The sequence below is a fragment of the Lotus japonicus genome, chromosome 1, assembly GCF_012489685.1.
Source record: "Lotus japonicus ecotype B-129 chromosome 1, LjGifu_v1.2".
NCBI classification, from domain to species: Eukaryota; Viridiplantae; Streptophyta; class Magnoliopsida; order Fabales; family Fabaceae; genus Lotus; species Lotus japonicus.
Window position 1 is genome coordinate 86,049,884 of NC_080041.1, and position 52,030 is coordinate 86,101,913.

General features: G+C 32.3%; 8 protein-coding genes across 13 annotated transcripts; all 8 read right to left on the reverse strand.

Annotated features, from left to right (window-relative positions):
* Positions 1–3,921: 3,921 nt before the first annotated feature.
* On the reverse strand, positions 3,922–7,595 carry LOC130709832 (replication protein A 70 kDa DNA-binding subunit E-like). Its single transcript, XM_057558975.1, has 9 exons — positions 7,537–7,595; positions 5,941–6,106; positions 5,586–5,859; positions 5,392–5,488; positions 5,143–5,276; positions 4,966–5,053; positions 4,755–4,875; positions 4,478–4,638; positions 3,922–4,387 (listed from the first exon to the last, which is right to left on the reverse strand). Exons 1-9 carry the CDS (start codon positions 7,593–7,595, stop codon positions 3,922–3,924), a joined length of 1,566 nt encoding a protein of 521 aa, XP_057414958.1.
* Positions 7,596–13,453: 5,858 nt separating this feature from the next.
* LOC130732163 (uncharacterized) lies at positions 13,454–14,589 on the reverse strand. The gene is made up of 2 exons (XM_057584269.1): positions 14,270–14,589; positions 13,454–14,176 (listed from the first exon to the last, which is right to left on the reverse strand). Exons 1-2 carry the CDS (start codon positions 14,384–14,386, stop codon positions 13,898–13,900), a joined length of 396 nt encoding a protein of 131 aa, XP_057440252.1. The 5' UTR covers positions 14,387–14,589; the 3' UTR covers positions 13,454–13,897.
* A 1,744-nt stretch (positions 14,590–16,333) lies between these two features.
* LOC130709848 (uncharacterized) lies at positions 16,334–20,474 on the reverse strand. The gene is made up of 5 exons (XM_057558976.1): positions 20,275–20,474; positions 19,276–20,198; positions 19,011–19,168; positions 17,952–18,969; positions 16,334–17,862 (listed from the first exon to the last, which is right to left on the reverse strand). Exons 1-5 carry the CDS (start codon positions 20,472–20,474, stop codon positions 16,334–16,336), a joined length of 3,828 nt encoding a protein of 1,275 aa, XP_057414959.1.
* Positions 20,475–25,142: 4,668 nt separating this feature from the next.
* Positions 25,143–29,130, reverse strand: LOC130726954 (uncharacterized). 2 transcript variants are annotated; one of them, XM_057578282.1, is made up of 10 exons: positions 28,902–29,130; positions 27,776–28,037; positions 27,517–27,613; positions 27,279–27,400; positions 27,077–27,161; positions 26,806–26,981; positions 26,558–26,712; positions 26,325–26,442; positions 26,040–26,207; positions 25,143–25,781 (listed from the first exon to the last, which is right to left on the reverse strand). In XM_057578282.1, the coding sequence occupies exons 6-10, from the start codon at positions 26,857–26,859 to the stop codon at positions 25,467–25,469; spliced, it is 810 nt and encodes a 269-aa protein (XP_057434265.1). In that variant the 5' UTR covers positions 26,860–26,981; positions 27,077–27,161; positions 27,279–27,400; positions 27,517–27,613; positions 27,776–28,037; positions 28,902–29,130; the 3' UTR covers positions 25,143–25,466. The 2 variants fall into 2 exon arrangements, with proteins under 2 accessions (XP_057434265.1, XP_057434256.1); XM_057578273.1 differs by having other exon boundaries at positions 26,846–26,981; positions 28,902–29,128.
* LOC130709859 (uncharacterized) lies at positions 26,969–28,957 on the reverse strand. Its single transcript, XM_057558988.1, has 7 exons — positions 28,902–28,957; positions 28,176–28,299; positions 27,776–28,037; positions 27,517–27,613; positions 27,279–27,400; positions 27,077–27,161; positions 26,969–26,981 (listed from the first exon to the last, which is right to left on the reverse strand). Exons 1-7 carry the CDS (start codon positions 28,955–28,957, stop codon positions 26,969–26,971), a joined length of 759 nt encoding a protein of 252 aa, XP_057414971.1.
* A 628-nt stretch (positions 29,131–29,758) lies between the features above and the next one.
* On the reverse strand, positions 29,759–34,030 carry LOC130726968 (uncharacterized). 3 transcript variants are annotated; one of them, XM_057578296.1, is made up of 11 exons: positions 33,871–34,030; positions 32,600–32,861; positions 32,351–32,447; positions 32,110–32,231; positions 31,906–31,990; positions 31,693–31,822; positions 31,387–31,541; positions 31,160–31,277; positions 30,859–31,053; positions 30,300–30,723; positions 29,759–30,188 (listed from the first exon to the last, which is right to left on the reverse strand). In XM_057578296.1, the coding sequence occupies exons 2-10, from the start codon at positions 32,850–32,852 to the stop codon at positions 30,301–30,303; spliced, it is 1,578 nt and encodes a 525-aa protein (XP_057434279.1). In that variant the 5' UTR covers positions 32,853–32,861; positions 33,871–34,030; the 3' UTR covers positions 29,759–30,188; position 30,300. The 3 variants fall into 3 exon arrangements, with proteins under 3 accessions (XP_057434279.1, XP_057434285.1, XP_057434275.1); XM_057578302.1 differs by having other exon boundaries at positions 29,759–30,723; positions 30,859–31,050; XM_057578292.1 differs by having other exon boundaries at positions 29,759–30,723.
* A 967-nt stretch (positions 34,031–34,997) lies between these two features.
* On the reverse strand, positions 34,998–38,596 carry LOC130726987 (uncharacterized). Of its 3 annotated transcripts, none has more exons than XM_057578326.1 (11): positions 38,024–38,596; positions 37,656–37,816; positions 37,297–37,564; positions 37,069–37,165; positions 36,856–36,977; positions 36,672–36,756; positions 36,417–36,552; positions 36,159–36,313; positions 35,942–36,059; positions 35,649–35,837; positions 34,998–35,485 (listed from the first exon to the last, which is right to left on the reverse strand). In XM_057578326.1, the coding sequence occupies exons 1-11, from the start codon at positions 38,028–38,030 to the stop codon at positions 35,381–35,383; spliced, it is 1,443 nt and encodes a 480-aa protein (XP_057434309.1). In that variant the 5' UTR covers positions 38,031–38,596; the 3' UTR covers positions 34,998–35,380. The 3 variants fall into 3 exon arrangements, with proteins under 3 accessions (XP_057434309.1, XP_057434291.1, XP_057434300.1); XM_057578308.1 differs by having other exon boundaries at positions 34,998–35,579; positions 38,024–38,595; XM_057578317.1 differs by having other exon boundaries at positions 34,998–35,579; positions 37,656–37,776; positions 38,024–38,594.
* Positions 38,597–45,452: 6,856 nt separating this feature from the next.
* Positions 45,453–46,695, reverse strand: LOC130732165 (protein PPLZ02-like). The gene is made up of 2 exons (XM_057584270.1): positions 46,465–46,695; positions 45,453–46,267 (listed from the first exon to the last, which is right to left on the reverse strand). The coding sequence occupies exons 1-2, from the start codon at positions 46,545–46,547 to the stop codon at positions 45,661–45,663; spliced, it is 690 nt and encodes a 229-aa protein (XP_057440253.1). The 5' UTR covers positions 46,548–46,695; the 3' UTR covers positions 45,453–45,660.
* Positions 46,696–52,030: the final 5,335 nt, after the last annotated feature.

The following is a 52,030-nucleotide window of genomic DNA, read 5'->3' on the forward strand; positions in this document are numbered from 1 at the left end:
TTTTTCGACACTATATATTAAAAAATATTTTTTTATAAGTAAAAAATAGTAATAAGTTTTATTTGTTATTTTCTTAAACTTTCTCAACTTACGATTAATAACTAAAATTAAATAAAACATTAGTAAAGAATATAAACAAATTATTAACAATGTATTATTATCATTAATGTAAAGGTAGTAAATTTCAATTATTATTAAAGAAAAATGATGATGCACCGACAGTGTAATTTACATCGTCAACCAATTAGATTTCAAGGATGTGCCACGTCTATTAATGAAATTAAATAAAAAGAGAGATTTTCTCTCATCCTTGAAATCTAATTGGTTGACGGTGTAAAAGTGCATAGAAATTAATCTCTTATTATTATTTGTTAAAAATTCACCTCAAGTTGTAATGAATAATCAAAATTTAAATAATTTAAATATTTAATTTTAAATAAGAGAAATTGAAAATTTTTAAATTTTAATATTTACTTTTAAATATGAGAAATTGAAAAGTCTTTCAATTAATATACTGAATAATAAAGTGGATCTAATTTTTATTTTATTTTTCAATTTTTTATTTAGTGTATTAATAAAAAATAAATTTATTATTTCTATATGTGTTTAATACTATTTTGGCTTAATTGCACTTTTGCTCCCTGATCTTTCACCTTTGTGCGATTTACCTCCCTCATCTTTAAAATGAGCGAATTCCCTCCCTCTTCTATTAATATGTGTTATTTAGGCCCTTCCGTTAGTTAGCCGTCCAATTGCTAACGGTGGTTGCTATTTTCACCCCCCCTTTTACTAACCACACCCCCTTATCAGAAATAAAAATAAAAAAATAAAAAATAAACGAAATAAATTAAATAAAATTAATAGAAAATAAAAAAAAAATTATAAATTAAAAAAAACTGAAAAAATATTTTTATAAAAATCAAAGAAAAAATAATAAAATAAATGAAATAAGTTAAATACAATTAATAGAAAATGAAAAAATATTTTTATAAAATCAAAGAAAAAACTGAATTTTTTTTATAAAAATCAAAGAAAAAAATGTTTTTATAAAATTAAAGAAAATAACATATTTTTTTTAATTGAAGATAGAAATTTAAAAATAAAATAAAAGAAGAATTTGTTTCTATTTGCACCACCTACACTAAATTAAAAATAATTATTTTTTTATTTTATTTTTAAATTTCTATCTTCAATTAAAAAAAATATTTTATTTTCTTTGATTTTATAAAAACATTTTTTCTTTGATTTTTATAAAAATATTTTTTTCAGTTTTTTTTTGATTTTATAAAAATGTTTTTTCATTTTCTATTATTTGTATTTAACTTATTTCATTTATTTTATTATTTTTTCTTTGATTTTTATAAAAATATTTTTTTCAGTTTTTTTTATTTTCTATTAATTGTATTTAGGCTTAAAAGCATTTCATGTCCCTGATGTATTACAGTTGTGCAAATGTTGCCCCTACTCTTTTTTTGTCTACGTTTGTACCCTCCATGCTTCTGAAAAGTGCAACGAATGCCCCTCCGTCACTCTGACGTTAAAAATGGATGATGTGGCTGTTAAATGTCACATCAGCATCCTACGTGGCGTGACACGTCATTAAATAAAAATCAGAATTTGGAAAGGTGGGGGGGTTCGAACCCGGGACTTCAAAGTGGCAAAACAAGCCCTTAACCAGTTGAGCTACTTAGATAATTGTTATATTTAGCAACATAATTTTATTTATAGAATTTATATTATTCATCTTCTTCCCTCACCATCATCATGCCTTTTTCTTCCTCTTCCCTCATTATCACCATGCCTTTTTCTTCCTCTTCTTCCCTCACCATCACCATGGAGCAACCACTGCATTTTACCTTCCTCTTCTTCCCTCACCATCATCATGGAACAACCAGTAAAGCTCTCTTCATCGTGCTTTCTTTTCCATGGCTGAGAAGCCTTACCCACCATAGCTGCCTTACCCACCATGGTTGAGTCATCACCACCCTCAACCTTCATCATTTTCCCAACCTTAGTTCTTCGAATTTCTTCACTAAACCCTCTCCGGATTACCTTAAAAACGTTTTTGGGTGAGTAAAGAACAATTCAGGAAAGTTTGGGAGAATTCTGGAGATTTCCCGGCGAAGGTCTCGCCGGAGAAGGTGGCGGTTCACGGCGGTCTATGATGGAGTTTCGCCGGAGGAGGAAAGGAATAGTGGGTCTTCATCCTTTCGCGGCCAGGAACACGACGGTGGTGTCCGTTTCTCCAAAAGCTTTACCGTTTGTTTGGAAACCTCATTTGCAGGTCGGGTGGCTCGCTGGAAAAGCTCTCAAATCTCGTTGATACTGGTTAAGTACCTCAACTGGTTAATGGTTGTTTTGAATCCCCAAACGCAGCCTAAATTTCAATCCTCATACCCAAACAGAACACCCCAAAAAAATAAAAACCGGAACTTTGAATCTCCTTCTTTAGAAATCGTAATTCCAATTTCTTCGATAGCAAACGCAACTCCAACGACAATTGCACTGAGAACCTCAACCAGTGTTATATATTACATTGTTATATATTACATTGTGTTACAATATTTCAAATTAAGGGAATAAAACAAAATCATTTTCTATATCCTTAAATTGAGTTTGTCAGATTCACGTGGAGTGGGGTTGAGTTTGAGAAATTGCTGAAAATGTGAGTTTGTTCATGTAGGAAATTTGTCAGAGTGAGGGAAGAAGATGAATAAGATAAATGCTATAAATATAATTCTGTTGCTAAATAGAACAATTATTTAAGTAGCTCAACTGGTTAAGGGCTTGTTTTGCCACTTTGAAGTCCCGGGTTCGAAACTCCCCCCACCTTTCCAATTTCTGATTTTTATTTAATGACGTGTCACGCCACGTAGGATGCTGATGTGGCATTTAACAGCCACGTCATCCATTTTTAACGTCAGAGTGACGGAGGGGCATTCGTTGCACTTTTCAGAAACATGAAGGGTACAAATGTAGACAAAAAAAGAGTAGGGGCGACATTTGCACAACTGTAATACATCAGGGGCATGAAATGCTTTTAAGCCTTGTATTTAATTTATTTCATTTATTTTTTTTATTTTTTGGCTTAATTGCACTTTTGCCCCCTGATCTTTCACCTATGTGCGATTTACCTCCATTTTTTCTTTTATTTTTATTTTTATTTCTGATATGGGGGTGTGGTTAGTAAAAGGGAGGGTGAAAATAACAACCGCCGTTAGTAATTGGACGGCTAACTAACGGAAGGGCCTAAATCGCACATATTAATAGAAGAGGGAGGGAATTCGCTCATTTTAAAGACGAGGGAGGTAAATCGCACAAAGGTGAAAGATCAGGGAGCAAAAGTGAAATTAAGCCTACTATTTTTTCAAGTCTGTTTTACATATGTATATAGTTATAGATAGATAGATTTTTTTTTTTGGAAAAACCAAATATATATATATATATATATAATTACTTTGGGAAATAAGAGCCCCAAGTAAAATATAGATAGATATATATTGATAGAATTTTTTTTATTTTAAAAGTATTTTATCTAAATTATTTATTAATAAATATTATTTTGTTTTTTATTTTGATTTTTTAAATTTGTCAAATGCAAAGCTCAAGTCAATTTTAAGTCTATGAATGTTGTTATTTAATATAAGTACGTAGTTGAATAGATTTTTATAATACAATTTTTTTTTTTCAGTTTTTAGTTTATTAAATTTTTTATTTTTTAATGTATTTAATATAAAGGTATGTGAGCTTTTATGGTTTAATACATTAATTGCATGCAAAAACACAAGTGTGCTTTACATATATACTAGAAATTAAACCCGTGCGATGCACGAGTATGTTTTTAAGTTTTGTTGTTCATTATTAATTTTTTAAAAGTTAAAAAGTTGTTAAATGGATGAAAATGTATAATATATAGATATATCAACTGTAATTACATTGAGGAAGTTCATTAAAAACTTCATTGTACACAATATTTTTCGTATATTGTGCATCTGTGTCGTCTTGCTCAACAATAAGTATCTTTAATCCCGTTGGTGAAGTTACTCTTGACACCGCAACATATAATTGTCCATGATTGAATACAGGTCTTGGCAAATATAATCCCACATAGTTCAATGACTGGCCTTGACTTTTGTTGATTGCCATTGTGTAACAAACTTTTATTGGAAATTGTTTTCTTCTCAAGATAAAATGCCACTTGGAATCATTTTTCGTCAAAACTATCCGTGGTATAAGCACTTTTGCACCAATGTTGCTTCCTGTTAGTATTTTTGCCTCTATGCACCAATCATGTAATTTCACATGTGCTATTTGTTCAGCAATGTCATCAAATACAACAAATATAGTTGAATTGGTAGCATCTCTGACATCAAGCTCTAATCGAAACCTAATATAAATAATATAGAACATTATTAATTTTATTTTATTTTCGTTGAGTATATTATATTTTGTGGTAAATTTTAGAAGTATTGGTTACCTTGTCGTTGGATAGTCAACATTCTTGTGGCAGGCATCACATTTGAACTTTGTTGATGTGTTGGAGACCTTTCTTTTGCAATGAGGGCAAGAAACATAAAACCACCCATTTTTCAACAAGATGTCATTTATAGTTGCAGCACAACAATAAAAATTACAAATCTAAACATTATGAATTTTTAACATTCTACATTTTAAACATTACAAATTTTTAATGATACACTCATTTCCTTTAGGGTTTTATTAAAGAATAAAATTACTGAAATAAACTTATCTACCAGATCACTCTTTGTGGTTGCAATTTCCAGAATTTCAGATATAGTCTTCTTTTTATCCATATCAAGCACGGGGGACTTTGTAATTTCTGAAGTTGCAACTTTATGAATTTCCCCTGGATCTCTGTATTTATTATATAATATATAATTGAATATATGCCACTAAATGTAAATTTAAGTGTTATATGCATGTTAAATATTACAAATTTCTTACTTGAATGATTGTATGAGCTCATTTGATTCAAGTATGTCTATATTGACATAAATTTGTGTAGATCTTGATGTAGAAATAGAAATTTCACCTGTGGACAAAATCATAACTTTGTTTGAACTTAGCATATCTTAAACTTGAGTTCATTAACATATTTCCAAAAATGATAATATAATATACATTGAAATTCCTTGACTTTTGTTGATGTCAAAATAACAACTTTGGGTTTAGAAGCATTAGATCTACTTTCTTTCATTTTTTGCTCAAATACTTTAACATAATCATCCCATATTGTGACTCTGACATTGTTTCCCCTAAGAAAAAGAAAAAGTAAAATAGGTTAGGAAATAATTTTCCCTTATTGAGTATATTTTTAAGTGCATAATAGTTGTAGTTGTGACATTTGAAAGAAAGGTTTTTTTTGGGTACCTAATATCTTTTAAATGAAGAGTCACAGTATCAACTCGGCCTTGAGGAGTTGTTTTCTCTTCATTTGAACCTAGTTTGGTCATAACTCCAATAACATCTACTAGTGGAGAATGATAAAATTAATTTATTTGAATCAAATATACTTGCTTAATAGTAATTGAAACAACTTAGTAAAACAAAATTCAAAAACTTACTTGTCAGCACATCTTTGCCATATTGATTTGGCAAATCTTCAAAGTTGACAAATTCAAAAACATGGTGGGGAATTATGCAATCATCATTTGCTATTTCCTTCACTAAAGTTGTAGCATCAAATTGTAACATCAAAGTATTTTTCTCAACTACAGGAAGTTTCTCTTTATTCTTTGTGACCATAAAGTTTGTGATTGTGTATATCTTTCCTTCTTTTAAAATATTCTTGAATCTGTGGGCAACATTTTTCCCTATTGAAGCATGTATGTCGTCACTCTGAAAGTATTGTAAAAATTAGAAATCAACATCAAGAATTAGAAATCAAGAGAATGAAATTAAACAATTACAAATTAAAACCTTCTCGTCAATTAGAACCATATCAGTGCTAATTAATTCCTTGTTTCTATATATATTCAGAGTGTCCCATATCCGTGAAACCCGCACTTTTATTTTCCAATCATCTGCAGTGGAAGATAGTTCACTAAGGAATGTGGGTTTTTTGTTGTTGTTGATGACCTTTCTCCTGAAACAAAGAAATAAGAAATGAGTAATAGAAAAAATAAAAAGTTTTTAAATTTGCTAATGTGATGGAACATGACATACTTGTTGAAATAGCTTGTGACAGTTGTCATTCTTTTCCTGTAGGATGCTGGAGTCTAAGATATGCATGATTTGAGTGTGAGTGGTTTGTTTATATAGAGATATGGAGTAGGGCATGATTTAGTGTAATACATTGCATTTTTTGAATTTAAAATTGGTAGATGGATAGGTTCTTGACATTGCCAATTTCTACCGTTTTTAATTTTATTTTCATCTTTGTGGTGCTGCATACAAAATGTAATTGAATGTCTTTAATTGCAATGATTTTATTTTTTCAAGTGAATGTAACAATTGCATGGTGTTATTTTCAAGTGTAACGTAATGTTAATTTTAATTGCAACTTGTGCAACTTTTTCAAGACTATTTTTTCAAGACTGAATGTATTTAGTTGCAACCTTTGTGGTGCTGCATACAAAATGTAACTGAATGTATTTAATTGTAATGATGTTATTTTTTCAAGTGAATGTAACAATTGCAATGATGTTATTTCCAAGTGTAATTGCAATCATGCTATTTTTTCAAGTGAATGTAATTAATTGTAATGAGACTATTTTCAAGTGAATGTAATTAATTGCAATGACACTATTTTTTCAAGTCTGCTTTACTAATATATATAGATATAGATAGATGTAATTACATTGAGGAAGTTTGATAAAAACTTTACTGTACACTACATTTTTCAGTATATTGTGCATTATTTCATCTTATACAACAATAAATAAGTATTTTCAATTTGGTGGTGTTTCTCCAAAAAAAAAAACAAGGTAATAACTTAATTTATTAAATTTATCTTGAGATAATTAACTATGACTATGAAATTTAATTTTTTCTTAATTATATTTATTAAACATTAAAAATAATACTTTTTTGAAAAATCAAACATTAAAATTAAAAATACTTAATAATTTTTTACAATTCATTAAATAAATGAAGCATTAGAAAAATATATAATAGAATTAGAAAATTACGTATGTAAAAAAGGAAGCATTGGGAAACCTTGCTTGGTGTTCAAAAAAACCTTGGACAACTTTCAAAAAAAAACCTGGGACAACTATTTCCAAAAAAAAAAACTTTGAACAACAACGCAAACCCTAATCAAATGAAAAAGCTGAAAATCCCCAATTCAGTGGTGGTGAGAAAGCCATGTGAGGCATCCTGCAAAGCACAAAACTAATTGGGAGCAAGTTGTTACATGGAAGAACAACTGAATTGGCACAATCGACTGGGAATCAAGGTGCACATCACATGCATTGGCAGAGCCGTCTCCGACGACACCGCCAAGTCGCCAACGTCGTCGTCGTTCTTCTCCTCTTCGTCGAATCTTAAAACCTTTCCAAACCCATCAACATGTACCTCAAATGAAAATCCCTTGGTGGCACCGTCACAGCAGGTACCCTCTGCACCCATTTCATGTTTCCTGTATTCCTATTTTCTCTCTAAATCGTATTTTTTACAACCCTTTTGCTAAATCCTAGAAAAACCTTCGATTTCAATGTTCTGATGTGTAAATTCCATGGTTTTGTACCCCTATATAATTAGTTATGTTACTTAGTGAAAACTAAAAACATAGTTGAAAAAGGTGCCTTAATAACTTTCCTTGCCAAAATGCACCATTATTGTAACCATTTCTTTCACTCCACTATCGTAAGAAAATAAACTCCACTAAAGTTTCTAGCTACACTATCATAATATTGGCCAAGTTTTAGTTCATTTCTTTGTTTATGTTTTTGGTTTAGCTTAGCAGGTGTAGTCAGTGTAAGGATGCTACCTCTTATCCTTTTCTTTTTCAGTTCCCAGATTTTGAAAAGTTAAGAAAAACAACTCATTTTTTGGGTGGTCGATGAGGCACTTTAAGAAGAAAAGGTAACTGCTTTTGGGTTTGGGCGTTGGGTCTGGTTTTCTAATTTTATGCCAGTGGCAATCCAAGCAAGTATCTTCACTTATCACTTATGTAATTGGATCGAATTTGAATCATATTTTCCAATTGATTGAAATATTTAAAATTTGTTTCTTATTCTCTATTATAATTGTCCATTCATTTCATGGTCCTTGTAGTTATTTCCAGATCCAGATTTGGTGCTACAGGAACATTTTGAGTAGTACTTCCAAATTTGGCCATTAGTATGATTAATTTTAAATACTTTATTAGCTAATAATTCATAGGCTCTTATTTTAATTTAAAAAGCACTATGTTATTCACTTTCTTTGGGGTATGCTTTATGACAATTGACACCATCAAGAGATAGAGTAGCTCATGAGAATTGAACTCTTATACAATTTTAAAACACTCAGAGCACGTATGATATTTTTATTTTATATCTCTAAGTTAAAACTAAATCTGTGTGATTTCCTCAAGGGGGTATTTTTTTAGTGGTAAAAAACACAACTTTAGAGAGTCTAATTTTGTTTATGATTATTTGGCTAAAAGAGGAATACTTATTTTATCTGAAGTTGGTAATGTATACTGAAGTGTATACTGATATTGATTGTGGGCTTGTGGCTCATATTGAAGTTGATAAGGGAAGTTTTTTTATTTTTTCTAATATTGATTTAGTCATTGTAGTCATGTTATTAATTGTGATATTTTTTGTCCAGATTGTTACAACTGTTGGTGGCATTAAAAAAGTTCTTTTAAAATCACTTGCACCAACTTCTAAAGTAGATTTCTATGTTGCTGGACATTTGTACTCTTTAAGGATTGAATTGACAAATACCTACGACAATATTGAGGAGTGAAAGATTCATATTCTTATGAAATCCTAAGTGAAGAGTACAGTGAGGTATTATATTTTACACTTATGGATTCAGTGCATTATAGAAATTTCTGAGGTTCAGATTTTGTTGTTGGCTGGAAAGGCAACTTGGCAGAAGTTTCCTTTCTATTAGACATTGTGTAATATAGTTTTTTTTTATGTAAATGAGTTGTGTCATATAAATACACAAATTATGATATATTTGAATGATTCAATTGAATGAACAAAATGTATAGAAAAACATAAGATAGACTATAAAGTAGTTCATTACCTGATGGAGCATCAACAAACACAATTTTTTTCCAGCCCCCGGCTTGCAATGATTGTCCTATAGTAAAAGGTTTTTCCAGTACCTCCATGTCGTAATCAAAGTAGAGCCCTCCAATATTAGTGGTGTATAACATGATTGTATATTTCTCTTTGCTGCTTAAGTCTATTGTCCAAGGCTTCTATTCCCGATTTTTCTGGCAATGGCATTCCATCAAAATCAATAAAATACTACTTACCATTCTTGATCAAAATCTTCTCAATTTCAATCAACTAATGTAACAAAAAATGACATACTTGAGCTAGTGACAGTTTCCAATTTTTTTATCACTTTCTAATGGAGTCTATGATTTGTATGACTTGAGTGTGTGAGTGATTTGTTTATATAGAGATGTATAATAGATGCATAGTTTAATTTAGTATATTGTTGTATTTTTTATATATTTAATGTAGGTAGCTGAATAGTCGTTAAACATTAGCAATTTTAGTCAGTTTCAGAAGGGGCAGTACTGCCCCATGATTGTATAATGAAGGTTATCATTTTTAATAGATGAATAGCCTCAGCTACGAAAACTGTTAGGAAATGATTCACATTCTGTGTTCTAGAAATGTACATCCTTTAATTATTAAGTTGAATAGCCTTAGTTACTAAAGTTGTTACCAAATGGTTCACCATTTACATCATGTGTTTAAAAAATGTTTGCTTTTAATAGCTTTCTTTTACATAATGTAGGTTACATCCGTTCACATTATGCAGGTTACCAAATGGAAGCTGTTATGAAATACTAAGTTGAATAGCCTTTATTCAACTTCATTGCTTAATGTATGAGGTTTACATATATTTTACCTTTTTACATATATTAAATAGCCTTTTTTACATAATGCAGGTTTTGTAAGCTGTTATACAAAATAGGCTTAAAGAAACAAAAATAATTAAGATAGAAATACTTTTTTTTTGAAAACAGAATATATATATATATATATAATTATAAGGTTGATAGTACAGATAACACACAACGTGTGAATAGTCCACAATGCTACAATGAGAGTCCTAAGACTATTACCTGGCGAATAAATACCTAAAACCTACGAGAAAAGCATCTATCGGGGACCTCGGTGTGGCAAACGTCACACAAACCCAACAAAAATAGAGCTCGACTCGACATTGGGACCCAAATATCACAGTACATCAAACAAATATAAACCACAAAGTGATCACTGCCAGCTATATCCAAGAGCCCTAGTTACAGCACCAATAACCCAAAATCACCCACGACGCCCAAAATGTCATCACCAACCACGGACCCTCCACACTCACGAACACCAGAAAGGGTAAGGACCATCAACGCTGCCAGGGAACCCGAATCCATGAATCCGAGCTAATCTTAAGATAGAAATAATAACATCAATGTTTGATACAAAGCTTTTCACATTTTCAATATCATGAGTATGCAATCTTTACTAATGTATTTAATGTAATTGTGCAAGTGTGCTTTACATATATACTAGATATGATACCCGTGCGTTGCACGGGTTCATTTACAATATTTATTAACATTATCTAAATGTTATTACATGTTCAATCAAAATTAGATTAATTCTAAAATAGAAAATAAAAAAATTGTGTTAAGACATTTTAATAAATATTTTTACAATTTCTTTTGCAAATAATTAATATAAATACTACTAAATTTAATAATTAATATTTAATAATTAGTAATAATGTGATTTTAAAAAATTAATAATTTATTTAGTAATATGAAAAATCATACAGTTAATTTTAAATATTTTGAATTACGTAATAAGTTTTTAATATCATCATATTAGTTTTAATAGTATATTTTCACAATTTATAGTTTATACCTGGAAAGTCATTTTTCAGAAGAGATAACCACAATTTTCCAAATAGTTATACACTTGTTAAGACTAAAATAAATAATTTAATTTCAACTTTTTCAATTATAAAAAGTTATAAATTTAATAGAGTAAACATTATTTAGTAAATTCAAATTTTTTAACGTTGTAATAATTATTTCCTCTGTTATGCTTCCTCAAGTCATTTTGACTAATATATAATGAATAGAAATTAAAGTATATTTAAATATATTTTTGTTACATAATACACACATATATTATATTTAATAGTAAATACCCTATAACAAAATTTTAAATTTTAAAAATTCTTATCGAACTTATTTATTAATAAATATTATTTGATGATTGATTAATTTTAATTCTTAATATTTTTTATTGATGCAAAAGTTAAGTCAAGTTTTAAGTTTTTAAATATCATTATTTAATAAAAGCAGTTGAGTCGTTTTAGAAAATTCAATTTTTTCAGTTTTTATTATTTATTTTTTATTTAATATATTTATCACAAAGGATAATTTTTTTATTGTTTATTGCATTTTATTTATTATTATTATTATTATTTAAAAACTCTCCTCATGTTGTGATGAATAGTTTTAACATGAAATTTAGTTGGTAGTTGATTAACTTATTGCTTTGTAAATTTTATTGATTCATTATTAGTTTAATGTATATAATACAAAGGATTTTTTTTTATTTTTTGATATATTTATAACAAATTTTCAAGTGACTTTGGAAATTTTATTCATTTTTAATATTTTAATTTAACTTATACAAAGGAAAATGTTAATGAAAACGTTTAAAGTGATTTTTACATTAGATATGTTTAAAGTTGATTTTTATAGATAGATATAGGTAGATAGATATTTTTTTTTGGAAAAACCAAATATATAAATATATATATATATATATATATATATATATAATTACTTTGGGAAATAAGAGCCCCAAGTACAATATAGATAGATATATATATTGATAGAAATTTTTTTATTTTAAAAGTATTTTATCTAAATTATTTATTAATAAATATTATTTTGTTTTTTATTTTGATTTTTTAAATTTGTCAAATGCAAAGCTCAAGTCAATTTTAAGTCTATGAATGTTGTTATTTAATATAAGTAGTTGAATATGTTTTTATAATACAATTTTTTTCAGTTTTTAGTTTATTAAATTTTTTATTTTTTAATGTATTAATATAAATGTATGTGAACTTTTATGGTTTAATACATATGTGTATTTGTACTTAATACTTAGCTCAAGTGAGCTTTACTAATATATATAGATAGATAGATATTTTGTTTTTGGAAAAACCAAATATATATATATATATATATTTATATATATATATATATTTATATATATATAATTACTTTGGGAAATAAGAGCCCCAAGTACAATATAGATAGATATATATTGATAGAAATTTTTTTATTTTAAAAGTATTTTATCTAAATTATTTATTAATAAATATTATTTTTTATTTTGATTTTTTAAATTTGTCAAATGCAAAGCTCAAGTCAATTTTAAGTCTATGAATGTTGTTATTTAATATAAGTAGTTGAATAGGTTTTTATAATACAATTTTTTTCAGTTTTTAGTTTATTAAATTTTTATTTTTTAATGTATTTAATATAAAGGTATGAGAGCTTTTATGGTTTAATACATTAATTGCATGCAAAAACACAAGTGTGCTGAGTTCAAAAAAAAAAAAAACACAAGTGTGTTTTACATATGTATATAGATAGATAGATAGATATAGGTAGATAGATATTTTTTTTTTGGAAAAACCAAATATATATATATATATATATAATTACTTTGGGAAATAAGAGCCCCAAGTACAATATAGATAGATATATATTGATAGAAATTTTTTTATTTTAAAAGTATTTTATCTAAATTATTTATTAATAAATATTATTATTTTTATTTTTATTTTTTAAATTTGTCAAATGCAAAGCTCAAGTCAATTTTAAGTCTATGAATGTTGTTATTTAATATAAGTAGTTGAATAGGTTTTTATAATACAATTTTTTCAGTTTTTAAATTATTAATTTTTTTATTTTTTAATGTATTTAATATAAAGGTATGTGAGCATTTATGGTTTAATACATTAATTGCATGCAAAAACACAAGTGTGCTTTACATATATACTAGGAATTTAGCCCGTTTCCGTGCAATGCACGGACGAGCAGTTCCTCAATTTATCAGATTTTTCTAATCAAATACCAATTATTGTAACCTTGACTTTACTTAAAAAAAACCATTGACAACATTTGTCCTAAAACTTTTAAAATATTCAAGGAAAAAATAAGCTAACCAAAGGTACAACAATTAGGGGGGGGGTCCTTCACATAGCAAAAAAAAAGGATAATTAAAACAAAATAACACCTTCTTCATCCTACACGTACAGTGTAAACATGCACCCTAAAACTAACTGACTGCACCATCCTCCACATCTGAATCTTGTGCTTTGCAACATAATTTCCAAGCCTCTCAAACTTACTCTATTAGACCTGAAACCACGAGCAACATACCTCACCAATCATGCAAATTGCACCTCTTCTATGACGAAACTACACACACACTTATTAGAGTGAAAATATGATACATAATTAAAGACCATAAGTTGACAGAATATCCTAATTGTTCACAAAATTAAAGACCATAAGAGTATGAACAAACTCTAGTTCTACCAACATCATAGCTTCAAACGAAAAAACCATGAAACATAACAGGAAACTTGTACCAAAACATATTATATCAATTCGAGAACCATTTACACCAAAAAAATGACACAATTGAGATTTCACTGTGATAGATTACTCAACCAATACAACCACCTTATAACAATTTGGTAACCCCATTTTCCAAAGCTGCAACTTGTGTCGACGAACTGTGTTTCCAAGCCTAAAAAAATTCTCCTTATAGAAATTAAACCATGGACCACGGACCTCACCCATCATGCCAGATTCTCTTCTTTCCTCCCCAAATGAGTACCAAATGATTTCCCATCTTCTCCAACTTCCATTAGGAAGAAGCACATTGATTTCAGTACTCAAATCACGGAAACATTCTACCTGAATGTAATCAGGAATTGTCTGCAAAATTAGAGTGGATTATGATAAGTATATCAACAACAATCATATCTACAATTAAAAAACCATACACATAGACAAAATAAGTCAACAAACCAGATGACGGGATCCATTCATTAGATCAGCGGTGAGATCAAAAGTGTGTATCAACATCTCATGGTCAACATAATCATCACCTTCATCCTCATAATCAGAATCATCAACAGAATCCATACTTGAATCTTCTCCTTCATCATCCGATAATATATCAATAATAACTTTACTTGGACCTGCCACACTCTCCCCAACATGGCGACACCGCTCTCTATAATTGATCTCGCTGAGGTTGATATCAAAAATACGTATACTAAACTTACAACCACCTAGGTAAATAAACTGAACAATTATATCTCCATTAATTTGGTGCACTGTTCGCAACTCGGAATAATTAATCCCAATTCTCGGTTCACTCTGATCATAGTAAAACCTAACACAGAATGTGTTCCACAGAGGATCTTGCAATTCAACGTCCTCAGAGAGTTCTTCTTCAAAATAACCTAGGAATCGTCTTGGTACTACAACATGCCGCTGAATATTCGACAAGGTTTAAGAATCAGGGATACATCAAATCAATGATACACATATATATCATGAAAAAAAGTAAAGAAAATCAACTAATATTTACCTGCCCCATCTCAATTAGTCTATAAAAAATCCTTGGATTAGACATAGGACCTCTTAAGGAAAACGGATGCATAATCACTACAGAAATCACAAAAATTAAGTTCAGGACAATAGAGATAGAGAAATTGATAACTTATAACTTCAGTCTTACATGATTAAAAATAATAATTTGAATAAAAACTTCAATTTACGAAGGTTCAAAGTGGAATGTAAACATCCATCCCTCTCAAACGTATCCAGAAACCCATTAAAAAAACAAAGATCATTTTTTCCCCTCCTCAGAGAAAAGAACTAAACCCATTAAGACAAATGTAATATCATGATTTGGGCAATTTTCTAACACCAAAGTGTCCTTTGAATGAGTGTACACTAACTCCCCTACACAATTCTAACCTCTCTCCAATTATTTCATACACAAATAAGATCAGTACATCTGATTATCCATCAAAAATCACTTCCTAAAAACCTCAATACAACGGCCTTGAGACAATAAACTGACTTCAACACAAAGATGAATAAAATCAACTAAAAAACAATGGCCAACATCAACTAATTATTCCAAATTCGTGGGCAGTCCAAAATTTAAAATTTCCACAATCAAACCTACACTAATCAAGACAAAGGACAGTAAAAACTCAACTTCCAACAATTGACCAGAATAAGAATGAAAAACTTCAACTTTACATTTCAAAAAAACACAAACACATATGTCATTTTCAACAAACACCTTGACCCCAAAATAGTGTTCATCTGAGCAAATGGAACGTAACTACAGAATACACTTACGAACAAAAGCCAAAATTATGTGTTTTTACACACCTCATTGATACAGGTGATAGGAAAAAGATTCCAGTACCAAACAAATATGGGTCTAAGAAATCATTGTAGAAAATTCACAAAATTGATATTTTGAAATAAATAAAATGAAAAATGAAATCCAAAATTGATCAACTATCAAATATAACTTGAAATATGAAAGAACAAAGACAAGAACAAACCTGAAACTACAAAGCAATCACACACGAAGAGATAGTGATCAATTGATTTTGCTCTAGTTCAACGAAACCAAAAGCAGAATCAAACCCAGTGATCTCGGCGAACAGGCACGATGATCGTGATATTAACAATTAGGGTTCCATTTACTCCTAAATTTTATCCAAAATTCTTCAATTTCGATCACCTCTACATTTCAGTAATGAAATAACAAAATAAAAAAACAAAAACGAAAGCGCATTACATTGAATAGAAGAAGATAAAAAGAACGGCTACAAACCTTGCAGACAAGCAACACAATAACGGGGTTAGGGAAACAATCCTACTTTACGTGAACCCTTAAGCAAAAAAAAATTCAATTGTAAATAAATAATATAACTAAAAGAACATTAATTACAGACCTGGTCCTTTTCTTTTTCTTTTACATTAGAAGCCACTTCTTCATATATGAACCCCAAATCATTATATATTTTGTAACCAATAGTAAACAATTACCTTTAAGTATTACTTAATTATATATTTTCTGAAAAACTTCCTTATAGACAATGTTTTTCGTATGATTCCTTTGAGCAACATCCTCATTGCACACAAGAACCTTAAGCCCAGATTTCTTTGGAACCTAATTGGCATACTTTCATCAGTTGGAATCAAATTCATTCTTCCAATAAAGGTCTGCTTTCCAACATGTGTACCGGATATAACAATCCCTCCAACAACATTTGGCAAAAGATGTGTAACAATAAGTCTAGTCCCATTGCACAAACCAGCTGATATATCCAGATTTCGCATTAACATGACAGGAGATCCTTCTTTAAGAACCAACTTATGATCAGGCATACCCGAGCACTTGATATCATTAAGGAACTCAGTCGTAAGCCAATCAGCTTCAATACCAACTTCTTCATCAACGCCCCATATTGAATCAGAGCTTAAATAAGTCACCTCATTGGAATCAAATAATGATAACACATATTTATTAACAACATCAACAGCTTCTAAAGTTGGAGCCAATATTGCCTTATCTTGATAATACTCAACAGAACCAATATTTTGAAGAATATTTGGAAACATTGTATGTACAATATCACTCACAGGATTGGAAGATTGTTGAATCAATGTTTCTGCCGGTACTGTTATAAGAGATTCACCATCATTATAGTCACCCAAGACTCCATCTCCAACACCTAGCACCCACTTTGCAAATTCTTTAATCTCTTCAACATTTTGATCATTTGGATTACCTAACAAACGCATATTTTCTGACAATGTCAACACTTTGCAAAATCTCCACAATCTAGATGAGTTTATGGTAGCCATCACAATCTCAGCTCTACCGCCTTTAGGGACAACTGGTAAGATTTGTCTAAAATCACCACCTAAAACAATAACTTTGCCACCAAATGGTTTATTAATACTATCTGGATCACATGATCTCATTATATCTCTCAATGTCCTATCCAATGCTTCAAAGGCATATCTATTAACCATTGGTGCCTCATCCCAAATAATAAGGCTAGTTCGTTGAAGTAATTCAGCTTTTGGGCTACCTTGAGCAATCCCACAACATGAATCCTCATTGACATTTAGAGGAATGGAGAAAAGTGAATGTGCAGTACGACCACCTGGAAGTAGAAGAGAAGCGATACCACTTGAAGCAACATTTAGTATAATTTTCTTCTCAGATCTCAACCTGTAGGTTAAAGTTTTCCATAGAAAGGTTTTACCAGTTCCACCATGTCCATTAACGAAGAAAAAACCACCATTATCCTTCTCAACTGCATCAATAATCTCATGATAAACCTTGCCTTGACAACTATTCAACTTATTAAAGAATTCCTCATGTAATTTCTTCATCTCAGCCATATCAAAATTTAGCTCATTGAATAGAAGAACATTACCAAACTCGTTTAAAGTACTACGCTCAACATTTGGCATGCCATGGAAATCTTTAAGTGATTTGTCATTCATCATCAACACTTTTTCTATCTCCATTAAGCACAAATCTTTCAATTGATCATCATTAATCACCAAATCTACAACATGATTTCAATAAGAATTAATCAATTTCATTTGCATACTAAAGAATAAAAACTATAATTCTATTATCAAAGCTAATAAATACCTAAATTGTTATGCTTTCTCCGCAAATCATAGGTAATTCCATCAGCCAAAAGATGCCAAGTTTCCATCCATACATGCAATGGATTAGACATGGAATTTCCCAATAAGAAGGAAACAAACAAAGCTCTTGTGTAAGCCCCAGAAGACAGTGTAGCCACATTAAGTATAACACTAATATATTCACGATCATCCTTCAACAATCCCAAAGCCACACACGCATCTCTAAAACTGTCATATACCTTATTGTTCACTGTTCTCAAGTCTTCAAACTTTGTACAACCCATTTGCACATTCAACAACATTCTCAAGTAATACAATTCACCTGGGCCAGGAGGAACAAAATTGATTCGGCCAATAGAAAGCCCTTGTTTCCTTGGGTGCCATGACTTCATTTTTGGATCATAAACAAATGATGCCGGAAACTCAACATACGTTAATCCTTTACCGGCCGGATACTTAGAATTTGCATCCATCCATGCTAGGAACATACTGTTCTTAACTTTATTTCTCTCTAGTACATGCTCAATTACCTGATGTTCCTTGAACAATACAACTTGCTTCCTAGGTAAGTGGTACGTGAGCTTCTGAACTGGTGGCCATTTATGATGGATATCAAACATGAATAATCTCCACACAGCTTCACACGGGGACAAATATCTGCAATCAAAGTATTGTTTGATCTCGTCATTCTCCATCCTTTCGTCGTGCTTATTGTTACCGCTTGACATAGACATTGTAACCCTATCAACACCTTTGTTTATATATTTGAATAAGTACTTAATAGAGTTCGATTTGTTGCAATACTCTATGTTGATGTGTGCCTGGTATTTCATCAAAAGCTTCGGATTGTATGGAACAACATAACCATTGTCCAAATCAACCCCCCTCCTGTTGGTGGAGATACCAGTATTCCTCCTCCTATAGATTGGATACCCATCATTATCAAAAGTTGTAACTTCAGCATATTTTTTCGGGAAAAACTTGGAAAACGCCCATTCTTTATGCAAGGAGATTCTCTTCTACTTAATCCACAAGGACCATGCACCATATAATTAGATACAGCTTCAAACAATGAGGGATACAAATTAGGATCTGGTAGCTCAGCACATATAACAGAGTCTATCATTGCAGTTGAACTTAACTTGTACTCAGGACTCAACCACAGTAGAATATGAGCATGTGGTAAACCTCTCTTCTGAAACTCAATGTTGTACATACCTAATAAAAAATCAAATATATTACCGCTAAAAATGAAAAGAAAACCAAAATCACCTATTACTACTCTACCTAAATATCTCAACAAAACTGGAGAATAAACAACTTACCAGCAATGGCCTTCCCAAAGAATTCACCTTTCTTCAAATCTGTCATTAGTTGATCTAATTTCATGCGAAAAACTCGACATGAAATATCAGGACGATCATATGCAGACAAAGAATAACCCGATACATGACGGTCAATCTCAGGCCATTTAGGATTGCATGTCATCGTAAGGAACAAGTCCGGGTATCCATATGTTCCACAAATTGCCATAGCATCTTGACAGTTTTCAAACATGTAACGTCTTCCACCAGTAAACGAAGATGGAAGTATAATCCTAGAACCAATTGATGAAGAATCATTATCACCGCGAGTAATAGCATCCTCAAGCCCAGCTAAGAAATCTTTGTGAATAGCATCTTGATTGTACCTTAGGTAGTAAAGCCTATTAGATTCAACCATAGCATAAGAATCAACCACAAATTGTTGGAACAATCGACGAGACAAGGTTATCCTCTTGCTTTCAAATTGCCTCTCATGAATTCTAAATGCAACCCATTCACGAAGTGACAAATTTTCCCGCTTGTGAATTGAGCTGTCATAGTTAATTCCACCAAACCCCATCTTTTCTGCAAACCCTTCTTCCCCATAAGGAAACAACAACGGATATTGTAAGGGCAAGAAACATGAGTGCGTCTCATAAATCCTCTGTAACGTACCCTCAACCGTACGAAGTACAATATCACGACCACAATCAGAACTATCAAAGTCACCAACAATTAAAGCAGCAACTTCATCTACACTTGGAAGATTGTACGTATTAGGATCATGCACCCGATTCCTAAACAACCTTAATGCAACCTGATTCGAATCAAATACTTCAACATGATCTCGAACTTTTCTAAAAGACTTCGCTAAAACATTGTGCTCATCCACCATTCCAATCAAATCTACCACTAAACTTCTATCAAGTGTGGTTTTGCCATCCCTACATAACTTCAAGGTATTAGCAAAATTCACCCCATATTCACATGGAGCCATACAAAAACAAAAACAAAAAATACCTGAAATGATTCATTCTATTTTGGACCTCATTCCTTGTATCATATATGTATAGCTGAGCAAATTTGGGATTATCACCTTCAACTGGGAGTAAGCTGCCAATACGATGATAATTTTGTCCACTTATAACAAATTGTGGAGGACCTCGTCCATCATTAAGACCACAATCAACTTTGCCACCAATGGATGTGAATGCGAACATGCTATTATAAGATCTAATATTGTCCCAAAAGTGACGACTCCTAGAATCAATATTACTGAGCAAGTTAGACAACAGAACTGGACTATCCACCAAATAAGGTAGCATAACCTTGCCCTTCATACAACAAATGGAGAAATCTGGCGAAGCACAATTTATTGCTTTTACAGCTCTCTCATGATACTAAAGCATAGCTCCACAATGCTTACAAGCCATATTCATTTCCCCAAGATCAATATATGCTGAAAAAATTGAACTCTCCATTATACTTTTATGACAAAAAAAAAAAAAAAATTAACGCATTTAACTTTTATAAATCTTACATTGAATCTCAGCCACATCAAAGTGCAAATTAAGGTTGTCATGACTACGATTAACTTTCTGGTTCATTCGAGGAAAACCAAACTCTTCCTTTGAATGACACACTAAATACAAAATATGAACAAACTATCATTACTAAGGACTAAACACAAAATAACTAAAAAACAAAATTCAATTATTACATTAATAAATAATATACAATAACAAAAATAATCTAGAGAAATATTTACACAATCTAATAATCTAATTCACTCAACAATTATAATTCAACAATATTGAATCAGAATAGTAGAATTAAATACCAAACAAAAAAAATAAACAACACAAATCATTTACCACAAAATTCTAAAACATATACATATAATAATTCATCATGCACTTATAACTCATAGGCAATATAGAAAGAGAAAAACACAAACTCATATTGATCCTTCTCTTCGAACGTTCCATATTAGGCTCTCTTATTGTACGTCCACGGTTAGACGGGAAAGGTAGTCAAATCGAGATACGTATCGTGTATCGCTAGACCCTAATTCCGTGTCGCGTATCGTATCGTAACGTGTATCGTAAGATACGGACACACAAAAAATTAAGTCATAAATTAAATAATATACTAATATATCATCTAAATATAGTTCAAAATAATCAAAGATCCAAGTCATAAGTAGAAAAATAGTCTCACAAAGTTCAAGTTCAACCTAATTCCAAGCCATAAGCCAAACTAAAGTACTAAACATCAAAGAGATGAAATTAAATGTCCACTCCCTAATTCCAAGTCATTAAAGGGCTGCTGAAGTTGAACGTGAAACATGAAAGGGCTGCTGAAGTGAAGTTGAACGTGAAAGGGTGAAAGAATCAAAGAAAACATCACTTTATAGAGCAATTTACTAATTTTTAATGAAATTAAATGCCCACTCCCTAATTTTTCTAGGGGAGTAAGATGAAACGGCATTTGAAAAATTGTTTTTGTATCGTATCGGGATACGTATCGTGCGATACTCATGCGATATGTGCGATACAGGTCACGATACGAACACAAAAAGATACATACATGGGATACGTATCGTTTGGTTGATTTTCGTATCTTATCGGGATACGTATCGTGCGATACGCACGATACTGACTACCATGTCTTCCCCAGAATTTCTACACCACAACAATTCAAAACAAATGTCATTAGAAAACAAGAATTCATTAGAGATTGTCTTATACCTCATATGCCTTAGTACAACTACAAAAAAATCAAACCTAAATTTAACACTAAAATACTTCAGAATTACTACTTTTTTTTCTCAACTCTACTCAACTCTCATTTACCTTCTTCTGTTATTATCTCTAATACTAAATAATATATATTCAAATAAAAATCAAATCCAAAAGAAAGGAAGAAAACCATTCAAAATTCTAATTACTACTTACTTTTACTGGGCCCTACATGTGACCCTAATGAATTCGAATCAAATACACTGCAATTGTTTTCTCCACTTGTCTCGTTTGATCCTGTCAAAAAATACATATTAGAAAAAAATCATAACTTACTAAAACCAATAAATATTACATAATAACAATACCATTTAATAATAAAACCTTAAAATATGGGCAGCAAGATTTTACCACAACTACTACGGCCTTGAACAGAACTTGATGACTGAATTTCATTCGTAATATCTACCAAAAAATTCAAATAAAAAATTTAGCATGCAATTTCAATAATTATAAAATGGGTATAAAAATGTACTATAGCACAATGACTTCTAAGCTATGGAACAATTATACAACACAAAAAACCACTACACTTAGTTGAGAGAAACCAATATAAACAAACCTCTCAATGGATTGCCGATCTTTTTATACATACAAAAGACTAACTCTGATGATCCTTAGGCATCATAGAAACTCTATTCAAGTCAAGAGGCAACCAATGTAAAATCCTCAAGCACCTACAACTAAAAATTATCAAATAATATTCAATGGAACAACTAAAAAGTAAGGTTTTTCATTCCTAACAATATAAATAAGAAAGCTTACTAACTTATGATCGATCAATTGATCACAAAAAAACATGTATACTATGTTTGTCTTGTTTAAGAATTGATTAAGAAGAAAAGAACAGACAATGCACCTCACCAAAGAGCAAAGATATGTTGTTAGAAGAGCTTCCTTGAAGGACTCATGTTGAGTATACAATACAGATACTCATCAAATTTATAGAATGAAAAACTTTGTTGCTTTAAACCAAACTTGTTTATCAACATGATGAATATATAGACAAATGTTCATCTAACATGTATGTCCACCTCCAAACTTAGTCCCGTACCCCACCTTGAAAATCAGATTTTATATTAATTTATTTAGTCTTTGAATTAATAAAAAGTACAACAATTAAATAATTATTTATTAACTACTCTACATTTTTCCTGTTCATGAGCCGTATATCATTTTTCATTCACCATGACTTACACACAAGAAAATTATCATTATAAATTAAGATATATTAGAACCACTACAACTAGCTATAGATAAGTGATTTGTCAATAAGACTTGTGATTATTATACAAAATAGATGACTACAAAAGTAAGGCCAACTCTTTGGACAAGATAGGTAAAACAATCAGAATTATTACATAATACAATTAAAATATTTAGTATTGTATCAAAGTACAAATTCAGTGACAATAGTAGGTAAGAGCATTAAATGTAAAGCAATCATTTTGAACAAAGGAAATACAAAAATCCTACTGTTTATAATCTTGGCCAATCAAAGTAGAACAAATATGGATATCATTTAATGCACCATTGAGACATACCTCAATCAAGTCAATAAACCTATTGAATCAATAAATGAAAAGATTGCTACATTGGATGAAAGCCACTGCATGATGACAACACAAAGTACAATCAAGTAGGATTAAAATACAAGTTATCTAGTTGTTACATGTTAAGAAAGTTAGCTATATTTTAACCTCATATTTTTAAAATAAAAAAATAGATTATTGCTCAAAATACAAAACACACTCTTTTTTATTTTTGCGCCAGTATAAATAATTAATTTGCATTGAATCAATTGTCCACTTCTGATTTATGTAATCATTAACCATTACCCTCAAATATGGATATCATTTAATGTACCATTGAGTCATACCTCAATCAAGTCAATAAACCTATTCAATCAATAAATGAACAGATTGCTACATGGGATGAAAGCCACTGCATGATGACACCACAAAGTAAAATCAAGTAGGATTAAGGCCCAGTTTGGAAGAGCTTATTTGAGCTTATCTGACAGCATAAGCTCTTATGTCAGTGTTTGGAAAAGCTTATGCAAACAGCTTATGGTCTGCCATAGGCTATTTTCAGCTTATTTTCATAAGCTACTCAGGATAGCTTATGAAAAACAGCTTATGCTTATACACAACTTATTTTTAATTTATTTCAATAAATTTTTAAAAATAGCTTATGAATAAGCGCTGACCATAAGCGCTTAATCAAGCTGTTTATCCAAACGGGGCCTAAATTACAAATTATCCAGTTGTTACATGTTAAGAAAGTTAGTCATAATTTAACCTCGTTTTTTTAAAATAAAAAAATAGATTATACCTCAATATTCGAAACACCCACTTTTTTATTTTTACTCCAATATAAATAATTAATTTGCATTGAATCAATTGTCCACTTCTAATTTCTATAACCATTCACCATTACCCACAAATTCTGTTTTACAAAAACTATCTTCAAGTTTTCTATAGTAAAAGTCTAAAAACATTATCTAAACACATTTGTGAGAAACTACCATACTGAACAGAACCAAAACAGTAAATGTTAGTTTTTCTCTTCATCTAAATGAGTCAAACGTTAATCCATGCCAGATAGCAAATCCATTTTTTAAATCGAACAGGAAACTTGTTGCTAAAGCCACATTTGGGCTGGTCTATTCTTTTTGTTCTAATTCTGCCTGTGTTGGCGTCGGGTGCTTCAATAAAGACTCTTTATTTTCCTCCTGTTCGTCTTAGCTGATATAAGGTAGCTCTAACTTAATTTTACTTCCATTCTATTGGTCTTTTGTTGGCTTGATAATGTATTTTCAATTCCTTTCACACATAAAATACACCACTACAACAAATACATTTTTAGTATTCTGCTCTTCCAATCTCATCATCAAATATATTTCTACTTATTTACAAACACATATATATAAGTCTAACATCCGTAAATAAAAACTAACACCATAGGATAATAAACTTAGAATTGTCAAGTTGGAGCTCACAGACTTAGAACTGTCAAGTTGGAGCTCACAAACTTAGAATTGTATACTGATCAAAAAAATTAATGGATAATTAGAACGATAACAAATGCACCATGAAACAAAAACCACTCATACTGATAGTGAACAGACTTAGCCACAATGTTTAAACATTACATTACTCAAAATGCTACAACCCACATGCTAACTTCCATTTAAGCACAACAAAATGTGGTTCTAACAAAAGACTTATACGTGAGCCACTTAGTTAATTAAAAAAAAAAAGCATAGATGAATGACACCATATAAACACAAAAGAGTGTCATCCGTCACGATAACAGCTAAGAGTCAATTAAAATCATGTCTTGATCCAAAACAAACATCAACCACAGCCAACTACTGAACATCTACAACTCAGAATCTTCATTTTCATCTCACACCATATCCTGAACCTTGCTCCCAGAAGTTGATGACAGAGAAGTCTCAAATTCAGATCCAGAAATACCAAAAAAACCATCAGAGATTTTAAGTGCCTCGAGACGATTGATTTCAAAAATCATTCCATCCTCACAACTCGACACATCATCGGAACCAAATTCTAACTTCCTCAAAACATTTCCTTCAACCTTCCCTAACTTCACATCTATATTATCAGTGCTACCATTAGTGCCCAACTTCAATTTCCTTTTCACCCTCTTTGAAACAGATACTTCAGCTTGTACAAATTGATCCCCAACAACTTCATTTACCTAAGAAGTATTTTAGATATTAGAACACAGTAAAAACAATTAACGCAAACAATCTAATAAAGAAAATGTAAATTTCCAACAACTATAAATAGAAATATTGTAGGTCAATTACAAAACACAACTAATACAATACATAATCACTACTACTATACCTTGCAACAAAATAATAACTGCCATTTTAATGAAACCAATTATGGTATTTGAACTACGTACAACAACATCAACACCAATTACAATCAAAACTATAGTATTTGTTACCTCAGATAAGAAGACTGAGGTAATTTCAGGATCAGAGCAGACTCGCATAACCTCATAGCAAGGATAACCAATAAATGTCAAACCAGGAACCTTAGATACTTTGAACAACATATCCCTACCAACAACTTGTCTCTCAACTTCAACAGGATACTCAGAATCAAGATCAAGCTGTAAACAATTTAGAAAAACAATTACAACACATTAGTGTAATCCATACTACATACATAGTAAATTATTACAAATTCATTTACTCTCAAACAAACATAATACATTAAAAATACTCACATCCAATGGACTAAAAATATCAGCAGGGAGCATATTAAGCACATCCTTCACTTGGGCATCATTAAGGAAAAATACAGCCTTATTTCCACCATCAAAGACTTCCAGTTTCAGACGATACCTAATCATATAGCTTAATAATCAATAACTCTAACATAAATAAATGAATTGGAATAACTAACAAAAAAATATAAGCATCTATACAGCTCCTAAAATTACAAAAATAACAAACTTACCTTCTAATCATCTTGTAAAAAAAGCGGTCGCATTTAACACACTCATAAACACCTCTACGCACAACCAATTCCTCATGACATATACATGAAGGATACGTCCAAGGTTGATCTCTAAAAACTCCAAGAATACCAGCATGCGTAATAGAGACAACATTCTGTACAACCTTAACCACATTAGTACAATACATATACATAAAAAAAAGATACTTACAAAATCAAAGTCGATTTCATAAATTGAAATAGATAACCTTTGACATTAATAAATATATACAACAATTTCGAATTAACCTCGTTGGATTCATTAAGCTGCGCTATGGTTCTCCTCGGATGCATATTCAGCATATCATCCCTCATATTAGCCTGGGGACGAGTTTTAGAAATACACTCAACAGCCAAATCAATCTTAATACCTTATGCAATCAACCTGTTACAAGAAAATATATTATGTTGGCCAAAAGTTAGTTCACAACTTCTACAAATAAAAAAAGAAACTGCATGCTTTGTTACAAAACTCAATACCTGCGGGAAAATGAAGACACAGCCTCAAAACTAGTGTTAATATATAGACTTGAAAAATGAGGAACGTTTTGAAGAATAATTCCACCTGTAGTTTAAGACAGAAATATACACAATTACATATGTATTGTCATTCAGCGAATTAATAATCTGGAATTTCATTAACATTCTTAAACATATATATTGAAGTGGTCTATGAAATTACCCCGAATATATTTGGCTCGGAAATACTGAAGAATGACAATGGGCCGATTGATCCAGTTTGAAGACAGCTCCATCATCAATAAATCAACCATTTCACCAAGCAGCAAACAACGAACCAAACCACTGAACATATTACATAAAAATTCAACAAATGACAACTCACAATTAGTATTGGATATAAAATTAATTTAACAGGTTATCATAATCAAAACTCATCAAATAAAAATAACTCAAATTACGTTGGATCCACAATTTGCATAACTATCATCTTGTAAACCCTTCCTTGGACAATAATACGCCTAACAGTTGACACAGCAGTCAACAACCCCATAAAATCTGATAAAAAAAACAAACAGAACATATATAAGCCAAACACATTCAAGTGGTAACATACAAGCAATCAGAACAATCAATTTTTTAGAATATAAATGAAATTATACACAGAAATCTAGAGATAAATATAACTAAAGAATGTAAAAATATTCATCCTACAAATACCAATCAAGTGTGGGAAAGTTCCCATAGATCTTTCTATTTCTGCTGAGTCAACAAAGGACCATGCTTCACGAGGTATTGAAGGATCTCCAGATAGAAAAATGTTTGTTTCAACATTGAATAATAGCCTGAATCTGTTGTTCGTAAGACGAACATGACGATCATTTGGAATCACCTTAAAAGATGATATCTTATAAACAAAGCCAACCTCGAGGTCAAAATTTCCATCCTGCAACTTAGAAACTGATGCTTGAATCTTAACACCCTACACAAAATAAACAAACCTACACCATTATGGATTTGCTTCAAGTAAATTAACATTTAACACGTAATAAATAACAAATGAGCCAACATATCAGTAACATGACTTAAATATTGACTACAAAAACAAAAGAAAAGAAACCTCATTATCCACCAAAATAATCTCCATGCAAGATAACACATGTGGAAGATATCGATCAGGAGTTTTCCATAAAGAAATGACTCTAGCAGTCAACTTAGTAACATCTGAACTGGGAGCCCTAGGCCTAATAGTAGAAGAGGAAGCAATGTGGTTTCCATATGTGATAGTAGACAAACAAAGGTTCAGCTCAATTGAGTTTAAATGAGGAAGAGAATAGCATATGATTTATCTCCTTCCAGAAGAGAAGTAACTCCTACTTATAGATAGTTAAAAATATTATTTAATCAGCTTGCCTGTATTTCAGAACATTACAGAAAACTAATATATTACACAAAACAGTAAGAAGAGAAAACCAAGGAAGTGAAAGATTGAAATAGACATTTCAATAATCTTATGACTCCAAGAAAACCAGAAGAAGATTAATTATATCTATGAACACAGAATCAAGCACATCATTTGATTTCTGACATAACACCACCAACTCTACAAAAAGAGAGGACAATTAGCACAACTTGTAATACTACTCCAACGTAAGCCTATGATATATAATACCTCATTCCTAACAAAAATATTAATAGGTAACAACCACATGTGCAGTAGACGAAACTCAATAGAATGGCAAAAGAGATAAAAACAAACAAAATAAGTACAGACAACTTTCAGAGATCAAATAAAACTATACCCTACAAAATTCAAAAAAGATTCAACAAAAGAGATCTGTCATACCAGTTTCGAATCCAATCCTCATATTCAACTTTGAACAAATTAACTGCATCGTTCATAATCGAACACAAGAGCAACCCCATAAAAATCTCAATAAAAAGAATCTCCAAACGACTTAGACAACTTCTTCGATCCAGATGAACATACAAAGACTGAATGAAACTTCACGATACTAATTAGGGTTGCAAGTTTGGGGCTTTTTTTCTTAAACAGCAGTTTGGGCCTTTCACTAAACAAATTAAATGATTCTTTTAATAACATAATTTCAAAAAATACCTAAAACAAAAAAATAACAGAAATCTCCCTCATTTCAAAAACAATACAACTCTTCCTTCTAATCCTTCTTATCCTACTTACGAAATTTCTACAACATAAATAATAAAAATAATAAAGTTACTATGCTTACAACACTATTTATTTTATCACACCAAATATCTTAATTTCATCCTTTTTATATATATATATATATATATATATATATATATATATATATTTTGAAACTATACAGTATATGTTATTAACTATAAAGTAAGTTTTATGTTATAATCAAATACAAGGTAATAACATCCTGATAAGTTATATCATTAGACAAAATCTATCATATTATTCCACCACATATATTACACTAACACATTGCTACATTAAGCATACCTATATTATATATAAAACATATACACCAAACTTAAAAGATTTGTCACGAAATTAGATTATTTTCTCTAATGTCACTACAAATAATCTAACATATTCTCTCTCATACAAAACTTGAAGAAACAACAAGCAAAAATTCAACCGCCACCGCTAAGAATAAGATCTACTAAAAATTACACATGTAAATGTCCATACACTTACTAATAGTCACATACATAAACAGAAATATCATCAAATTAGATCCGTCCAAACTTACATCAAAATATAGATCTGATAGAACACTAAATTACAAAATAATAGTAAGGAATTTTACAAATAAAACAAAATACCCATGGCGTCCAGCATGACCTTACTACTAACAAAAAGATAAGCTAAAGGATGCCAACATATTATACAAAAAAGGCACACAACTACTAAACAGATCTGATAAGCCCAATTAGTCTGATAGATATATAACTTCAATGCAGTCCCCTCCTTGATCCTTGTCTTCCACCAGAATCTCAAAATTATCACTGGAAGATGAATCAGTTACACTAATTAACTCATTCCTTCCAAATTCTTGTTCAGACAATTCTTCACCTTCATGGTCCAAGCTTTCCAAATCAACTACCCCAGCTACCTTCACCTCCTCTTCCTTCAAACCTGAGACACCACCAATAGAACTAAACATCTTCAAACAATGGTAGCCAACCAAAGATTTGTTACTATCTTGAACATAAACATCATGACCAGATTCAACACAGAAGTCCATACCCTATTCAATTAGCTTGCAATTCTGACTTTTGCAACTTTGACCCTTAACATGTTCCACATCATCTTCCAGACTTTTGCAATCAGAAGGAATAGGCTGGATTCCACTACAATTCCCTTTAGAAAATGACTTATACTCCTCAACCAATTTACTCCCACCACACTGATCAACATACTGAAGTAACTGACCACAACCATTCTCAGAATCTTGAAATTCTGCCATCAATTTCCTTTTCAGCGGACGATGAACAATAACTTGGTTAATGGATGAATGAGTAGAGTCAGATAGACAACCCAAGGAATGTATTACCCCAATATTGCTACTACCACAATGGACTGTTTCTTTAAGCTTCGCAACTCCATTATCTTCAGTATCATGACCATCACAAATTTCTTCAAACTGAGTGAAAGGCGGACAAAACTTAGCCTATATAAATCACAAAACATATCAATAAGGTATAAGTCATGCATCAGACTTCCAACTATCAAACTTGAAATGAATCATTTTAACACTAAATAAATCATTAAGCAACTAACTTAATAATACAGACTATAAATATACCTTAACAGGTGTGAGGAATGCTTCACTACGACTAAAGTTGGAGATCACACCAACATCATCACAAATAGCCAGCACCTCAAATGTCTGTTCACCATAATACGTTGTACCAGCACCCGTACGAACCTTGAACAGCAATTCTTTACTAAGCAGTTTCTCTTGGAGTATCAACGGATATCTACCAGGAACAGCATTCTTCTACATTTGAATACATACAATCAAAATTTACTTCCACAATAATCTTAAGTACTTGGCCATAATATAAATTCAAACAATAAAATGAACCAACAACAAATGATCAAACCTCATTCAAATTAAGTAAATCCTCGCATTGAATACCAACACATTGATTTGCTTGAGCATCATTAAGCACAAATATGGTGTTATCATAGCCATCAAACACTTCCAGCTGAATTTTATACCTAACACAATAAAAGACTATTACTGAATGATAAAAACAGTATAGTATACAAAAGACTTATAATACATATTCAACTAAGAAACATATTAATAACTTAACACAGATTTAACCTCCTGACAGTTTTGCCAATGTCACGATAACACCTATTGCACCTATAAGCACCATTTTCCATCTGGAGTTCCATATGACACCAACATGAATTATAAGACCATGGGCAATCATTAATAAATGCATTGATACAAGCTTTAACAACCGCAACACCTCGCTGTGAAATTAGGAATGTAGACATCAATTAGATCACTGAAATGTAGTTCCAATAAAGATTTAACTATGTTGTTGTTCTAGACAAATTTAAACATCATTAACCTAAAACATATTTTACCCTAAAAATATGTAATATACATGCATTCACTGACCTGTTTAACAGTCAATAATTCAGCAACAGTTCTCATTGAGTTAGAGCCAACCATATCGTCTTTAATGTCAAAACTCAAATCAGGGCTACAAATATATTCAACAGGAATATCTGATTCCAGACCAATAAACCTAAGGATCAATTAAAATATTAGTTTCATTCATTGAGGAACAAATTTTCTAATCTAACTTCAAAAACCTCAAAAATCTCATACCTATCCCCCGTTATCCAATCTTCTTCATACACATGATTGATGTAAATCTTGGAAACGTATGGGATGCAATTAATCTTAACTTTGCCTACAAATATATATCATTCAAATGTCAAATTTATAACTAAAAGGAGTTAGTAATAAGTATAACTAAAATTAAAAAGTTGAACTGTTAACTTATATTAAAACATTAGAACATAAACTCACCATCAACCTTTCTTACATCAACATAACGTAAACCAATAGTAGGCCTATTTACCCAATCCTTACTAAGGTATTCAGAAATACTTTCCACTATATCACCAACCAGCACACAACTACACTTCCCACTGCATAATTAAAACAAAGATTAGAATAATCTATCTGACATACTAACTTACACAACAACAAAAAAACAATATGAAAATATCACAAAATATGAATAAACAAATAACTAAATCTGACTTACGTTAAATCCATTATATCAATAACCATCATCTTATAGATCCTATTACCCTTGATCAGAAGTTTGACCCTAGATGCAGCTGACAACACTCCCATTACATCTATGAAAAACAAACACAACAAAAAAGTACTTCTTAATTATACAAAATTTAACTTATATATGCAAAAATACAATATTTCTAACATCAACTCAAGGAAAACATAAGTAAATCTGAACAATGAGATCAGTTATAATAAATAATACTCAACTTACCTACTAAGTAGCCAAATTTATCTCCCACTAACATGATATTCTGAATGTGAAAAAATGACAACCCATGCAATGGAATACGATCATCCTTTGCTGGGACAATTCTAGTAGAAGTATGCAAAATTATTCTGAAAGAATGCCTTGTATAGCGTTGAGATCCGGTATTCTGAACGATCAAGAAGTTTGATATCTCATAAACAGCACCCTCCTCAAGCTTTTCAGTAATAGGATCTAATTTTGATACAGCTGCTTCCATCTTTTCACCCTGATATCAGATAGATACACTTAGTTCAAGACTGTTAACATATGAACAATACTCAAGATAACAAAAAATACAAAAGCTTCAAGTCATGAACACATAGGGACATATTAAAAATATCACAACAGAGAACAAGATTTATCTATACTTCTCTATCAATCATGACCATCTCCATGTTGGAATAAGATAGGGGAAGCATATGCTCATGTAATTTCCAAAGATCAATGATCCTAACTCTAATCCTCCAATATTTCTTTGTCATAGAGATAGAACGCACTCTATCAAATGTGGGAATAACAGATGCCATCTTCGGTTTATGGCTAACAAAGATAGTGTTTTGTGTGGAACACAAGTGAGATATGCAATACCATAGAGCAAAAGAACCACATATATATAGTGAGGGATATAGTAATATAAAATACCATCAACAGAATAAACTAAACTAAACACACTCAAGCTACTAAGAACTACCAACTACCTCATAACTATAACTATTCACTACTACTTATGCAACATACAAGCACAATTAAATAATTAAACAGCTAGATAAGTCAGAATTTCTAGTTCAGACTTGTAAGCAACTATTGGACGACAAGAAGGGAGATATGTAATATCAGAATTCTGCAAGTTCACTACACATCATACCTACCCAACATCTACTAATCAACTCAATAACAAAAGAGAAACCACATAACTCATTTCAGTGCACAGATTGGTCAACAACAGACGTATCATCAGAAAAAATTTCAGTGTAAAGTAACCCCCATAAGACACCTAAAAGGTACTACTTTGTTCATGGTACAGACTGACTGAAGAAATTGACGTGCATAGCCAACTAAATCCCTCACGCAAATGATGAAAACAAATGATGGAAAAAAATTTAAATCAAATTTTATCTAATTCTTGTATGGTTACATCTGAGAGCAGTTAGGAGTAGGTATAGGTAAATCATGATCACAGCTAATTAACTACTGCTATTGAGTACAAGTAATATACAAATGAATGCATAACATACCTAAATACATATGAAAGACAGAATTGGGAAAACTGAATGCAAAATCAACTATTGCACCATGATCGAACCTCAGAGATCTCAAACCTCATCGTTCTATCTATAGCTGAGCAGGAACAGGAACAAATTCAGGGTCAATTACCCAGAACAGTAACAGCACACGTTTGGTGATTTTGTTCAAGGAGGGAACGGCCAAAATACCAACCCTAAAGTAATATGGGCCCAAAAAATGTACAAGTTTTCCTGGCCCAAATAACAAACTGCTATCTAACAAAAAAATTTCCCTCCCCAAAATTCACAACTTAAAAAACTAATTATACTTCAGCGACAAAAATATATAAAACTATTTATATTTGCAAAAGGAAAAAAAATCAAATATAATTGATGCACATTGCAAACCGAACTGACATGGTGGTGATAAAATCTGGCCCTCAAATCAAAATCCTAATCCCACTCAAATACTGCTTAAATCACTGAATTGAAATCTAAAAAACACAACATAATTTCTATCAACCAATCAAACACATATAATAACCCATTTAACAAATTACACTTCATATGTACTACATTACTAATTACAATAAATGACACACCTAACGAAACTTGATCTCACAAGTCATGGTTTTAATTTTTTTTCCTCATACACTAATATTTTGTATCAAAGGTACAATTTATTTGCTTACCAAAAAAAAAGTACAAGTTATTTTCCCAATCTTATGATTAATAAAAATGTGTTTTGTACTCTGTAATTCTCATCTTTTAAAAAAGGAAATAATAAAGTCCTTCATTCCCTACTACTGATAAGCAACTAATTAATTCAATAGCTTTTTTGTATTTACCACAAAATTTAATACCTTTCTGCATACTTTATTTTGTGCTTTTCAATAACAACTTAGCATCATATTTTAAACAACATATATACAACTTTATGTGGCATAAAAAACCAAGTTTTTTTTTGGAACTGCATAAATAACAAAACTTATTCATGTCAACCCTCCCTCGTATTAGATTTTAAAACAACTGAACTGTCGCTTATCCAATTAAAACAATAAATAGTCCAAAAATTAGTGAGCCCCAAACAATAGTTACACACTTACAGAAATTGCACTGTGACTTCAGACCACAGAATATTCAAACATAATGTAAACTAAAGATGTATACTCCAACTAAATCAATACAATACAGTAATCGTCAATTGTCAATTAACATTACACACCATTGATCATTCAAATTTAAATACATTACAGTAGATTAAGTACATCACAAGTACATACTTGAAACAAATTACAACCACAGTCATCCAACCAAAACATTGTATCAGCAGCATTGAACAACCAACACCATATGTTTAACATTCGCTACCACACAAGAGGATGAAATCAAAATAAAGTACCTACTAAAACATAAGTTACAGCACATCAAAATACTACATAAAACTACTCCCCACTACATTCAAAGCCAAATCTCTAAAGATCTAGTTTGATCTTCCTTATCCTCATCCTCTTTGAAGGCTTCACATCACTTGAATCACCACCAACAACACACCCAGCAGAAGAAAGAACAGAAGAGCATTCAACCGGCGATATGTCATCCAGCGAAACAGCGATAGCCCCAATTTCTGAGAGTTCACCAGAATAATCAGCCATATTGTCACTCAACGGACAATCATTTGATCCAGAATCAAGATTGGAAACAAATGCATCGGCCATCAACTGGACATGTAAATTTACCTTAGTCAACATAAAATCTAATTTTTCTGTAATAAAAAACCAAACTAATACCTTCTTAGGAGTATGAACAGCAACATTAGACTTAAACATTTCAATGACACCACAATCACCACAGATCTTCTTTACTTTAAAGGAATGATCAAACTTCACACCATGATCACAACCTTTCTCAACCTTGAAAAGGAACTCGCGCCCAACAATGGCCTTCACAGCATCAGGGTATTCACCAATAGAATCAATCTACAATAAAAGATTACATGAAAGAAAAGAATTATTCAAGTAACAAATAACCATAGAAAAATTATATATAACAAGCTAAAGAGATTAAAAACAATAAAATGCACCTTGCTGCCCAAAACCAAATCTTTGCAACTTTTTTGAATGATAGATTCACTATCATTATCAAACATCACAAATGTAGCAGTTTCTTCACCATCGTAGACCTCAGCCTTAATTATAAACCTACATATATACCAACATGCAGCAACTAAATTTCACAACAATAGGAAGCACCTCATACTTAAGAATCAAACCAAACTAATATACACTTAAACAACTAACCTTGGAATAACTTCAAGCACAAACATTGCACAACCACGACAGTAAGAAAGACCTCCCTCAACAGTTAATGATTTGTGACAGCGGCACGAAGTATAATACCATCGCTCACCATCAAGCAAATCACTTCTTGTAGCCAATACTATGAATATGCCCTCCTAAAACACAAAAATATAGCCAAATAGGTCACTACTCTTATACCTAAATATTAACACATCTACATATCTACTAAATATCAACTCATTCGAATATAAAGATTACCTCTGCAGTGGAATACAACTCTTGAATTGTCTTCCTAGGAAAATGAGAAAGAAACTCCTCATCAACAGGCACATAAGGCAGCCCACCGTGAATTTCACCAACAGGAACATCACACTCAATTCCATGCAATGCCAAACTACAAATAATAACATGGACCAATATGAGAATCAATTCATGATATATATGCCTATTAAAAACAATCAAGGACACCATTAAAATACTAAAGGATAACTATAATGACCATTAGAACAATACCCATTCCGAAAAGAGGTCACTTCAGGGATATCAGGATTAAACAAGACCTTAGTTCCATTCATGACATTTTGAATTACAACATGACCTAGGATATATAACAAAATCATTCAAATAATCAAATTGACAATGGTTAAAGGGTAAAAAACAACACAAGTACAACATAACAGATTAATTTAATAAATACCTCTAAATGACTTAATTTTAGCCAACTGGACAACAACAACTGGTAAATTATTGCCAACATTAGCCAAATATTCCTTCACAATGTCCACATAGTTCCCAAATAGGGCGCACCTGACCTTACCCCTATCAAAGCACACCCAAAATGATGTAATTAGGTAAATAAACACAACGACATAATATCATAATAACTCAACATAATAGTAGATAACACTACTTGTCATCAATAAGCTCAAGCTCAATCTTCCTTGTTATATTTCCAGATTTTTCATACTGCCTCTCACTTGGAAGTTCTGCAAGTAATCCAATATAATCTAAAACAAAAAAAAACAGATCACAGCAACAATAAAAGATAACCAACAACTACACAACAAATTTACCAAAATCATATACATTCCAAACAAAAAATAGATATATCCTAACAATTACAGATTGAGAGATTTACCTATCAGGAAATCAGACTCCCCCAAAGTACCCTTAATCTCAGCAGAGTTCTTCAATGTCAACCCAACAGTGGGAATGACATCGGAAAAATCAGGCACAGCACGAGTCCTTGAAGTGAAAAATATCTTGAACGCATGTTCACATGCACGAAATGAACCACCATTGTCACCAACAGCAAAATAGGTTATCTTATACACATTTCCCTCAGCAAATTCACCTCGAAACTTCGACATGTAACCCTTCTTAATATAAGCTTCAATTTTAACTCCCTATAGACAAAACAAAAATTAACACAAACACAACTAAACAAAATGTAGTCAAATACAAGAAATAAACAGGGAAATAAACACAAATGATAACCTCTTCATCAATTAGGACAAGATTAATGGCATAAGGTTTGGATGGATCACCAATAGGAAACATCTCCCACACACGAAGAACGCGAACCTTAACTTTCCAGGTTTCTTTCCCAATGAATAAACTTCGCAATGGATTGAAAGGACCAGCAGTGTAAGCCATCACTAAAGATTGTGTTTGATAACAATTCTCAAGCGAAAGATATGTAACAAAATGATAAATGAAGTGGCCAAGCACAAACATACAACAAACAATAGGAGTATTTATAGACAATTGTTAAGGAAAACAAATACACAATTGAAATTCAATTTTAAATGAACAAAAAATACACAGGCTGTATCAAATTGCATACCAACCACTCTTGTACTAACCTGACATCTATAGAAGTTTCAGCAGAAGACCAAACAGGAACTCCTTCTCATTTTTCTCTCTTTCTGACAATTGCAGGGCACTATTCCCCCATGTTCGTTCAAAACTTAACCCCAGTCCAAATCACATCCAGGGAAGTCTCCGGCTAACCCATACTCGACTGACTCAATTTACGTCATTATGATGAAATCTATAACACTCAGATCAAGGATCAAAGAACCACATGAGAGAATGACCAAATCAACAACACCTTTCATCACATATAATCAGCAAACAACAACTCTTTCTGCTATCTAACTCAATCAGAAGACAGATATTCACTACTTCCAATCTCTGCTTCACTCATCATCAAACCTAATCCCCAAAAGAGAAAAATCGAATACCCCCTTCAAATCAAAGATGGTACTCTGTTCCTTCAAAAGTATACACACTGCTCTTGCACACATCACGTACTATCATCCTAACCTAACCCATAAACAAATGACGAAAGACAAAACATCATGAAAGAAGGAAGAGAAGACCCAGCCGACACTATTCTCACTCAGCATCTCCATCTTCAGCTGTGATCATGATGTCTGCTACAGAGGAGTAAGCTCCGAAAATATACTAGGCTTCTTCTCTTGGGCCAGCCCAGATACAGGCACAAAAGATCAATGGTCAAAACTCAATATCAGTAAGTGGGGCCTCTAAAATAAAAATTCAACGGCCAGGATTGAGAGCTTTCTTAGGAACAGTGAACCTTCACACTCTCTTTTCAAGTTTAGTAGATATAGATATATAGATAGATAGATTTGCTCAAATGCTCATTTAGAGTAGTCTTTAACTCTCTATAACTTTTTTCAAGCTATTTTCCAAGTTTTTCTGACCATACATGGTAGGCCACCATGGCCATGCACAATGATAAGAGATTTCCGGTATACAAGTCTCTCTGAATGATTTTTTTCTAGTTTTTATTTTCAGTTTTTACTTTTTACTAAATAATTTTTGTGTTTTGTTTTTCTGGCCTTTTAGCCCACATGATTAATAGAAAGTAATCTCACAAGCAATATTATTTTTTTTTGCTTCATCGGAAAATTAACAAACTAACTACAAAACCAAGAGTCACTCAACAACAGATTCTGGACATCTATTGGTGGTTCCTCAAAAAACTGTAAACCTGGTAAACTACTAATAGCTCCTTGATAAGCTAGGCAATCTGCCACTTTGTTGCAATCTCTAGGGATCCACTCAAGTTCCACGGACCACTGCTTCTTGAGACACTCGCGAATCTCCTGTAACACTTCTAGTAATCGGACACTCTCCTCATCCTCTAATGCTTCGAGCAGCTCCTTGCAGTCAACCTCACAGACAAGTGTTCTATAACCTTTGTGCCATGCCAGGTCCAACCCATGCTTTAGTGCCAATGCTTCCGCTCTCAGGATATTTCCTCCAGCTTCATGATACTGGAAACCAGTGATCCAGGTCCCCTTTGAATCCCGAAGAGCTCCTCCCCCACCCATGCATTCGTTCAGTGGCAAGAAACTACCATCCACATTCAACTTCGTTTTTCCTTTCGGTGGGCAACACCAAGCCTTTCTCAGCCGTTCTGTGTCATGTTCCATCCCATTCAGGTTTCCAAATCTCACTATCTCATCATGTTCCATACAGATGCGTCTCCAAGCTTCATCTATATTCCAACCTGGAGGTTCAAAAACCACATTGTTCCTCCATTTCCAAATGCCCCATACGGTTGCAATAAAAGTAATACCGTTCGAACTCAAGGCAAGATTTCTCAACCAACACTCTAGGTTAGTGTTCCCAAAGCCTTGCCAAGAGAGAGCACCCATCCTGTTCCAGATTTCAAACGCATGAGGGCAATCCCTCAGGCAATGCAGAATAGATTCCTGGCCACAAGAACAACGGGGGCACGCCGGGGAACCAGCTAAATTGCAGGAGAAACGGTATTGGTTTACCTGCAGTGATTCGTGCATCATTATCCAGATAAAGTATCTGATTTTTTCCGGGACTCCAAGCTTCCAGATCCAGGCCCAGTTACGCATAACACCATGCTCCCTCGTACGAGCATAAAGCCAATCATAAGCATCCTTTGTTCTGTACTTACCCGTCGGGCTACTCTCCCAGGTCCAAGCATCCTCTCGGTTTTGTACAACCACTGGCTCAATTCTCAACAGCTCTTGCTTAAACTCATCTGGGATCAAGGTGAAAACCCGGTTAAAGTCCCATTTGGAGTTGACTGTGACATCCTTAAGGGTCATGCTTGTATCTGAGATATGGACGTAGGGGACATGTTCCGCCAGTTTCCCCCTCACAAGCAATATTATAAATTTAATGAAATAAGTTTAAAATGGTATATCGACCAAAAAAAAGTTTAAAATGGTATATGAACAATTATTGATAACTTAGTAAACACAAAAAGAGAGGTATTAGTTAATACCTCATTTATATTGTCATGTTTCAGCTTCTTCTTCTTCTTTTTCCATTGCTAGCATTTGAGCCCGGGTCATCAAAGCATTGTTGCAATACAATTACCATGTTGACCAGGAATGCCAGCGAAGTTCAACACCTCTTATGAATTACTTGACTTTTATTTTCCACTTCTTCTGACAGACCCTTCATATGGAGATCCTTTTGATAACAATCTTAGTAGAGTCTAGTACCAACATAATTTTCTTTTTTTGGACATAATTTTCTTTTTTTGAGGTGGACCCAAGTGACCTTGTTTGTTTGCCCAGGTTAAGAGAAGGGTGGTTTAGGACCATGTGGATCAAAATGTGGATATGTACCTGTCCATGTGAAGGGATGGCGAAGACAAGTATAGGAAATTTGAGACATGTCTTGCCTTCCAAAACCTCAAACCAAATCTCATATTATACTGAAGTTTATCTATGTTTGGATATTACTGTTAGAAATAGTACAAAAAGATAGTTAATTAGCAATCATTTTGAAATAAAAAGTGAATGAATTTTTTTTTATGAATTGAAATGAAAGTTCGTTCATGTTGCACTTGACTGATACCCAACACACACTTAAATATTATCTTCCACTCAACTAATTAATAAAATGTTTCTCATGCTCCTAAACCGATCGTTGAAAGTATTTTGGCTTTTTAGCAGAGTAGGCCACCAACCTTTTCTTATTTTTGCGACAAAATCTTCTTCCCTTTTGGATTTATGCATGACTTGCATGATCCAAGGCACCTAAAAAACAAATAATAGAGCTCTTAACAAAACCAGAATAATCTTGTAAATGTGGTTTTGGAGAAAAGAGTACAAGGTGCAGATGTATTGTATGATTGTATCTCACTCGCTCACCATTTCTACCAGATTCTATTTACAACATGATTGGGTGCGCCATGATTGGTTTTGACTGCTTTTTATTCTATGGATGATCTCAACCTTTGACTCCTTCACCTACCTTTCTTTTTAACACACATTGTTTTGCACCATGGAATCCCTTCTTGTGAATTCTTGCACCATAGCATTGAATTGAGATAGACTTTTACTTGACCTCAGAGCTGCCTAATTAAACACTTGTAATATGATACTCCTTGAAGGTGTATATTAAAAACTGATAAGGTGTTATATGAAGATTCTAGCAATTATAACATGTTTGAATTGACTTCTCTCCTAAAACTGAAAAACTACTTTTGAGAACTTATTTGCATAATTGATTCTGTTTTTTTAAATTTTAAATAATTGTAGAAAGATTTTCAAACATGCACTTAATATCGTTGTTTAGTACCCGCATAAAACAAGCTAAAAGGACAATACCATATTTCTTATTCGTTAGGAATATGCTTCATTTAAATGGACATCCATAATTCTCTCATACTCTATGCATGTTTGGATGCATAGTAGATTTTCACGTAAGAATAAGAATTGATTCTATGAGAAGCTACTTCTAATCACTTTTGTGGTAGCAGAATTGATCTAGAAAGATCTGGACCCGAATCCAAACATGCTAGGAGACTCTATTCTATATTGCTGTCTAACTTTCATGGTATGAATTCAAAATCTTGCTCAAAATGGCGATGAATTCTATACACATTCATGAAATCAAGACCACACTATAAACTAATCTAAAGTCTAAACAAAGATCTTCACTGCTTGGATACAGAAAATGCACTTTTAGTTATTAATAAAAATTAATAAAAACAGAATATACTGGAAAGTATAGCACTAATGATGACAAGTCAACGTGCCATAATGTGGCCAAGTGAAGCCATCAACTCATGATTAACCATGCTAATGAAAAGGATTTCCCAGATAACAGATATGCCATAAAGCATTTTACCCTTAATTTCATTCTTTCTCTGTTTTCTGAACAACTTTAGTAATTGTAGAATTGCCAATTATGCACACTAAAATGAAAAATATGGAGGGTCAGGTAAACCTTATTAAAGTTCTCCTCAGTGTCACAAAATTCAAACTGTTAATGATGAGAAACTCGCTAAGATGCCATGATTTAACCAACTTTGCTGATTCAAAAGTAAAACAATATAATGAGACTAAACAACTTTATTATTTGATGCTTGTGGGGAGCAAAATCAATTCCAAACAATCATGAAGTTCACTATAGAGATGGGTCACCAAAGCACACAAACCTTCACAAGTTAATCCTCAAGTCCTGAAGCCTGTGAGAATTGCATATAGGAATACCATGAAACAAATCAAAAACTTGAACAAATAGTTAGAAACAGACTGTATTTCTAACTGTGAGTACTACATAATGGGGTGTGTAATTTTATTCATTTTAATAAAATGGGAGAAAAGCTTACTAGTTACAAAGAAAAAAAATCTAGAAAGAAAAAGGAAATTAAAAAATCATGTCAATATCCCTGCTAATAGTAAATTTTGGATAGAAATATAGTCATAATCACCTTATAATTTTGGCACGGTTTATTGTTCTAGATCATAATTATAGTGGAGATTAGAACTGCAACTGTAACAGAATCTAGAATTGCCTAATTATTATGTTCAACTGAACTGAATAAGATCTGAGTCTGAAGTTACTGAAGTTGACATGAGTTTATCAGATATTGATTAGGGGGATCCAACAAATTTCACCTAGCAAAAGCTGATCAAATTTACCGTAGATGTTCATGAAAATGACACATTCGCTTTCGAATTACATAAAAAATGTAAAACTTCACCAATCAAACAATTTTCCAGTGTCCCTTTCAAGATTACTATATTGATTCAGTGGTTTTGATAGTGCTATCGTTTTCATGTTTGTGATTAATCAGTTTCAAGATTCTTCTTAGGACAATGAATTCCTTTAACTGATGCAACACAGAAACAGAAACTAGAGTTCAGCTTCAACTACATAAAGGGAAAAGCAACAATAAATAGACATTTTACTCTTTTAAGTTAACTACAATTTTTTTCTTACATTTTCTATGGAACAAATATAGTAAATTTAGTATCTAGCTCTAGCATTTGTTTCATAACTGTGATCAATTGAAATGAATGGTTGTTGTTATGTGCTGAAATCCACAGGGACTATGAATTTTTCAAGATGCAAAGAATTTATGAAAAAAATGTGGATTGATGCATTAAAAGTATGAAAGGAAGTGAGAGCCAGAGAGGTATGATTTGGAGAAAGGAGGAACTGCAAAATTGAAACTTGAAAGTCCCTTTGAGATGCAAATGGGACCTTACATAAATCATTAGAACATCCACTCAATCTTATTCAGTGTCCATTCTCTCTTTAAAGCAACAAAGGCCACTAACAAAGTAAAAAGATATTTTTTTTCTTTGTCTGAAATTCCATGCTACACAGTAACAACAATCATATATTTTTCTCAGCAGGTCAAAACTTTATTATTTCACGCACATATGAGTCTATGAATACAATGGAAATTGAAAACCCTATGTTATGATCCTCAAGGGTTCACAATGTTGTCTCATTTTGCTGAATTGGGTTTTGAACACACTGTATAGTTATGGATTACAAAAAGATATTCACTTATATTTTTCTCTAGTACGTGATAGGCAATGGTTCTTATGGTCAAATTTTGCATGTTAAGCCTCAAGTGATAAGCTACAGTTTTGGTGTGTACCAATGGTTCTCTTGACCGATAGTCAGAGACTAATTCATCTCAAGATGAAAAGACCACCAAAGTAAGTATAGTCTCTATACCAACAAACATTTTTTCTATGCACACGGCACACGATCAAGATATGAAGCCTTGATAACATGCTTAAGAATCTCAGTTGTCTACCAAAAATTCACTTACTATTGTTTGTTATTGTTTGTTAGAGTACACAAATAATAGCTACACTTGAATACTATTTACATAAACTTGAAAGTGTAAAAAAAATAATAAATATTGAACTATAGTGAATCAAATAAACATTTCACAAATTTTGAAAAAACAAGATAAAAATAAGATAATATTACCCTTCAAATAGTTTAACTAAAACTAAAAGGAAATGGCACCATCCTATGCCTAAAGGTTAAAATGCTTTCATTTTTAAGCAATTATTAAATTGATTCAGGCAATATTTGATTCCATTATGTGAGCTCAAAAGACAAAATGCTAACCTATGCATCATAGAAAAAACAAAAAAATTCACCTTCTGTCGAAGTCGGTTTAAACACATCCATGATCTAATTAAGAAATGAATCTTTAAATCCATGTACTTGATCACATAGGTAAGAATCCCCTGAATAAAGTATCTCCACAAATGTCAGTTATTTCAATAGTCAGAGTAATTTTTTGTTATTTTAAGTGTAATAAATAAATTTGCAGGTTGATTGGTTCACAACTCACAAGCACAATGTTGGAGAAAAACAGGCATAGAGAAAAATATCACATGTAGAAATGTATTTTTTGAGAATGGTTTTTCTTAGGTGAAAATAATGAAAATAACTCATGATCGTTAGATTAAAAAAGTTACTTAATGATTAGATCGAATATTCGTGAGTTATTCTCACCAATCTCATATAAGAATGACATTCTCATTATAGCTTCCTACATGTCCTACATGAACAATTCATAAAGAAAGATTAGTCAAGTGGTGGTGGTACATTTGTAATAAATGATTTGAACCTATGTATAGCATTGACCTCCTCCTCCTTACCAACTTAAGGCATGTGGGACTTGTAAGGTGCAATCAATCCCAACACATGACTTGGGGGCATTGTGAAGAGAAATGTCAGACACTTCTCATTCAGTTAGTCAAGATATCTGCTATTTTTGTTGCTATAGAAATGCAGGACAATTTGGTTTTTTAATTTTAATTAGATTAAATTCAAAAGATTCATTTTTCAAATACTTGTGTCAGAATTAATAGCAATGCTACAATCTTTTAAATAAAGGGGTTCTAGCTCAGTTGTCTAAAAAGTAAAAAGCCGTTCATTTTGACAAACCTCCTTCCATTTCAGACAAGAAGCTGATTCTGCAATTGGTAATGCAAATAGCAGAAGTTTTAGAACAAAGAGCCAGGAAACATGCATAATTTCACAGATAACAACATGATTGGCTATACACAGAACATTGTCCAATGGTGTCTCTTAGAAAAATATCTAGGACGCCTATAGATATAAGAAGCTAAGGTACTAGTAATTGGTTAAATTAGCAGAATATAAGAATGTGGAAGTAGCAACAACAAAATGCTCAAAGTCAAATCATGAATCACAGAGCCTGTGTTGGATAAGAACAAAGCTCAATGGAACCATAATGAAGTAGCTCCTCTATCATTTGCTCTATATGATTATGATCTTCTTCAAGAGGCCTTAACTGCAATGTGAACCGACTTTCATCCGATCCATAATAAGAGTTCCGTTCACTTTTTATCTTGAATTGTGTGTTAACATCTGTCTGCATTGGTGTCATCGGATATTCAAACATAGCGTTGTGAGCACTCTCTGCCTTAACCTTCTTCAAAACCCAATTCCCCTCGGATTCTTGTTCCTCCTTAGGCCTCTTATGTGCCAACATTTCTTCAATTTCACCATTTTTCATGGGAATGTTGCTTGTGTTGGCCACATTTGGGGAATCTGCAGCTCTTTGAGGCTCTGGCATTGAAGGCCTTGTCATTTGCAGAGAAGCCATGTAGCATCTATGCAGTTTAGCAGTTAAAGTTGCTGAGAGAAGCTTGGAAGATGAAGACTGAGACGCATTGGGGTTGTAAGGGAAGTTTGTTCTTGCTCTCGCACCGCACATTAGCCTCGCGGCTTCATCGTATGCTCTAGCTGCATCCTCAGCAGTTTCAAATGTCCCAAGCCATATCCTAGTTTTCCTGAACACATCAATTTATTTTTCATTCAATAAGGTGGTGGATGGTTTCAAAAGTACCTCACTTCGAAAATTATGTAAAAGCAAAAATCATAGTGAACATAATCAAAAGCCAACAGAAGTTGCTTATGTCCATTGTCCACTGTGATTTTGGTTTCGTCGTAATTTTCGAATGAGTTTTCATAAATGTGTGCGACTTACAATATAGGGTGTCGAATTTCGGAGACCCAAGAGCCCCAATGCCTTTGTCGGACGCCTCGGTAACGCTGTTGTGGTCTGGCCATGTTAGGCAAAAGAATTTGTAATCTTTTCAGAAAGTGTTGTTGTTTATGTTTGAGTGAAAGAGAGAGTTGTTTATGTTGTGGTACCAACTGCAGGGGAAGGAAGAAGAAGAAGAGGGTGTGGGTTTATGTAGTTGGGCTTGTTCCAAATGTGGTATTCTTTTTTTTATAATCAATCTGGCACCAATTTAAGCACTGTGAGGGTCCCACATGGTATTTTTGAGGTCTCACCTTCTTTTTCTTCACCTATCACTCTATCAGCTATAACTTGGCTGTATAGCAATTTGCAAACCATGATTAAGAAACAATTACATGTCTTTCAATCCATTGTTTCAATTATATTGTATATTATGTACAGAAGTAGTATATATTTGTTTAAGTTATTCTCTGTTGCTTCAATGCCCTTTTTTAACACATAAAGTCCATAGATTCTTGTCATGTGAAAACTGATCAGTAGGGAGCAATTTGCAGATAATGACTAGTTTGTAGTCCCCCATGTGTGAAGCTTGGACTAATTAGTGTATGTTTGGTTCTGTGACTGGATGAGTAGAACCAATTCTAAGCCCGCAAAAGCTAGTGAGAAAGTTGTTTTTTGTTCACCGATTTTGTTTTCACCGTAATTTTTGAATGAGCTTCCAAACACTATGTAAAAGATCTTTGAGCATATCATTCTCAAATATATATAAAGTACCGCTTGCCTTAATGAACATCACATTTTAGACCATGGTATGACTATTATCCATTGCAATTATTTGTTGATTCTATCAGAATCTCCACAGAACAAACATCAAAAAACACTGTTAACCTTTGCTTTTTCCTGCATCCTTATGATAGTTTATATTTTATAATTAGGTCAATTCCAAGTTGAGACACATTGGTTTATGTTTGAAGATTCTTGGACCACCATAATTACCCTAAAAACATGAATCATTTGATAAAATCTCCGTCACTATTATGATATCACTAACACATGAGAGCAACAAAACCCTCTCCTCTTTTCTTTATTTTCTGTGGGGGAAGGATGGAGGCATCAAATTAACTACCAGTCACGGACATAAAAAGTATAGGTAAATGGGTCAAGTAATAAACAACTATATGCAGAGCTTTTTATTCAACAAAGCAGTTGAATTTTACTAATGGTGTCTGTCATGTGTGCAATTGAAGGTGAGTGTTTTGTTCTGTATAGATTGATTTTTAGGGACTTCTGTTTACATGTAATTTACATATTAGTGCTTAGGATGCCTGAAAGATTGAAAGAGAAGCATATGGGGCTTGGTATGAGTTAGTAACTGCCCATGTTCTTCTTATATCTACTATATACACAGCCATGTGCCAAGAGTTCATCCACCATAATGCCAAATAAATTTGAAAAGACATATTTGATTTCGCTTGAGCAAATGATAGGTAATTTGAATTTCTAAATGAAAAAAAAAAAAAACTCTCATTCGAAGAGCTAGTTTTATCATTAATGTTCTTAACTCAAACATAATTATTTTATGATACATGTAACTTTTATGTTTTTTACAACAAAATTTGTTTGCCCATTCAGTGAACTGAAGAGTTAATTTTGCCCACTCCCATCTCATGTGGGATGAGTTACTAACGGCAAAATATAGCTTCTTATTTGAATAAAACAATATGTGGGGTCTATTCTGCAGAGGGCAATGTTCTCCTGTCTGTGGGCTAAGATGATGGTCAATGTTGTGCAGTTAATTTTCTTCATGAAGAATCACACACTTGTCTTGAAGAATCTTTTTAGCTCATGTTTTATTTTGGCTTTTTGACAAAGTTATCTAAGGATTGATCAAAGGTAAATAAAACTGTACTAGTGCCTAGGTTTTTGGTACAGTTTTGCTTTTTGTTTCTTTCTAAGCTGAAGGAAATGGAGAATAATAACAGTTAGTAGAAGAGTAAAAAGAATAGAAGGGCTACAAAAGAACAATGAGTAGCAAGTATGTCAAGGATTGAAAGTGTTTGAGCTTTATAAATACCCTATGTATTTTTAAGACACATATCTCCACGTGAGGTAATCATGTCAAAGCATCTGGTTGAGTTAGCTCATTAAACGGAGTTTTTTCCTATCTACAAAGCTCAAACATGAAATTTTAATTAAGAAAAATTCAACATATACTACGTAAACCAATCATTATTCATGTCTCTATCTATCTATTTATTTATTTTTATTGAATGAAGCTTATATTTGTTTTTGGTTTACAGCTAACATCAAATTGAAATGCACAAAAGGTCAAGAAAGTGAGATTAGAGTGGTCTCAGGAGGACCCACCCCATACATACGCGTGAAAAGGGTCCCAAAAACGTAACATGGGTGATGAGAACCAAAACATTGTTTATCTAATTAATTAACATTGCATTATGCTGAATTTATGTTTGTTAGAGCACTAAACAAAACCCTCCAATGGTTTCACTTTTTTGCCCTCACCTGAGTTCATGACACACGTAATCTATGGACTCTGTTTCTTCTCACAAAGCACACTGCTTCACATGCCAAGATGCATAATCCATTGAACTTAACTATAAAAAACATTGGTCAGCTGCGTATACATAACATGGGAATTCATTAATTATGTCTTTTTCTCCGAGTCCTAACTTGAACATATACATGCATGCACATATGACATACATATATGTATGTTTATATACACACGACATTCCCTGTGTCTGTTGTCTTTTCCTTGATTTGTCTGTTTCCTCTCCAATGTCCTATTGCTAAATCAATATGCCATTCAAACTTTTATCTATAAACTGTCCCTGAATCCCCCCCCCCCCCTCCTCAAATTATCTGTAAAACTTTAGGGTGTGATACTAATCTCCTTGGGGAGCAAAATTATTAAATGCATGTTTATAACTGGTACGAAAAGTATGGTTAAGTCAAAATTATAGTGGATAGAAGCAAGTTTAGAGGAGTTGTTTTTTATCCACTGTAACTATAGTTTAACAGTGGTTTTTAAATGAGATCCCAAACATGCATAAGTTCCTTGTACAAGTGTAGTTTTTAACCATAGAACCTTGGCACTTGGATAAACTCATATTTATTTAGAATAAATTCCAACATTTAGAAACTATTTGCAAAAGCATCTCTTCATAATTGCTTTTTCCAACATAATCAATTGTAGAAGAATTTTCAAATAAAAGATGAACTTATTACTGATTTTTTCATGTACCTAAAGCAAAAAAATTCCATTTCAAACAACGAGTATGCATAATTTTACCTAGATTAATGTAGATGAAGTTGACAGCTAGTTCCTATTATTTCTGTGAAATCATTTTCATTTATGAAATAAATAGCTAGAAATGAAACATACAAAATTACAAATTGCTCTGTTCTGCTGACCATATAATTTTTCTTTCTAAAGAGAACTTAATGAATTCAAGTTGTTCTGCATAAACATCTATTGTGACTTTGATCCGTGACTCTTTGACGCGGTTTCATTGCTAAGCAAGTAAAGAAAATATGATGTGACTCTTTCAACTATACATGAAGAAAATGGCATATGTAACTTCCACATGCATGTTCTGTTTTTTTCTTCACCAGTAACGTGTATGTAGCATGTACACACACAATGCACAGTGCTACTTCTTTTCATTTGTAGTCTCACCACGGTTCCGGCCAAACATTATTTTGACAATGCTATTTCTACCAAACATGCTATCAAACAATCTCAATAAGTACAAAATCTGTTTGGAATCTCTTTCTTTATTATGGTTTTAGATAAATTACTTCGAATTGAGAACCTTACCCTTGTTAAGGAAACTATGAGACTAAATTCTCTTGTGTGTACTGCAGATAAGTCTAATAAATTGGTTATCAACTAAAGTTATGTTGCATAGTACAAAATTGTTTGGTTTGTGTAGAATGTAATATGGTTGAGCATTGAATGTGCTAGGGACACAGTTTTTGTCCCCACAGAAATTGGTCAAAATTAAGCACATGCAAGGGTACTGTGCAAAACTGCAAAATGACAAAGACTTTGGGTGTAAACAAATAAGAGGAACAAATAATGCGATTGGCTTGTGCATTGAATAATATTTTTGTTTGTAACATAGCAGATACATAATTATAAGATTAAGTAGCTACTTTTTTGGCATGTAAAAGAAAACATTAATCAACAAGGGGTTTGAAATTGAATTGAGTAAGGGAAATGGTCTATTCAAATATCCAAAGTAGATTTGGGCAACAGAAACCATGAGACAGTTTCAACTTAGCTATTACTGTAGGAGAAGACAGGCTCTAACAATTTTGAAAACAGGTCTAGTGGCGATGATTGAGGAAGTGATGTATAAATTGATTGAGGAAGTGATGTATAAATTGTCTATTCGTCATGTGACTTGTTGTTAGGGTGAAGAAGGGTCTTAATTGGTCTCCAGCTTGTTTTAAATGCTAGCAAGTTTGAGTCTCTTTTTGGCAAGACAAACACTATCTATCACCACTATCTATCACCATAGCAGTGGGTAGTTTTCTCGTTGTAGGTCTTTATTTTCATGGTGATAAATGAATTCTCGACTTTATTGTTAAGGGATGAGGGCATATTGAGTCTGATACGGATTAACACAGTTATTGGTGAAATTGTATTACAACAGCAATGCGTATATAAATCAGAGTAGAGAGAAATACACGAAAGCTTTGGTCACGCAGTTCAATCAAATTGCTTATGTCTGCGTCTTTAGAACAACTATAATTCCGTTTATTGATTCGTTCTCAATACAATAATTAGAGTTTCCGTGTTACAAGCATATATATGAATACTAATGAGTCATATACTTAACAAATTGAATGATAGAAACCATGAAGAGAATTAGGCAAGGTTTGTTGATAGATGATGGTAATAGTCACTGTTGGTGTTGATGAGTTTAGCTTGATTGTTCTCATCTGCCACGGAATCGATGATTTTGCAGCCATCAAGTGTGACAAAGTCAAGTCGAATTGCACACAGAGCATTTTAACATATTGCCAAACATTCAAGTTTAGGCCCCAGATTTGATCACTTAATTTTTATTTAATTTATCAATTTATATGTTTTCATTTTTTTTAAGACAGGTGACTTCCTTCGAAAATAATCTTTTTTGAGCGGGGAACATCCACATCATAGTGGCTTAAGGGGAATATGTTTTCATTGATAATTTGATATTGATAGTTTTTAGGCTTAATTCCACTTTGGGCCCCTGATCTTTCACAAATGAGCGATCGGGGCCCCCCGTGTTTAAACGTAGCGGTCAGGCACCCCAACGTTTCAAAAACGTGCGATTGGGGCCCTTCTGTTATGTTCCGTTAGTTTGACCAAACGAAGCAGTGATGTGGATTTTCTTTTTCATTTTAAGATTAAAATTTTCACCCAAAAATCCCCCCTAATTCAGAAACACGCTTCCCCCCAATTTTTTACCCTAATTTCACCCTAATTTAGCAAGAGAAAGAGAAGAGGAGAAGAGGGTGAGTCGCCGGAAATCGCCTCCGACGGCGGCGCACGGCG

Excerpts from the sequence above, each read along its gene's own strand:
- LOC130732163 (XM_057584269.1), bottom strand. The coding sequence starts at position 14,386 with ATGGATTCTGTTGATGATTCTGATTATGAGGATGAAGGTGATGATTAT. Across the intron at positions 14,177-14,269 it reads TGAATGGATCCCGTCATCTG|ACAATTCCTGATTACATTCA; the intron begins GTTTGTTGACTT and ends CTAATTTTGCAG.
- LOC130709859 (XM_057558988.1), bottom strand. The coding sequence starts at position 28,957 with ATGAACGATGCAGTTAATTTGTTCAAAGTTGAATATGAGGATTGGATT. Across the intron at positions 28,038-28,175 it reads TTATTTTGGTGGATAATGAG|GGTGTTAAGATTCAAGCATC; the intron begins GTTTCTTTTCTT and ends TATTTTGTGTAG. Across the intron at positions 27,162-27,278 it reads CCGAGCCAAATATATTCGGG|GTGGAATTATTCTTCAAAAC; the intron begins GTAATTTCATAG and ends CTTAAACTACAG.
- LOC130732165 (XM_057584270.1), bottom strand. The coding sequence starts at position 46,547 with ATGGCCAGACCACAACAGCGTTACCGAGGCGTCCGACAAAGGCATTGG. Across the intron at positions 46,268-46,464 it reads GAAATTCGACACCCTATATT|GAAAACTAGGATATGGCTTG; the intron begins GTAAGTCGCACA and ends TGATGTGTTCAG.
- LOC130726987 (XM_057578308.1), bottom strand. Across the intron at positions 37,565-37,655 it reads TTGTCCTAATTGATGAAGAG|GGAGTTAAAATTGAAGCTTA; the intron begins GTTATCATTTGT and ends TTTTGTCTATAG. Across the intron at positions 36,314-36,416 it reads AGTTGTATTCCACTGCAGAG|GAGGGCATATTCATAGTATT; the intron begins GTAATCTTTATA and ends TTTGTGTTTTAG.
- LOC130709832 (XM_057558975.1), bottom strand. The coding sequence starts at position 7,595 with ATGAAATGGGTGCAGAGGGTACCTGCTGTGACGGTGCCACCAAGGGAT. Across the intron at positions 5,860-5,940 it reads TGGTTCTAATTGACGAGAAG|AGTGACGACATACATGCTTC; the intron begins GTTTTAATTTGT and ends CAATACTTTCAG. Across the intron at positions 4,639-4,754 it reads CAACCACAAAGAGTGATCTG|ATTTGTAATTTTTATTGTTG; the intron begins GTAGATAAGTTT and ends CATAATGTTTAG.
- LOC130709848 (XM_057558976.1), bottom strand. The coding sequence starts at position 20,474 with ATGTTCGCATTCACATCCATTGGTGGCAAAGTTGATTGTGGTCTTAAT. Across the intron at positions 19,169-19,275 it reads CTTTGGGAAGGCCATTGCTG|GTATGTACAACATTGAGTTT; the intron begins GTAAGTTGTTTA and ends ATTTTTTATTAG. Across the intron at positions 18,970-19,010 it reads ATCCCTCATTGTTTGAAGCT|AAGAGAATCTCCTTGCATAA; the intron begins GTATCTAATTAT and ends TGGATTAAGTAG.
- LOC130726954 (XM_057578273.1), bottom strand. The coding sequence starts at position 26,911 with ATGAGGGATGATATGCTGAATATGCATCCGAGGAGAACCATAGCGCAG. Across the intron at positions 26,443-26,557 it reads TTTTACAAGATGATTAGAAG|GTATCGTCTGAAACTGGAAG; the intron begins GTAAGTTTGTTA and ends CTATATGATTAG. Across the intron at positions 26,208-26,324 it reads ATATTTTTAGTCCATTGGAT|CTTGATCTTGATTCTGAGTA; the intron begins GTGAGTATTTTT and ends AATTGTTTACAG.
- LOC130726968 (XM_057578296.1), bottom strand. The coding sequence starts at position 32,852 with ATGGAAGCAGCTGTATCAAAATTAGATCCTATTACTGAAAAGCTTGAG. Across the intron at positions 32,448-32,599 it reads TAAATTTGGCTACTTAGTAG|ATGTAATGGGAGTGTTGTCA; the intron begins GTAAGTTGAGTA and ends TGTTTTTCATAG. Across the intron at positions 32,232-32,350 it reads ATTGATATAATGGATTTAAC|TGGGAAGTGTAGTTGTGTGC; the intron begins GTAAGTCAGATT and ends TTAATTATGCAG.